This window comes from Sceloporus occidentalis, unplaced genomic scaffold (assembly GCF_023333645.1).
Source record: "Sceloporus occidentalis isolate IW3139 unplaced genomic scaffold, rSceOcc1.0.p SCAF_121, whole genome shotgun sequence".
In the NCBI taxonomy this organism is placed as follows: Eukaryota; Metazoa; Chordata; class Lepidosauria; order Squamata; family Phrynosomatidae; genus Sceloporus; species Sceloporus occidentalis.
Genome location: NW_028317101.1, coordinates 1,265,945 through 1,331,063, shown reverse-complemented (window position 1 = coordinate 1,331,063; position 65,119 = coordinate 1,265,945). Strand labels below are relative to the sequence as shown.

The following is a 65,119-nucleotide window of genomic DNA, read 5'->3' as shown; positions in this document are numbered from 1 at the left end:
ATTCTCTGTGTAATTGTTATAGAGAAAATGGTAAGGGCAAAAGGAGTATACAATGTTTATTCACTAAAGCTGAGATCACAGGTTAAATAATAAATACAAGCACAAATGACTTTTACCACATAGTAAAATAGGCTGTTTGATTGTTTATGCTAAATGTGGACACTTATTAATGGTGATCCTTTCCTGTTCCATGGAAATTAGGACACATGTATTTGAAAATCTGAGTCTCAAATAGCCTTAATAAGCAAATCTGATGTTAGACCAAAATAAAATGACTCCTCTCTTTTATGGGTGCTGAATCAATGTGAAGAATAAAATAAGAACCAAGTATAATAAACAATTAAACACATTCTCCTCAACAGTGATTTATTTTGTGTTATGGGGCAGGGCTTTCTTCAGTCTTTTTATATGACTTTGTGGCCTATTGGTAGCTAGTTATGTAATTGAGTAAAGCATTTAAAAGATTTATGTTTTGGTTTTTTTAGTTTACAGTAGTCATACGATCTTTAGGTGATCAAGCCAAGCTTGGACCAAGTCAGATCCTAGGTTTCTTCACTGAGACAACAACAGACAAATAAAAATCAAAAGCTTTGTGAAGAATCTTGAGGAAAAAGTTAAAGTTAGTGGAAATGAAACTGTAAAAAAATTCAACTGCAATACTCCCAGTTGTTTTAAGACTATATGCTCATCTGTGTTTCTTCAGTGATGGGCTGCTGTACCACAGTTACCAGTGGGGTGTAATAATAACCATTAGATGAATATTAATATTGGAGACGGCAGAGTATATGTAACCATTTTGGCTCAATGCCTAAACCTATACTGGTTGGGTATTCACGCGGCAGCATTTGGAAAATGATCAAGAAAAAAATTACCAGAAGACTCTTGGCTAATGAAATGCCCTAGGTTGTCTGTGGTTTTAGGTCTTGATATGTTGATGGAGACAATGCTTTGGACAATGCTATGCTTCCAACTTTGTGGGTACGGTTTGGGGAAGGCCCTTTTCTATTCCAGCATGACCGTGCCCCAGTGCATAAAACAAGGTCCATAAAGACATGGTTGGATGAGTTTGGTGTGAAAGAACTTGACTGTCCGGCACAGAGCCCTGACCTCATCGAACACCTTTTGGGATGATCTGGAACAGAGGTTGCAACAATGTGTGTGTTTGTGGAACCTATGTCTAAAATTAACTTTTAAAACACATTCACAGGGAAAGTGACATCATTGACTATGATCTTTTAAGCCAATGCAAAAGCATTGACGTCCATTAAACTATCCAACAGAGCAAACATGATATTTACTTTGTATCCCTGATAATACTTAAGCCTGAACTTCTATTCACAGTCTGCTACCTCTTCCGTCGCGTTGCCGCCGGCATGGACGCTGAGACGCAGCCTGCGCGGTCGGCTCCCTGCTCGTTCCGTTGCGGTGAGCTGCCGCCGGGTCCGTCCTCCTTCGAGACACGCGTCTCCGGCGAGTTCTAGGGATCTTGACGGGGCGTGCGCCTCCACTCTAAGCTAATGAATATTCATGTCACTGTTAATGTGACATTTATCATTTTTCCTCCTCCCCCTAATTAGGAGGGTAGGAGGATCTGTATTGTTGGAGGGATATTTTAACCCTTATTTGGCACTACACCCTTGCCTGTGTTAGTGCCTTTTTGCCTTCACGAGCGTTTAAATCCTGATTTATCTTTCCAGTATTGACTCCTGCTTGAACCTGACCTTCGTTGTTTCGCTGCCTGCCCTGACCTTTGCTTGTGACCCCGACTATTCTATTGCCTGGCCCCACGGATACTGTTATTTTTTATTTTATGTTCATGAGTTTCACCCTTACATTGCTCTCGGTGGTGAATGGCCCGTATCTCCAGTGCCCTGGTGGCAGTGCGTCCTCTCTCCACCAGGAGGCGCCGATTCTGCAGCGAGGATCCACAGCCCGTACCTCGGTCGTGATACAGTCTGCTGTGTTGTCGGCAAAGATGGAGCTGTGCATTATGGCCAAACATCTCCACTCTGTCTTGTCTGTCCAAAGGATATTTTTCCAGAAGTCTTGTGGTTTATTCAGATGCAATTTTGCAAAACTAAAATGTGCTGACAAGTTCTTTTTAGAGAGAAGATGTTTTCTCCTGGCAACACTTCCAAACAAACTATAAGTGTTCAGTCTTTTTTCTAATTGTCATGAAACCTAACATTTAACATGCTAACTGAGGCCTGTAAAGTCTGATGTGTAACTCTTGGGTTTTCTGCAATATCTCTGAGCTTTGCATGGTCTGACCTTGGGGTGAATTTGCTGGGACATCCATCACTGTAGAATGATGGAATTTAAATTGCTTGGGAATGGCCTTATAACCCTCCCCAGGTCGATGGGCAGAAACAATTGCTTCTCCCCAAAATCATTGCTGATGTGGCAATCGATCCTTGCCATTGTGTTAACATACACCTGAATACTGCAGACCAGCAAACTGCTAACATTTCGGCTTTTATAGTGGTAGTTACACTTGCTGATGATCAATTAATCAACAGCATTTGATTAGCAACACCTGTCTGCTACTTAGCATCTTCATTCCTATGGAAGCAGTAATGGTGTACTATTTTTTTTACACATAGCTTCTCCATTTTGGCTTTATTTTTGTTAAATAAAATGGGACATGGTATAGTATCTCGTGTTGTTGTTCATCTGAGGTTGTACTTGCCTAACTTTTAGACAAATGATTGTCCTGATATGTAAAATCATATACTTCAATTAGGGTGTACGTCTCATTTTTTCACGCATATACATATATATATGTGTGTGTGTTTTACTACATTTCTTGCAGGGAAAGGTTTTGACGAGAAACCACTTGTCTTTTTCCTCTTGAATGCATTGCACTAACAGAGATAGAGAGACAAATACACACTCCTAAACTTTGGGACCTATTCACTAAAGGAGAAGTTGTTACGAGAATCTGCAGAAGAGTTGTAGTTTTTAACTCCCGATAAGAGGGGCTGAACTGGCTCTGTATAATGCATAATTGAATGGGCTAAATTATAAGTATACATTATACATGTATGATACCACAACTAACAAAATCATGTATACACACGTTTTAAACACCGATCACCTAAGGCAGTTGTTCCCCAAATTAGTTTCTTAAAAACCTTAAATGGTATATTGTTCCTCCGCTGCGACACTAGGGCATGTAACAAATAAGTACACAAATAAATCACATTGAACACATTGTTTTCCTTATCTTACTCACCGCGCAGGCATTTACAGGGTGCAAGGGAGGAGGATCCACGTCCCCTGCAGCGCTGCGAGGGATCGTCCTTTCTGGCAGACAGTGAACGTCTGCGCCATGCACGTAGACAACCTCCGCTGCTGCTGCTGGCACTTCCGCTGGGGCTTCTATGATAGAGGACCGGAAGGTCATGTTATGCCGGCACTCCGTCATAGAAGCCCCCAGAGGAAGTGTCGGCAGCAGCGGAGGTTACCAGAGAAGAGGATCCAGGTCTCCTGATTATAAGACGGCCTCGAATTTAAGATGAGGGGTATTTTTCGGAGCATTGGCCTCATTGCCTGAAACCTCATTCTGTCCCTGGTCTTGTCTTGTGTTTAGAATAGCCTTATCCTATGCATGTTTAAATTCCTTCACTCTATTAACCTTTACCACGTCTGCTGGAAGGCTTTTCCACCTTTCTACCACTCTCTCAATAAAGTGAAACTTCCTTTTGTTACATGTAAGTCTCCGAGCATCTAGCGTTAGACATGTCCTAACATCTAGCCTGTTTTGACAACCAGAGAGAGAGAGAAGCCAGCTTGATTAGGGCATAACACCTGGGTGATGAGAAGGATGGATTACAGATGTTGCACAAGTTGTGTGTGTTTTTGGTATGACAGAAATAGAATCACTGGGCTCAAGACGAAGCTGTTCCAAATCCTGTAGAAATCTTCCAAACGGAGACTTAACGTCGCCAGGTTCCTAGTGCTTTTTTGGTATCCTATCAGATCATTTCCTGCTCTCCTGAACACAGCTGTCTTCATGTTCTGGTAAAAACATGCAAAACAGAGTTCCAGGAACTCCTAGCTGACAAGTCACAACTCAACATCCCATTAGCACTGGGGTATGAGAAAATATTTGAAAAGGGCATTTTACATGCTATTGGACCTATTAATGCCTGCTTATAAGGCATTTATAACAAGAGTAATGTATTTATTTTACACAATTTAATGCATAAGCACGTTTTACGTAAACCAACCTCTATGGGTTCTAGGTTCTGAGCTCCTACAAAGGAGAGGTATTAGGAGATGAAAACGGGAAAGAGCCCAAAACATGGTCTGTCTCTACTAAACAGAGACAACCTGGGAGCTATGCTTGTCCGACACAATAACAAATACTATCACATAAAAATGAAGCAAATATAAAAGATCTACTGCGTATTAATTACACCCCAAACGTCTGTTGTACAAGCGGAACGATTCTGCTCCGGAACTTTAGCACTCTAGTGTCTGTGCCCGTGCGAGACCCTTTAGCGGTACTCCTTTCTTTCCCGGAAGTTCTGCTGGTGACAGCTCCTTGTGCCCTTGTTTCGCTGGTTTGATGTTGGGCATATACTGCCTGCGCCCTGGGATTCTAAGATGTTGCGGGCCTCATGGTGAGTGTCTCGACCAAACGCTCGTTTCCGAAAGGAGAATATTTAACGCAAACGTCGGGACATTAGTATGTTTCCTTACACACAAGGATCTCACAGCCGCATCTCTACACAACACGTTAAACAGTTAATACGGCCAAAATGTAATATCTATCTATCTATATATATAAACACGAATGAAAAGTACCTGGTGCAACCAGTATCACTTTGCACTAGAATTTGCTTTCATAGTCAAGGCCCAGCTGATGAAAAACCAATACCAGTATTTTAAAGTATTCTAACTTCAGTTGCTGCTCCTGTTCTGTATACTGCAGTGTTTATGGAAAAATGTTTTTCCATACATTTCTGTCGTCATGGAAACATTGTAACATGCGGAAAGTTGACCCCCCCCCATACATTTGTTCATGTTATATATTTAAAATCAGGTAACTGATCTTCCTTATGCCAACCAACGTCATGATTTAGCCACACATAGGCTCATAATATAAGACATTTCTTTGGTAAAGATGCTTTGACGGTGTTTTTGTATTTTAGTATTTTTGTATCTTTGTCATAATTTGGGATGCTAAATTATTTACCATTGCTTCTTTCCTTCATTGCAAACAAAACATTTGATTTTATTTTTATATACATATGAAAAATAAGCTTTTATTATTTTCAGCATTGTATGTCGGGGTTTGGTAAACAAGCGTTTTAAGGAAGACGCCAAATATTCCTTGCGGAAGATGCATACCCGAAGAATTCACCATTACTGTTTTTCAAGATTGACAATTCAGAGGCCCTTACCCCAAACCACGATGTGCTGCTATTCGTCTCTCTCACGAGTCCCATTATGGAGAAGCAGGCTTTTAGCTCCTGGTTATGGCTACCAGATAAAACGAAACTTTTGGGTGGCTAGGCTGGCATCTCGGATTTTAAAACTCCGTTATCTTGTCCTGGGATCTGCTGTTGGTGGTGGATACACAGCCAAAAAGGTTAGCAGGCCGTGGAAATATTTTAAAGTTATGCAGATAGACATAAAATAAATGAAGTAAATATTATTATATTATATATATTATTTGCTATCTGTGTGAGATCAGCTTTCGTTTGGGATTGTTTGTGGCTCTCAATTGCTTGTAACTAGAGGTAACTATAAATATCCTAACATTTCTTTTAGAATGCTAAGGCCTGATTATGAGGCATATATTACAAACTCATTTAGTATCATTGGACCTATATCTTATATTGCACTATTTAATTACCTTATGTATTACCTATTTTTCAGACCTATGATCAGTGGAGGGATATGTTTCCAGACCTTAGTGAATACAAATGGATTGTGCCTGATTTTATTTGGGAATTGGATGAACATATTGATTTTGGTTCGTAGTCATGAAGGCTTTTTGTATTCTAATTGTTTGTGCAGTAGATTATGTATGATCAGTATTGCACAGATGTGTGGTTATACGTATGGTGGTGTTCTTTGGGTAAAGGGTAGAAATATGTTGTTATCCTGGGACATGGCTAGAATAAGTTACGCAATATTTGGGTTTTTTTTAAAGTTAAAATATGTACTAATTGTTGTTTTCTTGCACTCCCATATTATTGGGAATTGATAATTTGCATGCACTCCAACTTTCATAGTGAACCATGTTTCCATCCAAAAAAGTTATACTATGCTTACTGTTTGATAAGAATACCCAAGGATTATGAGTGGTGAAAGTATCAAAGTAAACCAAGATCCAACACAAACCTAGAAGTATCGTCTGTAGAATTTTATGTAGAGAATTGCATCTGCTTCGTTGATGGTATGTAAACTAATTCTTTTTCATTCATAGAAAAATTTAGCAAAGCCCTTCCAGATTCTGAAGAGCTGGCAAAACTGCTGCCTGACTTTGATAAACTTGGAGAGCGTTTCAGTTTTTTAAAAGGATGGCTTTCATCAGGTGAGGGCTTTTTTGGGTTTTGCATTCTTTGCATGAAAAATAATTGTAGTTCTGCAACTAAATTGCAAAACCACAAATACTTCTCCAATTGGTGGAAATTGTTAGCTAAAAAACCCAACTGTGATTAAGGATTCCCTTCCACAGTACTCTGCACATTTCCCCAATCGGGTGGAATAAATTTGACTCCGTACACTCACTTAAACAGAAAGTGGAATTTAGTGTGTGCTAAATATACTGTGTCACCGTGTATATGTTTAAATATATGGACTGTTATGTCTAAACCATAATGCTGATCATCGCCAGTCTATGTAGTAGGTACTACATGTACATTTACATTGCTGAAAATTGTTACATAGTTGTAGAAATAAGTATTTAGTTGATACCATTGCCAAACATTATTATACGTTTGAACCTATTGATTTAGTAACAACATTAACCGAGAGATACATAATTAAAAACAAAACAATAAGAAGTGTATTGATTTGTCGTCATTTCATTTTCATTATCTGTAACAGTCGAGTTCTCAGTGGGTTTCCTTTCCAGGTTTGCTGCCATGCTTCGATACTTCACAATATTTTTTCCCCTTTTTGCTGATTTTTCACAGGTCACAATTTGGTTAGTGAAGCCATAGGATCTTCTGATCTGCTTCTGTTGTTAGGTGTGTAATCTTGCTTGCCCTTAACATGACAAATTAACTTTTCCACATCATAGTTTTTAGTAATTCTGCAATATCAGACTAGTAATGGGGAGGGGATGGCACAGATACCGTATTTCCTGAAGGTCACACAATCTTCTCAGTTAAGAAAATGTCATTTCTCTTTGAATGTTATATTGGCTATTCCTGGAAAGGAAGCCTCTTTCAATCGCTCATCATCATAACAGCGTGTTCTCTTCACTAAAGGGAGAGTTGTGCATTCAACTCCTTGACCCTGTACATTATGAAGGGCCGGCCCCAGTGTGCTTCTGCTTTAGAACAAACTTAGCTGGCCCCAGGCTCTTGCATAGTTATGTCACTGAGATTTCTCCTAAATCTCCTCTCCTTTGAATTATGCATTATACAGGGCAAGCTCAGCTGTTCTTGATGTAGAAACCCGCCAGTGTTGGTCCTTGTTAATGAACAGCAAAGGGAGGGAGTTAAAACTACATCTCATCCTTTAGTGAAGAGTCCCCTTTGTCTGTAATCATTTCATGTCATAAATTCATTGGATAAAGTCTAAATCTGCAGTGGTCAGTTTTCGGTGTTTTTATAGCGGTCCTATTACAATTTTATTTAGGGTAAGTCTTACGTGTTGCACTCGCTTAATACCCTGTTGCTTTAATTACTTGATCTAATCAACAGAACTGCAAGTTTTTTTCTGAAAAAAAAGGGAAAGAAATGGTAGAAATCTTCCAAAGTTTCATATCAGTATAATTATAGCTCAAGAATTTATCTAAGTGAGCCAGGTCACGATATCACATCAAATTAATTGAGCTCTTTGTTGTGGGGCAAATTGTGCAAAGTGGTCGTTAGGTCTAATACCGTATTGGCCGCCCCCGTATATAGGCCGCACCCTAAAAGTTTGGTGCTTTTTTTAAAGAAAAAGTTTTTTTCTTTAAAAAAGCACCAAAAAAACATGCTACCACTCTGTCCTCCCTCCCCGAGATATGCTGCCACCGTCCTCCCTCTCGAGATATGCTGCCACTGTCCTCCTCCCTGCCCGAGATATGCTGCCACTGTCCTTCTCCCTGCCCGAGATATGCTGCCACTGTCCTCCTCCCTGCCCGAGATATGCTGCCACTGTCCTTCTCCCTGCCCGAGATATGCTGCCACTGTCCTCCTCACTAACCGGAGCAGACTCCCGGGTGTCTTGCGGGGCCGGCGGGGGACATCTACACAATACGCGTATATAACTTCCGGTGCCGGCACTGGATGTGCCGGCACCGGAAGTTGTATACGCGTATTGCGTAGATGTCCCCTGCCGGCCCCGCAAGACACCCGGGAGTCTGCTCCGGTAAGTCGGGGGGGGGCAGAGGTAAAACGCATCGTGGGAAGTGCTGGCAGGGGAGGCTGTCTGAGCGTATCGGGGATTAGGATGCAGGTCCCCTGCACCGCTGCGGGGGATCTGTATCCAAACCCCGCTGCCTGCCCGGGACTGCATGTCCCGGGCGTCGGGCGCTAGACCCCGAATATAGGCCGCACCCCCACTTTAAAAACTTAAAGTGGGGAAAAAAAGTGCGGCCTATATTCGAGCCAATACGGTAAATCATCCACTAAAAAAAAACACGTGTTCCCATCTCATTGTTTTTTTTGTTATTTTTTACACTATTTTTAACTTTAGACGAATATAGAAAACAGTCAAATGAACGAAATATACAACATTCTAAAATGTTAATCATTGGAAAAAATGAGTCATTTTTAAAGCCTTAATGTTTGCTTATGATTAATCACAGATTGTCATTTAGTTTTTCTGATCATCTTCAGGCCTTGCACAGTTCCACTGTCTGCCCAAAACTGCTATATCTAGCTATAGAGATAAAAAAAAGGAAGAAGTTCAATGCAATAAAACCAGCAAGAGGGTAGTGAAAGTACTGAGCATGCTTGTAACTTGTAACATTACGGTCTCTCTGTTAGGTTCAGGAGGGGAAACTGCCTTCAAAGCCACAGACAGCCACGGTTATGATAATTCTGATAAACAGTACAAGAAGGTGAGACAACATAAGCTTACATTTTTTTATTAGCAAAAAAATAGCACCTATCTGTTATGTGTAGTGTATAAAACAAACAACATATTTTTTCTTCTTCTTTGCTTGTCTTACTATATAACATAAAAAGTTTGGTTGAAAATAAATGAATATTAGTTTTGTGTTTGTTTTTTAATCTCTGACGTGATCAAAATAGGCTAATAGCCTTTATCTTATGCAGGACATCGGCATCTATTCACTAAAGAAGCAGGTTTTTTTTCTGGGGAGGAATCTAGAATTGGTTGTTAGATCATTTTACAGTGGTTGATATGTATGATGAATGGGACACAGCATAAATGTTTTATAGATTTACAGATTTATAGACAGTACTCTGTTTATTTCCGTACTTGTGTGTTTTGCTTTGTGTTCCATATAGGTTATTTAAGCCTCTTCTATTTAAAGCAGGTGCATGGATTATGATGTATATTTGTGATCACTAAAGATATTAACATTTGCCTTCTGGTATTTTGAGCATGTGCAGAAGAAAAGTATTGTTTTGTATAATATGTTTGCTTTGTTATGTGCATGGAGTATGTACCCTTTTTTTGGGGGGGGAGTAATATTCAATTTTGTGTAAACTCACATTAAAAATGGCCTTCTACTTTAGGAATAATAACCCTTTTTCAAATATTGAAGTATTATTTTAATGGATTTAAATTTAATAGTTTTGACTGTTCACAAATATATGATGATGGGGTTTGGCATACAATTATCATTAATGTTATGGTTAAAAATATAGCTTAAGCACCAATGTGTACTTAAAGGGACAGTTTAATGTTCCAGGAAGTGTCACCAAAGAAGAATTAAAGCACCACTGTATAAATGAGCATTCTTTGAAAGTAAAAAAAAAATATATAGAACGTTATGGAGAAACTGCAGCCCCCCCTCCTTCAAGCGCCAATGATTTTCAGTACTGATTCAAGCTGTGGCAGAAAATGATCACATTTTAATTCGTAGGAACCATGGGGCGATCATGTGAATTAAAGTGCATATGATGGCGGGAGACTCCCTTTAATTCACGCATGCACAAGAATATGACAGCACCAGAATTCTTCATATCTGTGGTCATTTCAGCTCATCATCTTCTCTATCTCTATACATTATAGTGCCAGCCATGGCAAGTTTAACCTATGAGATTGATGGCCCTGGCCTTGCATGATGCATTTTTTAGTCAGTAGGTGACTTTCAAGAAATTGTGCTGATTCAGCTATACAGTGTACAGGGATGGCCATGTGCTGTATAATGTAAAATGAAGTTGCTGAGCTGAAGCTTCATATTCCTGTTTAGCGAATAAACCCCCTGTATGTTACCTTGTTTTTGTAAGGGGCATGGTAAGTTACTAATGGGTTCTCGCATGCTACCTGGTTCCAGGAAAGTTTTGTTTGAACTGCAGTCATGTGATGTGCCGCTTACTCCTGATTGAAAATGACCACATTTGCATACCACTAATCTTTATAATTCTAGCAGTATTTGTTTGCGTGATACGAAAGGATTTAGAAGACAAAGTAGAAATAGTATTTAAAGCCCTGTCTATCTTTAGAAGTAACCTGTCCTGCGTTTCTGTTCCGGCAGTAAGTATATTTGCGTGTTTGTGACAGTTTAAAAAAAAAAAAAATCACAGGCTAAATTAGGCAGAAAATTATACATAATGGTTGGCTTACATGTGCTTCGTTCAAGAAGGAGAATCGCTCACACAACAAAGATAGCAAAAAATATTCTGTTAAGCACCCTACAATTTGATGGCTGACTCCCCCCCACACCCCAAGTCAATAGAAGACACTGATTAACCACAATTAAAAACCCCCATGCAATTTAATAATTGGAGTGGCTGCTGCAAGACTCAAACCTTAATCGTTTGTAGACTGATTTAGGATTGAGCGTTTACAGCAGAAAAACAGGAAGACTAGACGGGCCAGATATAGGCCTTCGGTAACAGTGAAGACAGACTCGAATCAGGCGGCATCTAATGTAAATACTTTTGAGGGTTAAGCTTTTCCCCATAAAAAAGAATTTCTATATACCGGGAGCCATGGTTACTCCAAAAGGCTGCCTTTACCTTTTTAGCAGAATGTATAGAATTTTCTTATTCATGAAAGATAAACATTCAAGTTACCCCTAAATACCTATAATGCTTGGTATGGAACATTCAAAAAATGTCATATTATAGAGTGGACTATTACGTAATACATCTTTTGGGTGGTTACTACAGTTTCCCAAGCAAGAGCCTGTCATGGAGTTTTTCTTTTTTTTTTCTTTATCATTTAAGTCTTCATTTTTGCTGTGCCAGCTTGCCTTGTGTGTTTGAAAAAAAATAAAATAAAAAAAATAAATAAAACCAACCCTTGTGACATGCAGTAAAGGCAATAATTAACTTTATTACATTAGCAATTTAATTAGATGTTTGCTTCGCTTTTTTATACAAAGTTAGAAACCCCAATTCAAACTATTAGACATTTATGCCCCGGAGCTGCAGGAGCTATAGATACGGGTGTACATGCATTCTCGTTCCAACACCTTTTTCCTGACCGTCCACGTTTATTCTTTGTAACTGTTAGCGTCAGTGTGTGTGGTAAGTACAGTAGAATGTTTTCTCCCTCAAAAGCTGTAAAAAGTGAAGCAAATATGTTTCTTAAAAAAAACACCAAACAACTCATTTCCGATTTGAGGGTTAAACCTGCCTTTTATACCATAGGGCATTGGGTGGGTGTGAGCACTCATAAGATAAATTGGCAGGAACTGCATTTTGTGTGATATTATAAAAACAATATTTTTAACAAGTTCAGTTCCTCTCCATTCATACCCCCCCCCCCCCCCCCCCGCTGTATTCCATTGTCTGTCATGCAGTATAGGTAGTCTTGTGTTACCAGATGAAGGGATCTTGGCAGGCTACTTAGAGGAACCATATAGTTCTCAACATACCCATTGTACAGTGCTACAGAATTTGATGGCGCTATATAAAACAATAATATGTATATTTGTATTTTGCATGGACCCCAGTGCATTTTACCACTTACAAATTGGCACATACATACTGTAGGCCCATTGATTTCACTGGGAATGTCCCTTAGCATGTGCAAGACGTGTAAAAACAAATGCTTCCAGTAGAGGTCGCTGGGGAGGAATTAAATGAGACAGCAGTCTAATTTTCTAACTCCAATAACTAAAAAAATACCGGCATTGAAATACATTGGAGTCTATGCAAAATCTACTCTGGAGTGGGCTCAATAGGGCTTGAGCTGCCTTCATACCTTCTGTATGTGTGTGTGTCTGTGTATCTATATATAGATATCTATATATATATATATGTGTGTGTGTATGTATATATATGTGTGTATATATATACATAATTATTGCTGATGCCAACTTGCCTGCTTAGCTTTGGACTCTATGCACCGTGTAGATTGCTTTACTAACATATTTTTTTGTGTTCACTTTATAAGCTATTGCTAGTCTCCCTGTGACACGTGAAGCTACGTTGTTCAGGTTATAATAACACAGTTGCCATTGATCCTGTCTAGCTAATAACGCGACTGCTGGGAGTGAGTGTGACATTTAACTTTAGACTCAAATTATTTTGGGCGAGCAAAAACAACCTATACTCATCAGAGAAACCTGAAGTAGTACCCGAGACATACTGTTTGGGATTGTTGGCTGTTCTCGCAATAAATGCCATACTCGCATGTTTGTTTCCATTTAAACCCTAAATATTTATCACGTTTGTCTTTTGTTTGCCCCTTTTATTTAATTGTGTTCCTATCATGGTTTTTGTCTTCCACCTTCACCCCTTCTCTCTCTCTTTCTGTAAACTCATGGCAGGGTTTGCTTGGTGAACTTATTCTATTACAAGAGCAGATCAAGCAGCATGAAGAGGAGGCACGCAGGGCGACCGGGAACATTAACACGGGCACCTCACAACAGAAGCGCAAGGTGATGCTTCTTCTTAGTGCACTGCATACATTGGACATATAACCCTCTCAGTGCCTCGGGGGTGACATTACACACCCTTCTTCGAGTAAAAGTCATGTTTACCAGCTTTTGTGGGGGTGATAAACGAGGAAGTTTGCTCGTTAAGTGTTGGCAACCAAATTAGGTTATGTATCCATCCATCCATCCATACCATTTATATAAAATACAGGTAAGTCTGTCTGCTTATAGTATTCATTCTATCATAAAAAGAAGGATCTCTGAAGTTAAAGACTGCATATAACAGGTGATTGTCCTAGTACAAGTGTAGAAACTGTTTAAAAAAACAAAAAACCTGTGTTCACCGTTCATTGTGGCCTGCACATTAGTAGTTTTACTTCTTAATGTGACTATTTTGCATGCTTAATACATTTTAAATCCTTTTTTTTCTATCTATACGTTTACTTTATATAATGCCTTGGCCGTCCTGTGTTTTATGCAGTTCAAACAAACAGTGCAGCTTTAGAAACTGGGCATGCGTTGGCAATAAGTATTCTTTAAAAGCTTTTCATGGCTTAAAGAAGCTCATTAGTAACTTCACCATCCCTACATGCTCACATGGTAAGATAATGTATTAGCGTAAAAGGAAATCCAAACTTTAAGCCTCGAGATATATCTTTAAAAGATGAAGCTTTCTAGTTAAGTTGATTGGTTACTGTATTACATGCTCTTAGAAGGTCACACAATAATAAAGAGAATGGAAATGCCAGTTCAGAGCCAGCTGCTGGACACATGAACCAGATTTGGATAGAAAAATTGGCTCTGGTTATTGGCTCCCATAGCCCTAATGGTGACCTGACATCTGGAGTTGTCAAGCCCTGCCTTAGCTAAGCAGTATGGTAACATTTATAAATGGACTTGATTACATATTGCCATTGGAACAATTTTCTGGCTGGTCCGATGTCATCTTTCAGGTGCATGCAAATACATTTTTATTAAGATTCTCTGAAGAAATCCGCATATGCTTGTTTTGGAAGAAAAGTGAACATCGGTACCCTCAAGAAATGTGAGTTAAGGGCCTTTTGTAGGATAGTCACAGCTAGTGGGTGAGTGCAGATATCATGTTTTAAAACATAAACGTAAAATATATTTATCATGTCTGAGGTTTTAAGCCGATGACTGGATTGAGTATATGCTTCCTTTAAGCAAACAGGTCCGCTTAGTGGGAAATCTATATGGACCCCAGACAGTACATGGAGTTTACTCAACGTTCTAGTGGTCTCAGAATAACTTCTCTAGTTTTAGTGGCTCATCACTTCCCCTTTTTTTCCATTTTTTGTAAGCACTAATTTGCAGAAGAAAATTTATTGTTGGTCTGCCTCTGTTATGAGTCAAAGCACCAGGGGAGATTTGATAACCTCGTCCTTTTAGGGAGAATATGGAAAGGACTGTTTTCCCTCCTCTTGGCATTCTGTATGTTAGCTACAAGAAGATTGAAGACTGTACATGCCTTAAAAAAAAAAAAAAAAAAAAAAAAAGTTTCCCTTTAAAGAAAATATTTATTGACAATTTATTTTGTGTAGTATTTGCATAGTAGATAATGTGTAAAGTGTGTTAAGTAAATGCTCCAATTTTGACATTCTCATCCTATGGTGTAAGTTCTGACACTGTAGGTAAGATGGATCTCAGTAGATTTTTAGCTCTAGAAGGCAGGGACCATGATTCCCAAAACATGCATACCATATGTACCCTGATAACTACTCCTTTTCACTGCAGTTGTAATACATTCTCCTTAATATACGTTAAGGTCCTAAGTACATCTATTAAACATGTGTAAGTAAAAATATAATCGCATAAGAGACACTGCTGGGGTTCTTGATGTCCCCTATTCATAAATGCTTACATGTGACCAGATGAAGGACTACAGAGCCCTCCATCCAAAAAAAAAAAGGTATCACAGCGATGTTACTATGGCTGCTATGTACCATTTAGTTGCAGAATATATACTTAAAATGACCCCAAGGACATTTCTTTACAAAATGGGTTGTAGTAAGAGCTTTGTACCTCCAGAACATGAAAAAACATGCATGTGTGCTATTACTTTACTATGTTGCTGCAGATTAACTGAGTTTTTTTTTTTCCTGAGCAGGAAATCCTAAACAACATATGGATTTTTATTTTTATTTACACACACACACACACACACACACTTTTATACATTGGTCCTAGTGGATGTTGTGTTTTATGTCTATATAATTCTATAATCTCCTAATGCGTCCTAACTGATCATAATACATTTGTAGTGGACACTATTGCAAAAGGTACATATTTATTAAGATGACATTTAAAGTGGGGTGCTATATAAAGCTTGTTATCAGTATCTAGAGTCATATGTAATAGGTACAATGTGTCCCTCTAATTCTAGGTTATGGCTCTCACTGGCCTACATTATTTTGTACAATTTTACTTTTTTCTTTTTTATGATTAGACCTCGGACAAAGAGAAAGTAGATCAACTGCAAGAAGAGCTTCTGAGAACGCAAGTATGTACCGTCTACAAACCAGTTTGCTTTCGAATCTCATTAAAAGTGCAGACTGGAGTCCCCATAAATTCGATTTACATTTTATTTTTTGTTCTCAGATGAAGTACCAGCGGATTCTGGAGCGGCTGGAGAAAGAAAACAAAGACCTGAGGAAGCTGGTGCTGCAGAAAGATGACAAAGGAATTCATCAAAGGAAGTTGAAGGTGAATTTCGTCTGTCTTGCTGAAGCAAATGCTATGAGATCCCTGTAGTGGATTCACATATCTACTTACAATTTCAAATGACTAAATATGATTCTGAGACAGGAAATTGCTGACAATCTGTTTTCGAAAAAGATTTAAAAAAGTTATATGCTACTAAACAGTATTTAATGACATATTTCTACATTGACTGATACTCTAAAAGTACCATCAGAAAAGCCATTGTGTCGGCTATATTAAGGAACCATATCAAGGAACTCGCCCTTCTCTGTACCAGGTGTTGTCATATCACAGAAAGAAGGGGAATGTGTTGGTATAGGCACAGATATGTCATTTTGTTGTCATTTTGTTGTTAATTGGTTTTCTGTCTGTTGCCTATTGGGTGCTGGAATGCAGAATTCAATGTATTTAATTCCCTTGGAATGAAGCATAACTGTTTTTTTGTTTGTACGTTTTAGAAATCCTTGATTGATATGTACTCAGAGGTGTTGGACATATTATCTGATTACGATGCTAACTACAACACCCAAGACCATTTGCCTAGGGTATGTATGTAATATAAACTGTAAAAAGTACAACTAGAATAACATACATATCATTGCAGAATGTGGTAATAGTAAAATAACTTGTGAATACTGTGGATCAAGAGTCATGAAAATATCTATCTCTGCGGTTTAAAATCTATAATTGCAAAGAGACGATGCGGATGTTGAAGTAATTTGTATGAAAAGTAACAACACTGAAATATATTAACGCTTCATGAAAAGCTCCTTGAAATACAATTTTCAGTAGTATGGTTATCCACCACAAGATGTCTCTGCATATCACTAACCAGAAAGCATATAGAGTGGGTGGGGCTGCCGGATTGTTACAAAAATCATTTAATGTTTGAAATAAAATAAGATCAAAGTAATACATTGTGTGTATAAAATGGACTTCCTTTTCACAGGTGATTGTAGTTGGCGACCAAAGTGCAGGAAAAACCAGCGTCCTGGAAATGATTGCACAGGCCCGGATCTTCCCCCGTGGTTCTGGAGAGATGATGACCCGCTCTCCAGTAAAGGTACTTTGACAAACCCAACGGATTTTCGATCAGAAGTTATCTGGTGTCAGCTGTCATAGGTTTTGCGTAAAATGGATAACTTATCAGTATTATGAAAGTAAACTTTTCAGTATTAAATGTAATGCAAAATGAATACAGAAATGTCAGCTTAATAGTAGTCATGATCAGTTGTGATGTTTCATACGCTTGAGCAAAATCACTGCCACAGATAAATGCAAATAAATGGGTAGTAAAGACACCCTAAGTATATTTTCTTTTCTTTTTTTTTAGGTTACATTAAGCGAAGGCCCTCACCATGTTGCTGTGTTTAAAGACAGTTCGCGAGAGTTTGATCTCACCAAGGAGGCAGATGTAAGTTAACATACTTCATAATCATCATCCGCAAATCCTCTGTTATGCTTTTTGTGCACTGTGTTTGTGATCTAAGGGAAAAACATGTTTTTGGCCAATTAAACTAGTGGGTTATCCCACTCTGTGACTTGTAGTTTCCCGATTACTAATGTTATTATAGTAGCAGTGATCAAATATTATGTAATTTAAAATTTAAGATGTTGATTAATGTTTTTCTGACAGCTGGCGGCATTGAGGGATGAAATAGAGGTCCGCATGAGGAAGAGTGTAAAGAATGGACAAACCGTTAGTCCGGAGGTATAATTGCTGTTTCCTAAATCCTCTAAGAAAACAAATAAGGACTTAATTATTAGCATTCTTTTGCGTTTTACATGTATTTGTTACAGTTTTGTTTTTTCTACTTAGACAATCTCTTTAAGTGTGAAGGGTCCTGGCATTCAGAGGATGGTCCTTGTGGATCTACCAGGAGTCATCAGTGTAAGTTGCACTAATGGGTAATGTGACATTGCATGTTGGGACAGTTAGCAAGTGAATAGGATAATCTCAATTTGCAAGCATGATAAGGAGCTGATGAGAAGCGTATCAAAGGACCAAAACCTTGAAGAAAAGTGGGTTAACCACCCAAAAGGTCTTCCATATCCTGATATATGCTTTTTTGGGGGGGCAGGGTGGTTGTCTCTCCACTTCTGGGCAACTCTCTACAGATGGTGAACCTCCATGAGCAAATGGGTACTTAATCATGTATACTAAATCTGATTTGTTTCTATCTTAGACTGTGACTTCGGGGATGGCTCCAGATACCAAAGAGACTATATTCAACATCAGCAGGGCTTATATGCAGAATCCAAATGCCATTATTCTCTGCATTCAAGGTACAGGTTTACTTGAGTACAATTGTGATCTAAGCCAGACTTTACTAACCAAACATCCTTGATGGTAATCATGGGTGGTGTTATATATGTTAAATATTTTTCTCCTTGGGCATAAAATTCAGTGCTGTAAATAGTAATTTATGATTTATTTAGCTTTATCATTTTTTTACAATAAGATTCCTTTATCTGCAGTCATGGAGGCTTTCATTATTGTAGTAGTGGTGTTTTGCATGACTTTCCCTGCTCAAACTCTATGCTCAGTTGGAAAACAAGACTAATATGCAGCTGTCTTAAAACATTATATTATTCAAAAAGTAGAACTGTTTTTTTCTTAAAGAAAATTACATTATTTGAAAACTTATTTTTTATTGTAATACTCTTAATACAAAAATGTTGGAGCCACCCGATTCCTTATAATTAAAGAAACAATGTAGTAATACCATAATTACTTACAAATCTCCCCCATGAAACATTTAAGAAACTGAGTGTGTCCCTCACTGTTACAGACGGGTCCGTGGATGCAGAGCGGAGTATTGTAACCGATCTCGTGAGCCAGATGGATCCGCAGGGCAAGCGCACCATTTTTGTTTTAACAAAAGTAGACCTTGCGGAGAAGAATGTGGCTAGTCCGAACCGGGTAAGTTATCTAATTTGATATATTTGGCTTAAGTTTTCTTTCATTTGTATAACAATTGGACGGTATGTTTTTATAGTTAGCACTTTTTTTTAGAAGTGTAGTCAATGTATTTTGTCATTTTAGCTGTAACGTTTAACTACATTGATATAAATCTACATGTTGCTTGTGCAGTGTGTTTGGTAAACCATTGTAGTTGTTTTGGCAATATAGCTAACATCACAAAAACTGAGGTTTGTTTCTCAGTTGCAGGGCCAGCAATTTTCCATACATTTATTTCTGTAGGTTTTCTTCCTTATTGTCGCCAGTCCTAATGAAGGGTTCCTGAACCACTCATCAATGTAAAGAATAGGGAGAGATAATATAATGGGAAGAAGTAGTCATGCATATCCTGAGACCAGGGCGTTTAAATACCTTTCCCCGTAATATATACATGTAGGTTTTTAATACAATGCATTTTACGTATTGCAAATCAGTGCAGGCATTTTTTGTGCTTGTTTTTTAATGGGGAAGCGTGGTTAAAAAGGGGTTAATTACTGTGCAGAACTGTAGGATTTGATAAACTAGGTCATTAGTAATTTACGAAACACTTTTCAATACTATGCGTTTTACAGTACATCTTACCTGTCTTTTTAGATTCAGCAGATCATTGAAGGCAAACTATTTCCGATGAAAGCCCTTGGGTACTTTGCCGTGGTTACAGGGAAAGGTAATACAAATAATAGGCTTTAACCCCTTAAGGACCGGGCTCATTTTTCGTTTTGTACCCTGTGGGACCGAGGCTGTTTTGACACTTTTGTGGTGCTTGTGTTCAGCTGTAATTTTCTCCTCACCCATTTAGTGTACCCACATAAGTTATATATTGTTTTTTTCAGGACAAGATGGGCTTTCTTCAGATACCATTATTTTGATCGTATCATCTTATTTACTATAAAAAAAATAAAAAAAACATGGTGCAAAATTGAAAAAAAAACACATTTTATGACTTTTATTTGAAAAATCTTTTACTCGCCTAAAAAAGCAAGTAAAAAAACTAGCTAAATAGATTCTACTACTTGTCCTGAGTTTAGAAATACCCAATGTTTTTATGTTTTTTTGCTGTTTTTTGTAAGTTATAGGGCAATAAGTACAAGCAGCGTTTTATGATTTCCAAATCTTTTTTAACAAATCTGGTCAGTCTGCCTCCATCTCCTCTTTGGAACATCTTTGAAGCCGGTTAACTCAATTTAACCCATTCAAACCATATATTTTTGAAAACTAGACACCCCAGGGTATTCCAAATGCTGTTATTTTAACCCTTTCCATGCACCAATTATAGAACTACACTTTGTCAAACTTTGTAATAGTAATTTTTTTTATTTTTTTTTCACACAAATTGTACTTTAGTTATAGATATACAGGTCCTGGTATATGCCACTGTCAAACAACACGCCAATGTCTGTTCAGGAACATCTCCTGAGTACAGCGATACCCCACATGCATGGGTTTGTCGGGTTGTTTCAGATTTAAAATGCCACATTTGGGAAGTGCGCTTTTTTTCTCCATTTTGGTCAGTCTGTACCTATGCCCTATCTTTGAGCTAGGCCACTCCAATTTACCCCATCAGCCTTTTTTTATATATATTAGACACCCCTTGGGTATTTGAAGTGCTTTTATTTTAACTCTTTGTTGAGATTTTTGAGAAATTTTAGCACTTGCTCAAAATAATAAACTTTATTTTTTAATTTTATTTTATTTTTTTAATACTTTTTTTATATTATTTTTACACATTTTGCTGGTACTGGATGGTTCATCTAGTGACATCACTGCATAGTTATTTTTAAATGTTAGCACATTTTTTTTTAATTTTTTTTTCCATTTTTTATTTATTTTATTTTTTTTGAATATTTTACTAATCACATAGTGATTAGAAAGCTGGGCTCCATTGACTTGCATGGTTGAATGCAGTACCTGTATTCAACCAGCAAGTGGAGCCAGTTCTCTAGAGGGTCTGGAGACCCTCTAGCGAACTTTTTCGTCTTTATTGTTTTATTTCCCGGGCCGCCGCCATCTTGCTTGATGGCGAAGATCACCGACAGCGGCGGCTGTGACCGCTCTCCGGAGCGGTCACAGCCCACCCAGAGGTAAGTGTTTGGTGTCGCTGGATGCCTCCTGATCGAGGCATTCCAGCGACACCATTTAAGTTTAGGAGGCGATCGTTGATCGCCTCCTAAACGCTTTTAAAACGGGCGTCCGCCGCCATACAATGTATGGCGGCTGTTGACGCCCCGGGGAGGGGCCAGACATGGCCCCCGATGCCGATCTCGGCCTTGCTGAATGCCTCGACATCGAGGCATTGCAGCAAGGCCGTTTAAGCGAAGAAAGTGATCCTAAGCTTATTTAATTTTTTGACGGTTCAGGACCGTCAAAGGTCATTTAGTGACCTTCTTGTTATGACGGTCCTGAACCGGCAAAGGTCGCGAAGGGGTTAAAAGATTTTCAAAGGGAATGCTTGTGTGATTATTATCTTTTATTCATATAGCGCCAAAAATGTACGCAGCGCTTACTAAAATACATATATTCAAGGGGTATGACAAGACGGGAATTGACCCACTAAGACAAACCGATACATTAGTCGGAGAGAGCCCTGCTCGCAAGCCGAAAACGTCTGTCTCCAACCATGGGCTCGATTTAATGCTATTGACTAAACTTAGTTATGGGAAACACGGTATGTTCATTCTGTATACCAACGTTCAGGACAGTTTAGTGCTCCTGACTACATGTACAAGATCAGTCGTTCCAAGCCAAAATTCACATGAGCCAGGAACAACCCCATCGCCACAACCTTGCTGTGAGAATAAGTCTGGGAACATATAAGTTACTATTAAGCCGGGAGAGTTTCCAGTATAAGTCTGGGAATTTGGCCAACTGCTGTGAGCAATAAGTTCTTCCATCTTTCCTTTCATCTCTTTGGTTAAGTGCTTTTGCCGTATGTTGTGGTTAAATGTCCTCGCTGCGGTTCATTTTTGCTAGACTGGGCATGTGCAGTGTGTTCTATCGTCTCTTGTACGGTGTCTACGTTGAATTTAGTCAGGTCTGCTGGAGGTTATAAAAAAAAACAAAAACTCTTAATCGTCTGGAATGTACGTGCAAAAAATATATACATTTTACATATATACAAATTGCACAGTGAACAGCTTTCAGGGCAGGGTGTTCAATGGTTTGAATGTAGCATTGTCTGTGCGTTCCTTATGAAAAATGTATGGGCATTCTTTGCAGTTTAGTTTAGTAATTGTTTTGCTTACTGGAGTGTTTTTTTCTATGGAAAAAGTTGCAAATCTCTCTTTAGTCCTGTTATTGAATCAACCCCGTGTGTCTTTATTCTGTGATTAAAATTGAACACGTCCTGCACAAATCTACCGTTTGGGTAGAGAATGGCATTTCGCTAAACATTTTGGTAACTACATAGAAAATGGATTTATGAATTGTTATTTTTCCGTAACGATTTCTTGGCCTGGTTACTGGGCTGTATCCTTTTGCCATCCCACAATGCAGCGTGTACGTAATAGTTCAATCTGCATCCTTAATCTACATTTAACAACCTGAAAACCTTACGGAAAATTATCTTTTCCCGGCATAGTAACGGTCAGTCCAAGGTGATTTTCTCATTTTTCTCATAGGCAACAGCAATGAAAGCATTGATTCCATAAAGGATTATGAAGAGGAATTCTTTCAAGGATCATCACTTTTGAAGTAGGTTTTTCGTCAGAGCTATTTAAATGCACTTCAAGTTCTAATTGGCAAATGCTCTGTTTATGTCAGAATTATATTGTAGACCACACCTACTAAACAAAAATAAACATTGTTAATATCAATATATGTGTATATAATGGATATTGATTATAAACACACAAAAAAATAATCTTCATAACTTGGTAGAGTATCTATGATTTTAACCTGCAGATGTCTGACAACAGAACATTTGTATATGGGCTGTAGTCTTGATCTCTTTCAGTAATCCATTTATCTACTACAACTGAGAAAAGGAAAAGTATTGTACTGTGCTTTTTATCATAAATACCGTATTGGCTCGAATATAGGCCGCACTTTTTCCCCCCACTTTAAGTCTTTAAAGTGGGGGTGCGGCCTATATTCGGGGTCTAGCACCCGACGCCCAGGACATGTAGTCCCGGGCGCCGGGCAGCAGTGGCGTCGGCAGGGGGAGGGCCAGAGGGGGCCATGGCCCCCCCTACATCATGCTGTGCCCCCCCAATTGAAACGCCAGCTTTTTTTTTTTTTAAATAGACCCGGAGGAGAGAGTGAGAGGCGCCGAGCGGTTGCTGAGGAATAAGTTCTCAGCAACCGTTCGGCGCCTCTCACTCTTCTCCGCGACCGCGAGGCCTCTTCCTGGTTCGCAGTGCCGGCATTTCAAGCCGAGCGCCGGTATATGTCGTCATATCCGGCGCCCAGCAGTGAAGCCGGCAGAACCAGGGATACAGAGACCTCGCGATCTCACCGCTGGACAAGCCCAAGGTAAGTGAACTTCAAAGGGGGGGTTAGAAAGTTAGGAGGGGGTTAGAGAGTCAGAAGAGGTAGATAGGAAGTGAGAAGGGGTAGATAAGGATAGATTGGGAGGGAGAGGGGGGTAGATGGGATAGATTGGGAGGGAGAGGGGGGTAGATGGGATAGATTGGGAGGGAGAGGGGATAGATTGGGAGGGAGAGGGGGGTAGATGGGATAGATTGGGAGGGAGAGGGGGTAGATTGGGAGGGAGATGGGGGTGGATGGGATACATTGGGAGGGAGAGGGGATAGTTAGGATTGATTGGGAGGGAGAGGGGGTAGATAGGATAGATTGGGAGGGAGAGGGGGGTACATAGGATAGATTGGGAGGGAGAGGGGGGTACATAGGATAGATTGGGAGGGAGAGGGGGGTACATAGGATAGATTGGGAGGGAGAGGGGGGTACATAGGATAGATTGGGAGGGAGAGGGGGGTACATAGGATAGATTGGGAGGGAGATGTGGTAGATAGAGAGGCAGTTGTGGTAGATAGGATAGATTGGGAGGGAGAGGGGGTAGATAGGATAGATTGGGAGGGAGAGGTCTTTATGGGACAAAAACGGCGTACGTTCAGCTGTTTGGGGACAAAGTTGACATAATGTGTAACTTAGGTGCTGGTCAGGTTCTATGTGGGCAGTGTGGACACCAGGGTTGGCTTTGGGGTGTGTGACCAGTGATCTATGCCTGTAATTTAGGGGGTTTTATCTATACCTTTAATGCAGAGTTTATATGTAATTTCCAATTGATTTATATCTGCAAAGCTGGGTTTTGTGTCATTCTGTTCATCTGTATCAGCTATATTTCCATACATTATTAATGTTTACCTGCAAATATAGGATTTGCATGTCTTATTCAGTTGATCAATACCTGGAGTGCTGTTTCCATGTGTTGATTATTTGATCTAAACCTTCAGTGCTGAGTGTACATGTGATTTCCAGTATATATATACCTGCAATGCTGGGTTTGTGTGTTCTGTTGGTTTATACCTGCAATGCTATGTTTCCATACATTATTTATGTATACCTGCAAATACAAGTTTTTTTTTTTAATCTCATTCAGTTGCATGTGCTGTTTCCATGTGTTGTTTGTTTGATCTATACCTGAACTACAGGGTGTAAGTAAAAGAGCGCTATGGTTTAGTGAATGAGGGGACAAAGGGACTTGGGATGATTACAGGGGAGAGGACTTCTCAATGTCACGGTGCAGTCAGAAGGAAGGAAGACTGTACTGACTCTCACTGTCTTCCCCTGATCTGCAGTCAGTGTGGCAAATATATTGGCAGCAGGGTCTAATATTAAAATATATATTGGCAGCAGGGGCTAATATTAATATATATCGGAAGCTGGGACTAATGTTTATATATATCGGCTGCAGGGCCTATTATCAATAAATATTGGCTGCAGGGGCTAATATTTATATATATTGGCTGCAGGGACTAATAATATATATCGGCAGTAGGGGCTAATATTAATATATGTTGGCAGCAGGGTATAATTTCTATGTATATCGGCAGCAGGGTATAATATAAGTATGTATCCGCAGCAGGGGCTAATATTAATATATATCCGCAGCAGGGTCTAATATTTCTATATATCTGCAGCAGGGTCTAATATTTATATATATTGTCAGCAGGGGCTAATATTAAATAATGAAAAATAACTGTCACTTTAGCTGTTATTTTGAAATCATATTTTAATCACAGTCTTTACTTCAAAGAGATAAGTGCATATTATGTAGTTAAAAATGCACGTCTAACGTGTGTGTGTGTATGTATGTATGTATATATATATATATATATAGTGTATATGTACCGTTTTATAATTGGCCCCCCTACTTTGGTCCCTGGCCCCCCATGTGCCCCCCCTAAATATGAAACCTGGAGACGCCACTGCCGGGCAGGCAGCGGGGTTAGGATACAGATCCCCCGCAGCGGTGCAGGGGACCTGCATCCTACTCCCCGATACGCTTAGACAGCTGATTGCCGGCACCGGAAGTTGTATACGCGTATTGCGTAGATGTCCCCCGCCGGCCCCGCAAGACACCCGGGAGTCTCCTCTGGTAAGTCGGAGGGGGCAGAGTGGCAGCATATCTCGGGGGGGGGGGGACAGTGGCAGCATATCTCGGGGGGGGGGGACAGTGGCAGCATATCTCGGGGGGGGAGGACAGTGGCAGCATATCTCGGGGGGGGAGGACAGTGGCAGCATATCTCGGGTGGGAGGACAGTGGCAGCATATCTCGGGGGGGAGGAGGACAGTGGCAGCATATCTCGGGGGGGAGGAGGACAGTGGCAGCATATCTCGGGGGGGGACAGTGGCAGCATATCTCGGGGGGGGAGGACAGTGGCAGCATATCTAGGGGGGGGGGGAGACAGAGTGGCAGCATATCTCGGGGGGGGGAGACAGAGTGGCAGCATGTTTTTTTGGTGCTTTTTTAAAGAAAAAAACTTTTTCTTTAAAAAAGCACCAAACTTTTAGGGTGCGGCCTATAAACGGGGGCGGCCTATATTCGAGCCAATACGGTAACACTCTTGGTTTCCTTTCTGCTAATGCAATTTAGAGAATTGGTATTTTTCGATACTTTGTAACGTCTTGCATGTCACTTACTATTCCGTTTGCTTATCCAGAAAAGGCATGCTCAAGGCTCATCAGGTGACCACCAAGAATTTAAGCCTTGCCGTTTCTGATTGTTTTTGGAAAATGGTGCGAGAGTCTGTTGAACAACAAGCTGATGCATTCAAAGGTAAAAAAGCTTATTTCCTAAACGACCACTTCATCTCTATTTTTCATATTGTAGTTAATTTTATCCTAAAATGCTTCTTGCCCATGCCCAGTAGCACTCTTATTCTGGTCAATGGGAGCCCAATACTATCTGATCACCGATGACTTTTGGTGCTGAATTCAGTTACCAGATGGTAATATTCTTCACATTTCAGAATATGTTCTGTTTTTATTTTGGCTAATTTAATGTTAAGAAGATGGTTACAGATACATTTTACTAACAGTTGTAGCTGAAAATTATTTGATACATTTTACACTAGAAATCTGTTTACTGTATATTGAGATTGGCATTTTTGATGCTGTCAAATGTCTGAAAACATTTTATGTTGCCTGTTTAGCAACATAAGTACAGGGCCGGACTGGCCCACAGGGATACCGGGAAAATTCCCAGGGGGCCGGCAGGTCCGTAGGTCGGCACACCAACATTCAAAACAGCGGCTGAGCAGCTGCGAGTGGGATTGAAAGCCTCCTTCGGCCACCGGCGCCTAATGAAATTAAAGGGGGTGGCGTTCACGCACCGCCCAATGGCCGTACCTCAGCACTTCGTCCCACGTCTTAAAAGGGGTGGGATGAAGAGCTGAGGCACGGCCATTGGGCGGCACGCGGGCCTCTCTAATTTCATGAACGCTGGCCTCCACCAGCTGCCCCCACCAGACAGCAGGGAGTCAGAAGCAGTGGTTAGTCGGGGGGGGCGGTGTTATATGGGGGGCATAAGGCTTTTCTGGAGGCAGAGTGCCCCATGATATGCCTTTGAACCCCCTATATGCCACTCTGCCTCCAGAAATGCCTTTTAACCCCCGTATATGCCACTCTGTGCCATGATATGCCTTTTAACCCCTATATGCCAGAGTGGCATATAGGGGTATAAGGCATTTCTGGAGGCAGAGTAGCATATAGGGGGTTAAAAGACATTTCTAGAGACAGAATGACAAATAGGGGGTTAAAAGGCATATCATGGGGCAGAGTGACATAAAGGAGGGTATAAGGCATATCAGGGAGGCAGAGTGCCGTATAGGGGGGGTATAAGGCATTTCTGGGGGGCAGAGTGGCAAGCCTGGGGGCAGATGTGCATAACTGGGGGGCAGGTTGGCAAATAAAATAAAAACAAAAATGTCTCAATCATAGCTTTTATTAAATATGAAAATATAGTTTACATGAATTAATAAAGAAATAAGTTTCTTAAAAGAATATCGTGAAGAATAATGTGATCACTGTTTTGTTCCACTGAATAAAATTGAACTTTCTCATCTAAAAATGTTTGCAGTCGCAAATGTTTTGATTCTATTCTGTCCAATGTATTTCATTTATTAGGGCCTTTTAACACTTTTGCTTTCTGTCATTTTAATACAAATAATGTGATAAAAAGAATGTTTTATAGTTATTTGTATGGCAAATAGTGTGACTCGGGTATGTATAAGGAGCGCGTGTGGGTATAAGAGCTCAACCGCGAGATAAACTATATGGGGCTGGTCTCCAAATGTTTCCAGGGCTGCTTTTCATTCCCAGTCCGACCCTGGTATTTAGCGTTAATTAAATGCTGAGGACTGAGGGTTAATTTAATTAATTCATACAGTTAACATAAAGTGAAGTTAGAGGTAAAGGGGGGGCAATCTAAATCCTGGGGGCAGTGAAGATTAATCCTGTATTTATTTATAAAAGTATTGTGTCAGTGTGCTGTGAACGAGTCTGTGAATCTATGAGGGCACTATGGGATATCTGGGGATATAAGGCATATCCGGGGAGGACGGAGTGACATATCTGGGGGGGGTATAAGGCATATCAGGTTGCACAGTGGCAAATCAGGGGGTATAAGGCATATATGGTATATAAGGCATTTGTGGGGAGGGCAGGGTGGCATATCTGGGAGGCAGTGTGGCAAGCCTGGGCTCAAATGTGCACAACTGGAGGGGGGAACAGGTTGGGAAAACAAGAAATGCATTTTATCAAAGTTTTTTTTATTCTGACATTTGTTTTTAACAACCTGTTTATTAAATTATTTTAAATAAAGGAAAAATTTTCATTAATTTTTTATCCGATTAATCGAAAAAATAATCGGCCAACTAATCGATTATAAAAATAATCGTTAGTTGCACCCTACTTATATTCAGGCTTTTTCTTTTTTCCTAAATTAATATTCACATTTTGGGGGTTGCCTTATAATCAGGGTCATCTTATAATCGAGCAAATACCGTTTATCTTTAATATATTTAAAGCAAAAAGACTAAATAGACATAGATAGGTAGTTACATTTCATGATATATAAACAAAAATCCTATGTTGTATTTGATCATTCATTAAATGATTGAACAGTTAAATGTACATCATGATATATATTAAATGCACACATATATATATTAGTTAAACCCCTGGTTTAGAATGTGCATTAAACTGTATCAATTAATGAATTAGCCTTTGCTGATATTACGTAAGGGCTTTGCTACAATTTCCTTTTTTAACATGGAAAGGATGCATTTTTATTACTGAGTTTTAAGGTAGACTTTGGATACATTTTGTTTTGGAGACTTCTTGTCAGTTGTAAGGTTTTATGACATCATAGTTACTGCAGCATAACAGGCAGTGCATGCCAGGCACGGTACATTCAGTTGACTTGCTATCAGTTGGACTGGTTGCTGTATTCTGAGTATTTTTGGTATCGACAAACCGCGATCAACAATGGCTGAAGGAGAATTTGTCAACGAGCCTCCTCATCTGCCTCTGTATGATCGGGATGGTGATATACACATGAGGTCTCTGTCAGAACTGAGCCTGGAGGTGAATTTATTTCCAGAGATGCCTCCAACGCCCCTATACGATCGGGATGGCGACATTCACATGGAGACCGTGTCACAACTGAGTTTGGAGATGCATTCATTTGCCGTGATCCCTCCAACTCCTCCAACGCCTCTTTACGATCGAGATGGCGATATACACATGGAGACCATTTCAGAGCTGAGCTTGGAGATGGATTCCTTTGCCGTGATACATCCAGCGCCTCTATACGATCGAGATGGCGACATACGTATGCTGACCCTGTCAGAGCTGAGTCTGGATATGAGCTTACAAGCCGAAAATCCTCCAGCCAAAGTGACAACAAAGGAGAAAATAGCCAGTTTCTTCAGGAGACTGTTCAAGCCACGGAGATGCAAGGCAAAATTCATCTGCATTTGCGTTTGTGAAGTGGAGTAAATTTCCTTTGAAGATCTGGGAAAAGTTAAACCTCGTAGATTCTTCCCTGTGCCCCCCCCCCCCGCCCACACTATCCTGTCCCCAAACCAAATTGTTCTGTTAATAAACAAAAATGACCAAAATTTTAATGTATTACATTTTTCTCTTACCGTCTATCATTAAAATAGTTTGTTCTATTATCTTTCAAACCCTTTGAGTTCAGCAGCACTAGGGTGAAGTCTAAATGTAAATGGGCGACTTATTATTCTACTTAAATGGATAATTTTGCCCTCGACAATGTCTTGTATTAGTCACTGAAATCATTAGCAGTCAATGTCAGTTGCAGCATCAAAGGGCTCACTTGTATACTAAGAATTCTTGGGGCCCTGCAAGACATGGGGGGCTTCATCACAGGGTTAGAGGGGTCATTCTTTACTCCTCCGTAATGACTGTATGGGATGTTTCTTTATTGGTGTGAGCGGTGTACAGACCATAGTCTTCCTTTCACCGGTACATACTATACCTGTGTAGAGAGATGAGGAATGTAATCCATAAGCACTCAAGAGAAGACCCCCGCCACAGGGTGCCATGGCTTAAAGGACTGCCACCCTTCCCCCAGGGTTCAAGAGGTTGATATATTAACCAGAAACACACAGATTCCTATACGGTTGATCACAACATATATTGTTTGCAAAGATCATGTTCCTTTCCTCCATCACACCCTTGTTGGCTCCCATTTCAAAGACGCGCATGAGCACAAGAACGGTTGTGATATTCTTGAAAACTATGACTACATGTATGCAAACTCCCCTCCTAATTATTGAGTTAAGGTGTTTCACTCACACTCATTGCTAGGTGTATAAACTTAGCACAAAGCAGCCATCTCCGTAGACAAACATTGGCAGTAGAATGGGTCCTACTGAAGAGCTCAGTGACTGTGAATGTGGCACTGTCATAGGATGCCACCTTTGCCAGTTTGTGAAATTTCTGCCCCGGTCCACTGTAAGTACTATTATTGTGAGATAGCAAAGTCTAGAAGTAACAGCTCAGCCATGAAGAGATAGACCTAACACACTAAAAGAGCAAGGCCAATGAGTGCTGAAGTGTGTAGGGTATAAAAATTGTCTGTGCTCTGCAGCATCACTTACTATAGAGTTCCAAATGGCCTCTGGAAACATCAGCACAAGCACTGTGTGTCGGGAGCTGGATGAGTTTGTTGTTGTAGAAGTTGACTGGCCGCACAGAGCCCTGACCTCAACCCCATCAAACACCTTTGGGGTGAACTGGTTGAGAAAAATATTTTCACAGCTTTTCTTAAATATGAATTAGTTCACATGAATTAAAGAAATAAAAGTTTCTTACAAGAATATCGTGAAGAACAATGTGATCGCTGTTTTGTTCCACTGAATAAAATTGAACTTTTTAATGTTTGGATTCCATTATGTCCAATGTATTTCATTTATGGGGGCCTTTTAACACGTTTGCTTTCTGGCATTTTAATACAAATAATGTGATAAAAAGAATGTTTTATGGTTATTTGTATGGCAAATAGTGTGACTCGGGTATGTATTAGGGGTGCGTGTGATTATAAGATCTCGACCGCGAGATAAACTATATGGGGCTGGTCTCCAAATGTTTCCAGGGCTTTTCAGTCCCCGTCCGGCCCTGCATAAGTAGTGACGTAATGTTGTCCTGTGCAGTTTTTATATTGCTAGTGTAAACCTATGCTACCAGGTTTGTTTTTATCATTTTCTTTTCTTTTTTCCTCCCCACAGCAACTCGTTTCAATCTTGAGACAGAGTGGAAGAATAACTATCCACGGCTGCGTGAGCTTGACAGGGTATGTTTAGCGTGGCTGCTTTGTGCAGTATTTAATACTGGATTAATCCAAACTGAAATTACATTCAGAGAGGATCATTAGTTTCATTTGTGTTTTGCTAAACATAAATGTTCCCTATGAATGGTTATAGAATAAAGTGACGGAAATCAGCAGATTTAGACCTTATGTGCTTACTTGTAATTTTACTTGCACGGCACCGTATAAGCTATGACAAAGCTGGTAGAAAGTAAAATTGTATTACGTGGCCAATATACTTATATTAACAAACTGAATTGTATATCCTTTAATCGGCACTTTGATTTTAACTCTACGCAAAGCATCTTAAACTGTGTCTTGATTTAGAATATGAAATAAATACTAGTTTGCATGTAAATGAACTGCTCTCCACTTTTTAAATCTTTCAAATAACAAAAAAAGACTTATGGAAGCCAAGTTTTTTTCGTGTCATACACACTCCATTCCCAACAGGAATTAACTTAAAATCTGGGTTCTTACTGTGTCAAATGAAACCATTTACTGAACTGTGTGTGGGCACAGAAATATTAATGTAATGTGGTTCTTTATACAATTTTTTTTCCCCTTTTCCTAGAATGAACTTTTTGAAAAAGCGAAAAATGAAATTCTCGATGAGGTTATAAGTCTTACCCAGGTGACCCCAAAACATTGGTAATTATTTGCTCTGCTATTTTGGTGGCATTGGTGTTTTTGTTTATGGAAGGGGTCGTCTTCAAAACTGATGTATATAAAGATATCTAGGTTTTTTTTTTTATTTGGCTTACTGGATAGATTAAATGGCCAGTTAACAGCATTTGGAAAAAAAATATTTCTTTGGAAAAAGTATTATGACCCTGTCTACCTGTTTAATAAGCTGTCATCTTCTCAGCATTGATAGGGTGCGGGTCTCTGGAAGGGAGCATTCAGTCTCCCAATGCTTGTTGGCATGAACCTTCTGGCCAGCTTCATTCATTAAAGGGGGGCTTGCATATGTAGTTATTAGGCTCTAACTGCTTGCCATGATACCTAAGTGGACTGCATGATTTACTGACCGCTTGTTGATTTTGTATTAGGGAAGAGATCCTTCAGAAGACTTTATGGGAGCGAGTCTCTACGCATGTGATTGAGAACATCTACCTCCCAGCTGCGCAGACCATGAATTCGGGCACGTTCAACACTACTGTGGACATAAAGCTGAAGCAGTGGACTGACAAGCAGTTGCCTCATAAGGCAGTCGAGGTTTGCATACCTACAATTAGTGTTCCAAAGCCTGCATATACATCATCTGTATGAGCAAGTCTGTCACAGCTAATATACTGACCTGCTGTGTACGATAGAACGTACTCAATGAAACCTTTATCTCATAGACAGGGTTCTGTTTTGCTTTATGTACTGAAATCTTAAAAGTTACAGAGCATATATCAGAGTGTATGGCCAACAGGAATATATACTTCCGAAGATATCACGCTAGATTCCCCCACTGTCATAAACATTAATTTATCTGTTTTATTAGGCAGCCTGAATCCCATCATCAATTTATGTATTTACGTTTTTAGGTGGCTTGGGACACCCTTCAGCAGGAATTTTCCCGCTTCATGACTGAAAATAAAGTCAAGGAGCACGACATATTTGACAAGCTAAAGGAGGCTGTCAAAGACGAGAGTATTAAAAGACACAAGTGGAACGAGCAAGCAGAGGATAGCCTGGTATTTTACTTATGAATGCATTTGTATTCCTGTGATGTTTGTATACGCTTATCTAATACATAATAAGATAATAAGAATATTCTTTGCCTTTCAATATGTTATTTTAAATGAGTTTGTATGTCCTGTTTGTCTCAGCTCTGCATCAGTAACAATATTTTGGATTTCTTGTTCAGCTGTAGTTTAGTTTAAATACCATACGGTTTTGTAAGAAAAATATGGTGTCTTTTTGGCCATGTAGAGAGTAATTCAGCACAATGCTTTAGAAGACCGATCCATCTCCGACAAACAGCAGTGGGACGCAGCGATCCATTTTATGGAAGAGACTCTTCAGAGCCGCTTGCAAGACAGTAAGTCTGGAACATTTTGGGCACTGTGTGAAATGACATGGTTTAAGTGCCCACATGGCAGCGAAGAAATATGTCCCCATTAAAGTGTTTAATTCACTAAAGTACAAGTAACATTTCAATAAATTAAGCCATTTATTAGTAAATGCTCGGTAGAGTCTTTATATGGTTGCTTTTTTCCCCATTACATACCTTACAAATGTTGAATCTAACTGCCTTATTTATCTAGCATTATTTGCTTTTTTTTAATGTAAATGTTATTCCTATGTGTTATATACGCAGATTAACCGGGAACATTAAACTTATGTTATTAGGAAGACACCTCCAATTTGAAGTGACATTATGCAGGAAATTCGAATGGTGTAGCAAATAATTATTTGTCTCGCTAATGCATGACCTTGGATTATACCTAAGTGTGTATGAATGAATATGAATGAATAAATAAATACTGATGCCTTTATACAGCTGAATCTGTCATACGAGATATGGTGGGTCCCGACTGGAAAGAGAGATGGTTCTCCTGGACATCTCGTTCTCCTGAACAGGTATTTTTTCTACACACTACTTTTCCACCGTTTATCTGTAGAATCGTATAACCTTTCCATTTAACTAATCTTCTTTTCTTGCTGAAGACTATACGGAATGAAACAAAGAAAGAACTTGAAAAGATGCTGAAAATTAATGAAGATCATCCTGCATATCTCGCCAATGACGAAGTCACAACTGTCAGAAAAAATCTAGAGTCCAGAGCGGTAGAAGTGGATCCGATATTGGTGAGCAGAATTGCAATAAATAATTGAATTGTTTTCAATGACTAATATATTTAATATTTACATTGCCATGGCTGTCCTATGGACAGTGTATAACAATTCCTATCATAAGGTAAAATGCCATGGGTCAGATTAGTGCGATGAGAGTTGCACTAGACAGAGAGTATCTGAAGCTTATTTAGCTTGAAGTAAACAATAGCAAATGCCCAAAATCATTCCTGCCGCATGTGCCCATTAAATATAAAGATGGATGGTTGATAACCTTACTTCATCAATTAAGTTATAGCATGTTCTTTATGGCTTTGTTTTCTTTTTGATTAGAAATGTGTGCATTATATTGAATATGAACTACACCTGTTCATATAATCTGTGAACATCAACTTGTACCTTAATCTTTGATTTTCTCCAGATAAAAGATACATGGCATCAGGTTTACAGAAAGCACTTCTTAAAAACTGCCCTTGGCCACTGTAACTTATGCAGGCGAGGATTTTTTTACTATCAGAGGAACTTTGTAGACTCCGAGGTAAGTGCAAAGTTCACACTTTGGAACGTAATAGGACTTGCAATAAGCTTTAATTGTTAAGCCAACTAAGAAAACACAGTCAGAGCTTGGAAAAATCCAATATTCGTGGAACTAGTTAAATAAGTAATAACGTCTGGTTATCCTGGATGTATTGGCACAGTCAAATCTCAGCAACTATTTAATGGTTGGTTAGAAAATACCAATACTCCAATAATTTTTTTTAAAATGAGCAGCTGATGGATCAATATCTACCAATAACTTGTTTGATAGAAAAAAAGTATTGCAATCCAAATGATGGGTTAAAACTCCATATACCTGTCTTACAGTGAAAGGAGAGGTTAATACACGAGATACAAAAGGGGTTAACAGTGTATAGAACATCGCTTTATTGCCAGTACGCAGGCCTGCTATGCTCACCCTGCCAGCTTGGGTGAGTTCCAGTGGGTCTATCGTGTGCATGCGCCGACAGTCCTCTGATTTTTGACTTTGTTGTCTAAAGAGACTAAAGAAAATGTTCTATTTTTTTAGTTTCTTATCTAGTTGTGGCAGTTCAAAACCTTTATGCAGGAACAATCGTCTGGTAGTCCTACCAGATTGACGTATTTCTGTAGATTTGTGATTAACTGGAAATTCAGTATCCGTATTGCTTTTGATTTGTTTCTCAGCCGCAACTCTTAGTCCAGCATCATGGCTGTGCCGGCACCCTTGCTAAGTGCTGTGCAGGCTATAAAATCATTAGAGACGCACTGTGGCGTATTAAAGGAAGAAAATAAAGCAGATCTTTTTTTTATTTCTGCCCCTCTCCTGATCACACACAATCTAAATAAAAAAAATTCCATGGTTGCTCCAGCAAAGAAGTACTGTCTAGACAAAGTAGGCTATAGAGACAAAATTAATCTGGCTACAGAATTACATCAGTGCTTACATTCACAGCTTGTAATTAATACATTTAGTTCTGTCTGTGTTTTGCCACAAAAAAAAAAAATATTCCACTGTCTATGGTGTCTATTTTATATGCTTTTTTGAACAGGTTGAGTTAAAAAAAGTCACAAAATAAATATTTGGAATGAAATTGATGTCAGACGTACGCAATTAAATATCTATATTACTATTACTCATACTTCACTTGGTCATATTACCATTGTTAAGGCGACCAAAAGGTGCTTACTCGCCTTGCAAAATGGCTTATAATGTGTGTTCAGACAGTTGGGGTTTGCTGATACCTTGTGGTATAACTTTTGGACATATTTACTAAACTCAGAGTCTGGAAGGGAGTTGAGTATTTCAAGTTACTGATCCCATTGTGAATTTTGAGAAGACAACAATCTTCGTTCTCTGTAGTGTATCACTATTCCCACTAATATTACTAACTAACTTATAATACGTTGTAAAGTTGGTTACTTATGTTTTTCTTTTTTTTTTTTTCTTTTTTTTTTTTAACACGCATATATTGGAGTTCTTCAAAGAAACTAGATAGATGTATCGAGTGTTCCCATGGCTTTCCCAAGACACTACGTCCTGTCAGTGTTAAATATTGGGGAATAGTCTTGTGGAATCCATTTCTGGGAAGAATTATTTCGGATTTTCAATGAGCTGAGCTTGATAAGAAGCCAACGAGGGGAGGCATTTGGAAACCATTGCGCTTAAGTTTCTCGGCATTGTTTTATAAGAGCTCTTGATTACTGCTGACTGCTCAGATTTCACTTATCGTGTATTCTGAACAAAAACAAAATCTTACCCACATATGAACACAATTAAGCCAACAAGCCTGTGTTTCTTCCACATCTTGGTAGCATTTGGAGAACACTTGACCTGCCACCTTTTGGTACTTAGGTGGCGCCAGAGTACCATTAAGTGCAGTTCAAATGGCTTAGCCTGTCGGGCTAGTATTATGCGTTCTAAAGTGGTTTACGTGGAGTATGTTCAACATATGGTTTATACATTATTTTGTGCATCAAAAGTCATAGATCATGGTTTTGTGAACGTTGCAATGTTTTTGTTTTTTTCTTTTCTTAAATTACTGTTCTGTTATCGTTTTACTTAAGATTGCTCTTCTGGTTTTTCTTTGTAGTGAATCTGGGTGTATTTTTTCAGATCCGTAACAATAATTATAATGTACGTTAATATTTTAGCTGGAGTGCAACGATGTGGTCCTTTTCTGGAGAATACAGCGAATGTTGGGAATCACTGCCAACACCTTAAGGCAACAGCTCACTAACACAGAAGGTATAGAGCAAAGATCAACATTGTGTGAATGCCCTGTAATGATACATGTTATGGATATGATGCTTATACAAAGAGTTTCTTGGGATGTCCACTAGAGATGTGTTTCTTATTTATATTAGAAAACTCCACGGCTGTCTTGTCCATGTTTTTTTTTTTTTATACACTTGCGTGCAAAAAAAAGTCTGTTTATTTATATATATATATATATATATATATATATTTATTTTCCTGCCATACAGTGGCAGTACTATTGGGTAAAGCCTTCTTCCCGGACAAGAAGACGCTACAGCAAAGTGGGTTAAAAGAGAGGAACCCTCCCCCCTTACCCATAAAGCCAGGCTTACCCTGAACAAGTCGGTTTTTCTTCTTGTCCCGTTCAGGGACAGACGGTCTACGGCAGGGGATGTTTCCCCGAAGATTCCTCGAACTGGTGAGGCGCACGGGTTGCTGCCTTGGGGTCTTTATCCTCCGATTGCTCCCCGGGTGGTGAGCAGAGCGAGGTCCCCTCCGTAGCGTTGGAGTTACGGAGGTGTTTGGACGGAGCAGATTTATTTGCCGGCTGTGCGCAGTTAGTGGAACGCACGCCCGGGTGGCGTTGCGTTCCACTGAAGATCCAATCGCGCTGCTGCGCATGCGCGTATCGGATCTTCTGGAAGGCGCCAAATTCAAACCTTTAAAAGGTTTGAAATCATCCTGTCTGTCTGCAGGGGCATTGTTCAGCACAGGATACCGTGTCACCAGCCCCCCCACACGGTTCAGAGGATTTGGAGGTAAGATTTTTTATCTTTTCCTTCATTTTTTCTCTGCCTCCAGAAGATTATTTTGTTTGAGGTGACTCGTATTGTATCAGACGAAGAGGTTAACAAAATTAAGGGCTTTCCTGTTCTTCCCAAGCTGAAGCTACTTATGGAAAGAGAATGGAAATACCCAGGGAAGAGGGTTTTTCTCTCCAAGCATTTTAAACACCTTTTCAAGCTCCAGAGTGATGAGCATTGGGATGAGCCCCCTAAGGTGGACATCCAAATAGCTCAATTGTCGAAAAAGTCAAGCATCCCCATTGGAGGAGTCTCCGGCCTTAAAGACTCGATGGATAGGAGGATTGAAACTTCCTGCAGGCGTATATTTCAAGCATCAGGTGCCCAATCCAAAGCTGCTGTAGTCAGTGCAGCGGTCTCCAGGGCTCAAAGCTATTGGTTACAGGCCTTGGAAGAGTGCTTACCGGATGATCAAGACTCTGAAATTTCTCAACTACTTAAGAATTTGAGATTGTCCAATAGCCTTCTTACGGATTCCTCTCAGGAAATGGTGAAGACTTCAGCTCGCAATATGGGCTTATCCTCTGTGGCCCACAGAGCTTTATGGTTACGATCCTGGTCGGCGGATACGGCCTCTAAGGCATCACTCTGTGATTTACCCTTTGAAAGGAATAAATTGTTTGGTGCTCCATTGGATGACTTAATTAAACAAATGTCTGACACTAAGAGGACTCTTCCTCAGGAGCGTTCCAGATGGAATAGAAGGTATCCATTTAAAACCTCCAGGCCCTTTCAGGCTTCTTCCAGAGCGCAGAATTTTTGGAGTTCCTTTGGAGACAGAAAGTTTCAGGATCGTCCTAAGAAACAAGAAAAGAGAAAAATCTGACAGAGTTCGCTCATGTTTGGGAACAGATTACGCACAGCAAGTGGATTCGGGATCTCATTTCAGAGGGATACAAGATCGGATTTTCGACACTTCCCAGAAGTCAGTTTCTGATTTCCTCATACCCATCCCAATCAAAAAATTTGGCACTTCATTCGGCTTGCCTGTCTCTCCTTTCAAAAGGAGTCATAGAGAGGGTTCAGGCTTCACTTCCAAGGAGTGTATTCCCAGACTTTTCCTAGTCCCAAAACCGGACGGATCCTTTCGCCCCGTGTTGGATCTAAAGAAAGTGAACAGCTGCATACCGTATCGCCACTTTCGGATGGAGAATTTATCTTCTGTCGCCCAGTTGCTTCAGCAAGGAGACGTTATGGCAACCTTGGACCTGAAGGATGCGTACCTTCACGTCCCAATTGCTCAGTCCTCCAGAAGATTTCTGAGGTTTGCAATCCGAATTCGTGGAGTCGTTCATCATTTCCAATTCAAGGCACTCCCGTTCGGTCTATCCTCAGCCCCAAGAATCTTCACAAAGATTGTGTCCATTGACTGCATCGCTGCGGGAAAAGGGGATTTATATAGTTCCCTACCTCGACGACTGGCTCCTCAAGGCCGAGTCTCCAAGGAAACTCCGGGCAGAACTTGCCACCACAATGCAGTTTCTGGAAAATCACAGCTGGATTATCAACCTCAAGAAGTCCAACCTCATCCCTTCCACCAGGATCCAGTTCCTTGGCTTAGGAGTGGATTCAATATCTCAACGATTTTTTCATTATCAAAAATCAAGAAGATCAAAAAGGAGATCAGGTCCCTTCAGTTACACCCAACTTGTACTGTCAGGAAAGCCATGAGCATTCTTGGTCTCCTTACGGCATCCATCCCGGCGGTCAAGTGGGCAAGAGCCCAACTGCGGCCCCTTCAATGGGATATTTTACGAAATTGGTCGAGACAAGAGGAAGACCTGGACCTAGATGTTACGATCGCAAGTCAAGTCTTATCCCACCTTACCTGGTGGAGGACGCCGTCGAACCTTTCCAGAGGCCTTTCTTTTCGTTCCCCCAAATGGGTGATTTGAAATTTAAATTGTCTCTTCCGGCAAGGCGTATGGTCTCCAGCAGATTCGCGTCGTTCGTCCAATTTTCGGGAATTAAAAGCGGTTCTTCTTGCCCTTGTAGCCTTCAGGACCCTGTTGGAAGGTCGTGCAGTGAGGATACAGTCGGACAACGCCGCGACGGTTGCATACATAAACAGGCAAGGGGGTACTCGAGTAAGGAGCCTTCAGGTTCTGTGCTCTGTTCTTATGAGTTGGGCCCGGCAGCATCTGGCAGACATATCAGCTACACACATAAGAGGATGCGACAATACCATTGCGGACGATCTCAGTCGGCTAAGATGGTCACAAGCAGAGTGGTCTTTAACCAAGGGGACCTTCGCCTCCCTGGTGTCAAGATTTGGCCTCCCGGAGATAGATCTGATGGCGTCAAGAAGCAACAGGAAAGTTCCAGTTTTCGCCTCTCTCAACAGAAGAGATTCTCCAGATTTCCTGGACGGTCTGTCCATGAAGTGGGATTTCCGTCTGGCTTATGTTTTTCCTCTAGTCGCATTGATTCCCCGCGTCCTCCAGAAGATCGGTTCAGACAGAGCGCGGGTCCTAGCCGTCATCCCATATTGGCCAAACCGCAGCTGGTTCTCACTCCTAAAACATCTAAGCCTAACGTGTTGGGAACTGCCTCTCTCACATCACTTGCTGGACGATGGGGCTCTGCATCTGGATCAGCTACAGATGTTCAAGTTGACGGCCTGGCTACTGCAAGGATGATTCTGCGGGGTCAAGGTGTTGAGGATGATTTATCTGACTTGCTGTTAAAATCAGTTAGAGGCTCTACTTCAAAGATTTATTTTCGGGTCTGGAAGAAGATCCTTCTCTGGTATGCCTCAAGGGACTTTTCGGTTTTTCCTCCTACAATCAACTCCATTTTGCTGTTTTTGAAGGATGGATTTTCCGCGGGCCTCAGTGTCTCTACCCTTAAAGGTCAGGTTTCGGCCCTTAGTCATTTTTTTCTGAAAGATCTAGCTTCGCAGTTGCTGGTCAGACGTTTTTTTAAGGCCATCGCCATTCAACGTCCGCCAAGGAGGGCTTACTTTCCAGCTTGGGATCTTACAGTGGTTCTTCACGCTCTCTGCTCTCCTCCGTTTGAACCCTTGGAGGAGGTGCCATTGAAGATCTTATCATTTAAGACTGTTTTTGGTGGCCATTACGTCTGCCAAACGTGTGGGAGAAATCCAAGCCTTTTCCTCATCTGAGAAGTTTACCATCTTCCATCAGGATAAAGTTGTTCTCCACCTTCAACCTTCCTTTCTGCCGAAGGTCTTATCCAAATCTGCTATGAGTCAACCTCTGGTTCTTCCATAATTTTTTCCATCTCCCTCCTCTCCGAAAGAACATGTTAGGTGTCAAGAGAGCCCTTGAGTTGTATATTTCTAGGACTGCCTCTATCCGTTCCACTGACCAATTGTTCATTTCTTGGTCTGGTCGTTCGGCAGGGAAAGCTGCCTCAAAAGCTTCCCTAGCAAGATGGATCACAGGAACTATTCGTATGGGCTATCAAGTCTCTGACGTTCCTCTGTTGTCTCCTATCAGGGCCCACTCCACCAGGGCTGTGTCTGCTTCATGGGCTGAGAAGGCTTTTGCTTCACCGGAAGATATTTGCAAAGCGGCTACGTGGTCATCATTTAATACCTTTGTTCGTTGCTACCGGCTAGACGTCTTCTCATCCTCTGCAGCGGATTTCGGGCGTAAGGTGCTCCAGGCGGTTGTTACCTAGGAGTTGGTTGCCCTCCCATTCTTTAGGGATCTTGGTACATCCCGATAGTACTGCAACTGTATGGCAGGAAAAATGGAAATTTGTACTCACCGTAAATTCCTTTTTCCTTAATACAGTGGCAGTATGGCTTTCCCTCCCTAAATAAATTATTTTTGCATTCAGTTTTTGTGTTCTTGTTATTTACTGACTCGTTCAGGGTAAGCCTGGCTTTATGGGTAAGGGGGGAGGCTTCCTCTCTTTTAACCCTTTCTTTGCTGTAGCGTCTTCTTGTCCGGGAAGAAAGCTTTACCCAATAGTACTGCCGCTGTATTAAGGAAAAAGGAATTTACGGTGAGTAAAAATTTCCATTTTTTTTATTATTTTTTGTTTCAGTAAGACGTCTAGAGAAAAACGTAAAGGAAGTATTGGAAGACTTTGCTGATGACAGTGACAAAAAGGTTAACTTGTTAACTGGGAAGAGGGTCCAACTAGCTGAAGATCTCAGTAAGTAGAGAACTTTCCCGTATCACTTTTCTCCTAAAACTACTATTGGAGGAACACTTCAGCATAACCACACAGGGGTTTTCCTGCAGGACGTGCTAAGATGGCTCTCATAATGCATAGTTTCATCAGTGAGAGATGGCTTGTAAACTTATAATGCTTAGTCAAATCAGTGAGCTGAAATGCTCAGCTCTTGTAAAAATCCAGGTTTAGTGAATAAACTGCTAAATATGGGTGGGACAAAACCCATATGTTCCAAGCGTGCAGATACAAGATAGTTAGTTACACTCATGGATAGATAAATCGATGTTAATAAACTAGTTCTGCTGCTGGATTCCCTCGTGTAACTAAGAAAAAAAAAATGCTAGTTCTGGTTTCAAACTATAGATGGCAGTGTTTCCCGTTTTTATCCTTTTTTTCCCCGTTTTTTAAATGCGTATTTGACTTTTAGACATTGATGTATTAGACAATTCTTAGAGAAGCTTTGCAAAGCTAGTGTTTTGCCTTGTTACCATTAATATTTCTTTAGGAATAGTTTATAAAAAATATAAAACTGGGTATAACTTTCTTAAGATTCATGTACACGCTTTCACCTACGTAGTTATACATTGGATTATGAACTGATTGTGTCACCCTGACACACACACACACACGCATATCCCCTTTTAATCAGAATTTGATGGCCTATATAAACTAGTCTGTCTGGTTTTTATGTAAAAAATCAAACCTTAATCGGTCCTTGGTCTTGTCTTAGATTCTGGATATCATGTATGTTTCAATTCATTTACTTTTTTTGTTTACTTAAGTACAACTTTCTTACATTACATCTAAGCCTCTGAATCTCAAGTGTTAAATTTGTTTTATTCAAACATTTGACCTCATTTGAAGATACCCTTTCACATATAACGTTCCTAGATAAATTGAGCCGATTTTGGTTTATGATGATGAATACACTTCAAAAATATTCTGGATGATCATCAAAGCAAGACTATTAATCTATGAATCCATGGCCTATGACAATCCTACAAAGGCAATGAATATTCTACATTTTAAGTGCAAACGAAATCAGAAAACTTGTAGCTACAGTCCACTGTGATTAGTTTGTGTGCTGCCATAAACTATTGAGAGCTTTACTTCTCTCTCTCTCATAGCCTCTTAGCGCCGACCTTTGACTTTCAAGGTAAGGTAGTATAATTCAGGAGGAATCCTTGTTTAAAGGAAAGTATGTAGATATGAAAAGAACTCCAGGTTTTGCTCTGTTCTTTTCATATTCTGATCAACATTAAGAACAATACCCCCCCCTTTTCTCTAAACACTTGTCTTTTAATTTGTGTAAAATTGAAATGTATATAGTACACAGTAGTAGGTATTTCAGTGAGGACGCCATGCTTGTCCAGGCTTGTCCGCTGTGCTGCAGACTCCTTGCCACCGATAACAATTAACACGGTTGCTGTGCTGCTTTTATTATTACTCGGTTCTTAAAGACTGTGTGCTGGTTACCAGGCAGTTTTATCGGCCTTAGCATTGTTCCCTCATTTCTTTGTGAAGAGCACCTCTGCCACGTACTTTTTTTCATTTGTGTTGTGTGTCGTTCTAGAATTTACAATATCCACACTGGAGACAGCAGTGTCTGCGTATTTGAATTCTTTTGTATGCAATTAGATCGAAGGGAGCTTTATTCGCTAAAGAGTGAGTCACAGCAGGAAATTGAAGTGACCCCAAACTTTTGAACAGTAGTGTATATATTGCACAGGGACAATCGCCCCATTGGCTTTATTGTTACATTGTCGAGGATTCGGTCTGCACAGTCCTTGGTGTACTGCTCACAAGTTATATATAGGTAGTAGAAGCATTAAACACTCATCTACAGACACCAAACAAGCCAGAAGGCTTGTTTTTTTTCCCTCAGAAATCTCATGGTGCTGCCACAACTACAAGGGATTCTGGGTAGGAGCATGCAAATAAGGTAAACAATAATCACCTTTTATATATATATTTTGTTTTTTTGAGGACCCGGGGGGAAGAGAAGCATGGCCAACCTGCTCTGTTTACTACTCTATACAGCTGAATGCTACAACATTGCCAAGGTAGCAGCCGTTGGCTTTGCTCGGAGTACACAATGCACTTGTCCAGACTTGTCCTCTCATTCTTCCTTTCCTTATCTCTATATATTACGGTTCCGCCGTTTCCATCAGGTTGGTAACGGAATTTCCTGGCCAGTGTGGCTGTGTGAACCTGAAATTTTGGGCTGAACCAAAGCTTGAACTGCAAATCTGTAAATTTAAAACCCATAGCTGTCTTAATAATAGATTGGGCCAATTAAGTGCGGCCACGATTTATGGACCGGTATCAGAAATGCTTCATAAGAAGCTGCACCAAGCAAGCGGTATGATTTATATAACTTAAATAAAAATACGTGGGTCTTTCAAGGAAGAGTTAATGGATAGACAGAATGAGTTCTAGAAGATGAAAACTATTTTGGCTCTAATCTAAATATAATACAGGTTTGAGCAAATCATGTTATAGTGGTGAGTAAGGAGTTAAGTATCCCTTCTACTTTGGGAAAAATTCCTTGTACAAAGCATCCAAAATGAATGATCAGGGTCACAGCTTGTCCGGAGTAACTGCTGATTGTGCAATAAAACCGGTTCATTATGAAGCATGTGACCAGTGACTCCACAGCGTGACTTCCCTTCAGTTCCACTATATTGGCAATACATAAAGACATCTCTTGTTAATGCCTTGGCCACAAATATTGAGCACAGGGTGTCAGCTGCCCCGGACCTTCTATCCAATTAAGCTCTTTGAGGAAGACAGACTGCTTGTTATGTGAGCTGTCTGTGCAAGTAAAAAAATACATACATTCCAAGACTGCGGCTAAAATATGCAAGCAATGATACAGATTGTTTACTGAATTTTATTGTTATCACTGACTTTTACTAGTTGACCGTTTCACGCATTGATCTTCAGTAACAAGCTTTTCTTTGTTGAACCAAGGGCTTGATAAATCACCGGAGCGTGGTAGGAATGACTCCGAAATTTTATGTGCCATTTTATATTGATTGCTGCGGGTGTGCATCTTTCTGGCCTCTAAAAAACATCATGCTGACTTCCCAGATTTGCCTGTCTGCCTCCTTTATGTACACAAATGTGTCTTATTTACCTATATTAGCTAGTGGCCCGCAGTAACTTGACTGTGCACTTTTTTTGCTTGCTCGTGATTTTCACTATACACTTAAGGATGACTGTAGAGAGTAACATTTTTGTCTTTAAAGTCCTTAAGCACTAATAACATAATTGTAGTAAACCTTTAATGAAAGGATATAGGAAATAGCTTTTTTCCCCCGGCTCCCACACTCCCATGAACCCGTCTGTATGTGATGGTTCACGCATGTAGAACAGCCACGTACAGACGGGGACAAGGATCTTCAGTCAGATCTGACCAATGTTTTATGCAATATGGATGCGCCCATCCTGCTATATGGGGAGTGAGGGAGCTGAAAAAGGTATTTCTTTTCATTAAAGTTTTACTGCAATTATGATGTTATTAGTGTTTAAGGAATTTAAAGAAACATTTTCTTCTCACTACAGTTGCCCCTTAAAGGGACAAACTGAAGTACTTTTAATATGCATTCTTTACCCTGACCCTGACCCTGCCACTGTCCGCCTTTGGCTTCAGTTTTGTTTTCTTGAAGTGGCTAATTCTAGAGCCCAGACACAAGGAGATACATTCAGTTTAACACAGATAGGGAGGGATGGGGAAAAATGTTATGTTTTATTTATATAGCGGCAATAACTAATGCAGCTCTTCTTACAGTACATACGTTTAAAGGATCTGCCAAAGAACAGACAATTCTTTAGGTAAAGGTGTAAGGTGACAATCTAGAGGGGGTGCAGAGGAAGAGTGGGAGAAGTTGTGTCAGATAAGTTTTAGCTACATAGTTTGTTCAGAGAAGTGTACAACCTATGTTAAGTTGTGCATGTGATGGCTGGAGCGTCTCTTTAAGTCAGACTTTCAAAAATATATAATAATCATGAAATAACACTGATTTATGGACTTGCCAGTAGTCTGAGCCATAAAAGGGTTAAGCCGAACAATACATTGTTTATCTTTCTAAAGATAAAGGAGATCCTGAGATGTTGCAGGAGAGGAGAAGCTTTACTGAGAAATCATCCCCTTCCCTGGGGGGAAAGGCCTAGAAACATCGGTAGCATACCTCACATGAACATGTTTGGCTTACTTAACGTGCAAATCCCACTTTAAGAAAGACTCAAGTGGTTCTGTGGTTTCTTAAAGTTATTGATGGGGAGCCAGACTCAAAAAAAAAAAAAAAAAAATTAAAAAAAAAAGTGGATCTCTTACAGCTTTTAGTGCATTCCTTGTAGACCAGACACGTTATTTGATGTCAACACTAGAAGATTACGATGGAGTGATACCAGGCTTTCTGTGCATCTATATCCTACTCTTTAATGTATGTGTAGCTGGTCAGCATTTCCTGATAACGCTGCTTTGAACTGCTTACTGCATAAAACAAAAGTGGACTAGTGATTTAGACGACCGTAGTTTTCTATATTCTACTTCTGTATTTGCCTCTCCATATAAATAACCAAATTTTTCTTAATTCTTTTTTGTGCTATTGACATTTATGGCAACTTGCCTTGATTTATGTTCTTTGAGGATACCGTCCCAAAGTAGGACCCTAAAATCACTGGCCTTATTAGTATTTATTGCTGTTTTAACAGCAGGATGAGGGGCTTGGAAAGGGTCTTTTCCAGCACCCAGCCATACTGTTTCAGTCTTGACCCCTTTTTTTTGTACGGGGAGAAGGCCTAGCTCAGACGGCAAACTCCTCCCTTGTGTTTTCCTGACCTGCTGGGCGTCCATTCACTCCCCATCTGTTTTACTGTCTTATGGGAAAACGAGAAGCCCTCCTCTTATAAATCTCTCTTTACAGGTGATAATTGATGCCCTGTCTCATTGAGGGCTGCCTGGGTGGCTTCCTTTCTTTAAATGTTTTCCCTCTGAAAATCGTGCGTGGGAAATGCTAGTCTGTGAACTTGGTGCTTAAAATGCTAAACTTTTCCTTATTCTATAAGATTAGTTTTACCATCTATTGAGTTAAAAATCACTGTATCATTTCATTATGTAAAATCCAACGTAAGTGGCAAAAACTGCAATATGAAAGCTACGGATAACACATTGGTCTATATCCAGTTTTTTTACCTCTGCGATACCTTCTCTGATTAAGACTGGATGTTAAAGTTTCTTTTGGGGTAAAAACATTACAGACTGCAGACCCTAGAAGAATGGCTAAAACAGTGAGGTACTTCCTCTAAGCACAGTTATACACTATATATATATATATATATATATATATATATATAATTTGTTTCATATAGCGCCATGAAATTCTGTACTATATATATATATATATATATATATATATTTATTTATTTATTTATTTATTTTTTTAATATACACGTGGACCAACCATATTATGGGATTTCATGAGTGCCCCCAGCAGTGGTGTTGGTGGCTGTCGCTATAATTTTTTAAAAAGGGGCTACAACTCACAAAGCGGTGGGCAGTAGGAACTACTTGTATACTGTATATTTCAAAGGTGGTTATGTCATCAACTCTGTCGGCATCAATCTTTTTATATAGTTAAAAAAATGTATGTGAATAATAATTGCAGTACACCGGATGAAGTATATGAAGAGGGGAGCATATTACAGAATTAAGGACTGCTAGAACAAAAGTGTCCTGTTCACAGGGCATTTCCCTCCAAGATTTCCTACAAGGATTGTTTTTAGTCAGTGTGCAGATAGACTTACAATATGATGTCTTTAAAGCCCGAGAATTAACTTGTTGTTTTGGGAGCAATCTGTCGTCGTAGATTTAATAGTATTATTGTTTTAATTGATAAAGGAATTTAAACAAAATTTAAGTTTTAATTATTCTTTTTTTAGATTCTAGATGACTTCTAATACTCTTTATTTTTCTTTTTAGATGTTTAAAAACACCCAAGTTCTTTTTTGTTGAACGCTGCCATATTGTCCCCTTGCAGTAGGCTGGCTGTGATATTAGTTTTGTAAATAACCCCTAAAACTAGAAATTAATGTATAGTCTATATAATGTATTTGTTCGAATATAAATTTAAATGAAATTGCATCGTGCAGACTAAGGGGGGGGGGCAGAGTGACATATAGGGGGGGGATATAGGGTATATCTGGGGGGCAGAGTGGCATATAGGGGGGGATATAGGGTATATCTGGGGGGCAGAGTGGCATATAGGGGGATATAAGGCATATCTGGGGGGCAGAGTGGCATAAAGGTGGGTATAAGGCAAATCTGTGGGCAGATGTGCATAACTGAGGGGCAGGTTGGCAAACAAAAGGAAATAAAAATAAGAAATGCATTTTTCTCAATTGTAGTTTTTATTAAATATGAAAAAATTGTTTACTAACAAAACTTTTTTCCTATAGGGTAGACTTATATTCAGTCTTTTTCTTTTTTTTCCTCAATTAATATTCAAATTTTGTGGGTCGAGCAAATACGGTATAATACACACAGTAAAACTTGTATTAAATCCTCCTCCTTGTGCTGTAGATATGGGATCATGGCATACGGAAGGAACATAAAATGGTTGATCTGGAAAATATAAATCTAACTTGTCACTGTAGTACTTTTTGTTGCAGTTATATACAGAATTAAATAGTTCTCTAACAAGTGACAGTTATGGCTATTTAAATATTTACCTATGTTTTAAGTGCAATGCTATTTTACATAATTGTGAGCCTACCCACTTCATCTACCTTTTATTACTTTAGTTCTTTTACACCTTGGACAATGCATAGAAACAGTGTAATATAATGTTTTCTATCAAACAGTTTTGTTTATAAATTCAGTTGCGTTAGTTTTTAATAGGTTTGTGATTGTGCGTTATTTCCTAAGCAGTTTAACCTCTGAGAGTCGGAGCATCCAAGCGTGTCCCACAAGGAGCTCACCTTTGTACTGATGCAGTTTCCTATCGCTTGCACAAAGGGTAAAGGTATCCTCTCGGCAGGATAAGCCTGGGATGCTGTGTGTAGCAGCCAGCTGCTGTTTGCCGTTACGTGGGTGGCAGCGACCTTCCTGCTTTAGAGATGGGACTGAATGCACTCGCACTGTTTAGTGACACACAGGACGTTTGCCGACTACGCTAATGTTTCAATGGCCCGGCATTTACACCTCTAAACTGCAGTTTTTATTCTGTTCAAACAGCAATAAATATCACGGAATGCCTTTGGCGGCTTTCTTAAAGGCCAAGTTGCGTGTAATCAGGTGCATTTTGATGAGGTGTTGTAGGTAGGCAGTGGGCTTTTTTTTTACTTCATTCCAATGAACAATACAGGAAATAATCAATGTATTTAGACAGATAAAGATTTCAATAAACCCACCCACACATCCGTGATAATTGTACAGATATCTGTAAATTTGCTCTGCATGGGGAATATTTCTGTATCATGTTGCGGTATATTTGAGATGTCATCTTTACAGTATTTCTAGAGTACCTGCAGATTTTATTGTGCTACCTGATGGTTTCATATGTTTTGCTCCTGTATTAAATTTAAAAAATACAGGAAACTGTACTTTAATATTATAAAATAGTTTTAAAAAGTTATACACTTGAACATGCCTCTTCTGTTAACAATGTTAACTCATCTCAGTTTGTAAGACCACGTTCTTTGATTTCGCTGTGTTGGATCAGCAACTTTGACCTTTTGTTTGGGTTGAGAGATATACATTTCCACCACCGATATGCAGAATAAGGCTATTAGGTTAAAAGCAAACTCAAGGATTACTAATCATTCTGGAATGGACGACGACCAATGTGGAGTAACAGGTGCACTGCAATCCAGACGTGATTTTTGGGAAACAAGAGCCTTGGTCTTTGCAGCTATATAAGCCCTAAGGACCTAACTAGCAAAGGGAAAACCTGCTTCAAACAAATTTATTTAATACTAGAAGGCACTTTCCCCCTAATAGGTCATACTATTTACAGTGAAGTGGGTCTGACAGATATGAGCCAAAGCAACTCAACATTCAAAGAGAAGGTTGTTGTCATTAACCTTTCACGCACAACCTACAAGGTTCCCCTTACAGAACATTTTATAATGCCTCTGACTAATAAAACCATATCATGAACAGAAACTTGAACGTATGCTGAAATGAATTTTGCTGCACTTTGTACTTATTAAGTAGAGCGGTGACATAGAGCGTCTTAATCGGTACGGTGTAGAAAAGAGATTCCCCTTTTCAATCTTTTTATATTGAAGGAGAATAGCTATAGCCATAGTAGCCCAAGAAAAAAAAAGTCTTTAGTTTACATTTTTTGCCCCCCATAAATTTTAAGTTGCATAAGCTTTTGGGACCTCTGGTTTCTTCTTCAATTGGGCGCAGAAGGCCACAATTTTGATTAAAACCTCTTTGTTTTCTAGACAAAATCTAAAGTCAAACATGCATTCGGGTGTTTATTTAATTTTCTATTAGTTGCAGTGGGTTGAAGCATTTAATCTGCTGACCATCATGCATAACTTCTAGAAATGTATATAGTAATGTTTCTCGGCTCTGGCCTTCATGCAAGAGAGGCTCACCAGGGTTGACCCTTCATAATGCATAAATGTGCAAAACTCCTTGGTTAGTGAACCACCAATATAAAGGATTCAGCAATAAGTGTTTACGATGTTGATGAATATCTGGCAATAAAAAATTATTCTGAATGTTTCCATGTATTTTCCAGAAAAAGTTCGAGAAATACAGGAGAAGCTAGAAGCATTTATTGAAGCGCTCCATCAAGAAAAGTAGGAGCATTTTCTTAAAAGGTAATTAAAAGGCATCTATACAGAACTATCTTTTTTTGTGCAAATGTATAACTTTTACAAATCGGCATCTCCTTTTTTTTTTCCCCTTTCTCAGATTATTAGGAAAATGATGAATTTTCGTGAATCATCTGATCTCTTGGGGCATTTGCTGAAATTCAGAAAGGAGGCAGTATAGAAGCCTTTGTTCAATCTACCAGAAATTGAAAAGGGATACTTAGCTTTTATTGTGAAGGAGAAGGCTGCCTGTTCCTGCTGGCCTGTGTTTGTACTGCACTTTCGTCTACTTATAGAAGAAAAAACCTGGGGGAAACAGTGTCCTTTTAGAATATGTATATAAATAATTAGCACTATTTACAATATTTTTTTGGTGCTGTACATATACGTACTGCACACCATCTACATCGCTGGTCAAAGTGCTTGCTCCTATACAAAGGGAAGCTCCCCGTCTTTAGAGTAAGCGTGTGCTGTATTGTTGGTTATCTAGAAAGAAGGTACTCAATCTCTGATGGGTAACCATAACGCTTATTTTAATCCTGTTCAGCCCATCAGGCATTGAATGCACGTTACCATGGTTGTGTGCCATATTTTCATTTGAACTCATATATAGTGATGAATTCAGGTAAATATCAAATTAATTTATTGAGCATCTAAATGTTGGGCCATTTCCAGAGGATATGGAATTGTATACTCCTTCAAAATAGCACATGTAAACTCTGCTGTTAACGCTGAGAGCCTTCCTTTAAATTACAATCCGATATTTATTTTCCTTTGAGTGCACTGCAGAATATCCCATTCTTATACAGGTGAGTTACAACACATGAATGCTTGCACCACATTAACAATGTCTGTATGTGTACAGGCTCTCGCCTAAAACAAAATATTATTTTAAAAATGCTCACAATGTCTATCTGTCGCTGGTGTATGCTTATTCCTGAAGCCGTGCAAACATCTTGCTTTATCCAAGTACATATGCACTTGACATTGCTGCTCTTTAGAAGACGTTGTAAGGTCATGTATGGAGCTGTTTATGCTTTAGGAGTTCTTATGGAGTACAGACTTGAATGTTCCTCTGACTGCTTGGCGGGAATAATTACATTAAATATCATAAAAATCACTTTTTTTATATATACACATTTTAGAGACATTTTTTTCTTCAAGACTAGTTAAAGGAAGAATGAACTATGGATTCTTTATTTGCCCTACAATGATTATATTTTATTTTTACAACTGAAACAGCACATATTTATTGAAGTAACGCTCTTATTTTGCATAGTGCAAAGGGATAAGAAACAGGCCCACTAAACCTACATTAAAAATGTGCATGGTTGGTCATAAATCCTAAAATTACTCAGATTATGTATTTTGTGTCCACTGTTTTACAATTTTGTGCAGAATATTTCAGAGCCGGCAGTTGCAGACTAATGTGATATAGACGGCTGGGAATCTATCCATGTTTGTGTAAATTCGACATCATAATGAAATGTGTTACATATAACCCCCAGAACGTAGAATGTTTGTTCTATTAGTACCCCAAAAAATGCATTCTGAATACTCTGCAAGATGAAATATTGTCTGTCTAGTGTGACCTTACTGATGTACACAGCATGATGAATTTAAGAAAGAAAGGTAAAAAAAATCCCGGGTATTTATTACATGCAATGTATTTGGTCAGAAATTGAATTAAAAATGACAATGAGAGCTCCTGTCTCCTGTTTTTTTTTTAACGTATAGCGCCGCCCCACCTTCTTTGTCTTATCTTTCATTTTTTAGGGAATGATTAACTAATATGTTGTTTCAGAAGCAAACAAAATACTTCTTAAAAGTTGTTATGCTGATCTTATGCAATTAAACATTCAGTGTAAAGAATAAAATTACAAATGCTAGAGTTTTCTTGTCTAAGTGGAACAGCATCTTTAGTACTTCATGCCAACAGATAATCTTTTTCTGTTATAAAGCCACATGCCTTACCTATAATTGCAAAATGCGTAAACACCCAAATATATTTATATAATGTAATCCTAAGCAAGTCATCGTTGAACATAGTGAATAATTTTAACCACTTTTAGACATAACATTCAAAGGAGGAAATGTTGCACCTCGGTATTCCAAATGAGAAAATGTTAATCTAGCTCTGATACGTGTTCTTCTAGAATTTGGGGATTTCATTATTAAAGAAAAATCCACAGGGATTGATGTATGAAATCCTTGATCATATATCAAAGACCTTTTAACATTCTTTTGCTTCTATCATGTAACCATTTCTCATTTGTTCTAAGATGACAATGTTCATTTAATCTTCTAACCTTGTCTCCCATACTTTGATAAAAGATTTTAGCATGTGCAAAACGTTACTGGATTTAACAAAAAATAAAATCTAGAAAATCAATTTGCACGGACGCTATGGAAATAGTTGAGCGTAACAGGTGCGTGTTCCGTGAATTGTGTCTTCAGATTTATTGGAAAATGTTTGTGATATAATTACACTGACATATAAGCAGAACGCCTCCCTTTTGAATTACTTACTGTATGTGGGGCTTCTAGCTTTTAGATGCCCTCAGAATATATATATATATTATACACACACTGTATGTATGTATGTGTGTGTGTATATATATATATGTGTGTGTGTGTGTGCTTTTTTAGTATTTTGCAGTGAGCATTAATATTTACCTCATTAACAGTTTCTAGTTGTAGATGATACCATTTATTTGGCCAAAGTTTAGTGACAACAGCTTTAAGAATAGCGGTTAATTTGGCCTTTTCTATGTATACATTTTACTAGTTAGGTTTTTTCCTATTGTATTACTCAGTTTCTATTTTGGGAACCCACTTGGAATTTAGACAGTAATATCACTACAATAACAATAAATTGTGTTGCAAACGGCAAACATTTGTTCCATCCATCAGCTACTTTTAGAGCATTTCCAGTTACTTAAGTGAAAAACTGTCTTTCTTTGCAACGTTGTAGCTTGCATTCCACTGTTCAGTTCCTTCGATATGTTTTCCCAGCAGTCCATAACCAACCTATGGACTCCAACATCTTAAATTTGGCTACCTTGTACAATGAAGAATCACCATCCTCTTGTGAATCACAACCTGAATGCTGCTGATTGTGTCAGGAACCATGAGTATCACTAAAATTACCCTTGCCTAAATTGCATGGCAACTTTATCATTCTGTAGCTCCTTATCATGGCACATCACATACTAATATTTACTATTCCCTGTATAAGACAACGCTGTTTTCCTTCACCAGAGGCAGTTGAAGATTTCCATGTTCCAACAAGTCAAAACGTCTTAATATTTTGGTAGCCACTCATAAGATGCAACAACACTACTAGCACCTGTTTATTCTGGCTTTTCCTTTTAACAGATTAAAGCAAATAGATTTGTTTATAATCTGACAATGTTCAGATTTTAAGTGATATTAAATACTAAAATTGGCAGATCAAAAATACAGCTTCAATCTCGTGTTACTGTATAGATGAGCCACCACAGGTTACTTCTAGTTTTGGCCCTTTGGTGCCAAAAGTTGTTTCCTTCACAACTTTGAAAAAAAAATCTAACTATTCATTAACTGCACTCAGTTCTTATTTATGTATGTAACCAAAATGTATTATAGAATGATCTCAGTATAATGTTCACTTTGACCTAGTATAGCGTCTCGAGCTCTGACTCATGTGAAAATCTGTTTTTGTGGGCTTTTCTGGTACCGTTCATTCACAGCCGTCTGCAATGCTATTAGCATATTGAATAGAATGTGCTCTGTCTTATAGCAAAACTCAGATCCTAAGGCTGCTCAGTTTGTGTTTTCCTATTATGTACATGACACAAAGAAACTAAAGGCAGGCAAAGTCCTGTCACATCTCACGTTGTAGTGGCCGACCCCAAAGCTTCATTCTGCTTTATAATATCCGTTGTTCATTTTCCCTGAATGTGCACTGAGGTAGGTAAATGAATTCAGTGAGCTGGTGGGTGTGTGATTTCTTTCTGACCTCATTTCTGTACCATTTGTTTCCCAGCTTGTAACGGGCAAAAAAGGGCCATTTCTCTGTGTTTTCTTTTAAATCATTTTCTTACTGGCTTGGGAGTTCATGGAGATTGTCCTTAGAAATGAGACGAAGGGAGGTTCTACTGGTGTTTAAAATAAGATAATTGGCTTCTTCTTTGTACTGGTAGCAATAATGTGATATAGTAATGGTTCTAAAGTTAAACCGTTGCAGCCGTTATAATTGTCCTTTATTTATATAGTACCACCAAACTCCGCAGTGGGGTGCAATAAATTATATGGCCAATGACAATTTTAAGCAGAGGGTGTAGAGGAACCCGGACATTAAACTATTTGCATAATGCAGAGTATATGGATATTCCTAACATAACTAAGGATTTTGTGAACAGGACATTTTGTATTGAAAGTAAGAACATTAGATAAATCAAACTAAAACAAAATACACAAATATCTTTGTAAAGCATGTCTTTTTTCAGCTTTAACCAGTAGCAACTACTTTTGTGTGTATTTTCTACTAATTTATCTTTTATTGTCCTCATTGCGGTTTAGCTCACGTGGGCATCGTCTCTCTAAAATTTTCAACGCATCATGGCAGCTATGCTAGTAGACAAGCTCCCGCTGCTGAAGCATTTAATTCGACATGAAAGGCTAACTTTCTTGTGATGTTCGAGGGTCAGATAAGATGCCAAGGACCTCAGCATCCCTTGAAAGGAGAGACATTCCCAGAGAAAAGATTTCTGGGATACTGAACAGGGGGATTAGAAGAATATTCATGACTCAGGGGATCAGAAGATGACACCTAAGGCCTAGCAGTTTATCCCTTTGGCAAATAGTAAATAAAAGCCATTGGTTACCAGGATAAAAATGTAACTACAAAATCCTGGCTCTTTATTTTTCTCCACAAAAGAATGCTGCTGTTTGCCACTTACTAAGAGTAGAGGCACGGAGGATTGCTTTCATTTCCAGGCATCAGCTTTGCTGGGGAAACACAGTTCGTGTGACATCACTTGAGTATGAGAACGATAAGCCCGTTTTACTGGTCCCTTAGCACTCATCTCACAAAGACAAACAACATGAGATCCGTGTGACAGATGGGAATTATAGTCTTTTATTCCACTTTGCAGCAGAAAAACCCAACAAGGATTCCAGGTCACACATTCCGCAACTGTATATGCTAAACTGTCATGGACAGCAGCATGGAGAGCTCTAAATGTTCACTATAGTTTAATGACTGCTTTTAATGTTATCATTCAACTAAAGATGTCACCCATCTTCACTTTACATATCTAGAATAGTAATAGTTTACTCTATTTTGTTATTAGAAATTATATATTATCTATTAAACATAAAGGTGTGAGCTATTAGATTTTATTTGTGTTACCATGCATGGTAAACCTATTAGAAGGTTTACATACTATACAGTGTCTTTACTATAAATTTACTTAAGATCTGTAAATAACAAGAATGCTCTATGCTTAATCTGTATAACTTCTTCATATGTTATATAGATTCTAGAATATAGATTCTATTGACTCCAAACTGTATTGGTATCTGCGTGCATATCAGCTTTAACAGAAATCAGGCGGGATTTTAACAAAATAAACTTAGTGAGAATTCAATTTTGAACTTTTTCTATTAACCTTCCACAGGATGAAATACAAACAGTGAAATATGTGACACTTCTAGTGGCTAACTAGATTGTGATGCGTGATGAGGTACACGAATGAGTAATTTTTCATTCATTGATTTGCATTCGTAAAGCATGAGAAAAAGTGCAGGTGCAAACAACTTTCCATATCTTCACTAGTTATCAAAACTTCAGTTCCTCCAGACTAAAGGAGGTGGTATTCCAACCTTTCTAAAATATGTTTCATTCAAAATCCCCTTTATTTTTTTACTATTGCTGTATCTAGAACAAAGCACACTTTATGGGCTGTAGAGCATAATAACAGGTAATTCATTGGTGACCTTCCTGCACGTGGCAAGTAATCTATCCAAGTCGGCAAACAAAATGAACGTGCCCCATTTGTTGTTTCACAAATATTGAACCAAGGTCTTCAGCACTGTAACTCTGTTGACTGTTGGAAGATAATGCAATTGTCTTTTTTGTTACCGTGAAGTACAGCTTGTTGCCTCTGCTATAACACTCTAGGTAAACATGAGTGATGCTCTGCCCCTGAAATGTTTGCTCTCAACACAAACCTGAAGCCTGCACTCTTGTCTTAAGCATCATCCCTTAAACCATGGCAACTGTGAGATTCTTTTGAAAGAGGCTGACATTTTGCCTTTGAGAGGTTGTTTGAGTGGCAATGTGTTTTTTATTTGTTTTTACCAACTTATATCATAGACACATTACAAAATCATATTGTTCTTACCACTGTGCAATGTGCCTCCAAACTAAGTCATATGTCAATGAACTTACCAATGAAGAAATGTCGACGTGTCAAATGCTTTGGGCTAATAAAATGATAGAAACAATATATTCTTTCTATCCTAAAGTGTACCTTTGAAGCTATCCAGTGTTTACTGACTTTGTAGCCACTCAAGTGTCATTTTGGCTGGGTTTGCTACATTCTAATGAACAAGCAGCAACTTATGAGTTGATGTGGTTTCTCTCCCCATGTATATTTTAACCCCTTGACTGCTAACGACGGCATGGTGCCGTCGCTAGCAGTCCCAGTCAGGTGCTAACGACGGCACCATGCCGTCGCTAGTACTCTCCTACCTTTATGGAGGTCTGTGGACCCCCATCACCCCCTACCCCGGCGATCTGCCCCTCACACTGATGGGCATCACTGGGGCCACCCGAACCGGCCGGTGACGGCACACGCAATGACGTCACCGCGCAACTTTATTAATAACTGACAATTGTCAGTTAAAGCGGTATGGGGGCATGCTGCTTAGATGCCTGTATCTCAGGCATCTAAGCAGCTACAGACCCCCAACATATACCATTGGAAAGGTAATCGCATTTCCAATGGTATAATGCTTGTGGAAAAAGAATACAAAATATTGAGTAAAAAAAATAAAAATGTACAAAAAAAGTAAAAAAAATGATTTGGGGGTCTCTAAAGGCCCCAAATTAAATTATCTAAACATAAACTAGTTTAACTTTAAAAAAAAAAAAAAAAAGTTTAAGTATTCTAGCTAAATAATCACTGTGGTAGCCAATGTTACCACAGTGATCATATAGCTATGAAAAGTCACATTTCCCTTTTAAAAATGGCCGATACTAAATTTTAACCCCATGATCCCTTTGATCATGGGGTTAAATTTAGCCAATGGTAGAGGGAGACAATTTTTGAAATCCTGATGAACTGCAAATATTATTAAAATCAGCCATTTAGCCTGTGCGGTACGTGAGTAACCATATCATCCCTGGAGCGCCTTGCATTTTTACTGCAAAACTTATTTTTGCTGTAAAAGTGATTTTTTTTTTCTCCCTTTACCATCATTTCTCTGGGATTGTAAGGGGAAAGAATGGTGTGTGCTTCTGTGAGTGAATGTATGGAAAGTATGGTGTGTGCTTCTGCGAGTGAATGGAGATATGAAAGGCGTGTGAATGGTCAGTAATTAGGGTTGAAGCCTTGACGTGGCATTACTGCTCACGTAAGAAGTTGAATTATGGCACAAAAAGTACACATTTGCTAAAACTACACCACTTGGCGCATCAAATGAGGGGCTGCATGTGTTTCTAGTACAAACCTGGAGTGCGCAAGACACAAATGAACATGTCGCTATGGTTAGAAAAAACATATTTTCTAGCCAAAGCGACATATTCCATCATTATTTGTGCACTCAACTTTTGTCCTAGAAATACATGTAGCCCCTCATTTGAAGCGCCAAGGGGTGTAGTTTCTTGAAATGTGTACTTTATGTATCCTAATTTAACTTCCCAGATGTCTAGACCACTTTAACTTCAGATATGGCAGATTGGAGAATCTTGTCAAAAATTGTCTTAAAACATTTAGGGGTGATGCCTGCAATTAGACAGCTCTAGACAGCTGGAAAGTTAAATTATGGTACATAAAGTATACATTTTCAGAAACTACACCCCTTGGTGCATCAAATGAGGGGCTGCATGTATTAGTAGCACAAGACTGGAGTGCGCAAGACATAAATGAACTTGCCGCTTTTAACTTAATTTTTTTTTTTTTATAAGTGTGATATTCATTTATTTGTTGTGCACGTCAGATTTGTGATACAAATACAAATAAGACCTCATTTGCTGCGGCTGGGAGTGTAATTTCTAAAAATATATAGTTTTGTTGGCATATTTTAACATACCAGGCAGCTAGAGCTGTTTAATTGACGCAAGCCATGCATTAAATGTAAAGATGTCTTTTGTGATAGTCTAATAAATTTAACTTTTAGCAATAAAATATTAGAAAAACACAGTCTACTTTTCTCAATTTCTGTTTATTTTAGACCGGTTACCTACTACAAATATTTAGCAGCACAGCTTTTGATATTAGAGTTTAGAAAAATAAAATAACAAACTAGGTTTTATTGAGTCAGAAGTGAAAAATTACACTTTTTTCCCATTTTGGCTATATTTTGCAAACCTGATGAGACGTACACATATGATATGGTATATTTGGAATCTGCTGGGTGTGCTGAAAAAAACAATATATGGTTTGTATAGTTTATTCCCAAGAAATTTACTTATAAACGCGTTTAAACGTGAGATGCACCAAAATGCCGATAACCAGCTTAGCACCAGGGTGGGAAATGGCTTAGCAGCCAAGGGGTTAAGTCCCATGTCAGTTTAGCACCTAAGGGTGTTTCATGGAGTTAGAAGCACCCATCCAGAGGAATCATTTCAGTGCCTCCATGCATAAAGGGTAATTTGTTAGACAGTTTCATTGCAGTCCGTATTTTACATACCATGTAAGAAAGTTATGTGCATTATATTTTTGTTCCAGAAATGATGGCAATTCTACAACAACTTAAGTGCAGTGGTGAAGGACTTCTCTGGAAGACGAAGACCCACACTTTTAGGGGGAGAGCAAGTATTAACAACCTCATCATATGTCATGCTCTGGTTTTATTATTATTTATTGTTTTATATAGCGCTATCAATTCTATAGCGCTATACAATGGGTAGACAGGACATAACAAGTAGTATGTAACATAACAAATTGACTTACAGAGACAACAGGTGACCTGTTCAAACGATCTTACAATCTACAGATTAAACTGATTATGCTAGGTCTCTCAACCACCTCTGATGACTGGAGTTGTGTTGCTAAATAAGGAATTCACTCCACACTGCTTGGCCAACTAGCACAACCGGTAAGGACCAAGAGACAAATTTATCCGATTATAAATATTGTCGATCTGTGCCATGCCTACTACAGTTACAGCACCAAAAAGAAACCAAGGTGCAGATGTTTAAGATTTTACAATGAAAGCATGTTTTTCTGGTTCCTCTGCTTTAGAAGACTGTGTTCTGATATATGCCATTAGGAGCAGAGCCCCATCAACTTGGAGCCGGTTGGTTAATTCTTTCTGTATTGGTATCTATCCAAAAATCTCCATTGATCATGTGGGAAGCCATCATTGTTGCAGATGTCAAATTAACACTTTTTGCATGATTGGCCTTTTGTCTTAAATGTTTCTCTTGCCACAAAAGCGTCTGCTGGAGCCTGTGTTTCTTCTGAACACAATGTAACAAGGCTTTGAAAAAGAAACAAGGGTCTCACTGTGAGGATACATCCACCAAAATTTTAGCAATGTGGGAGGATGGTCCTGTTGCTTAGCAGGTTTTGGAAGAAAATGAATGGCCAGCCTTTGCAGGCTTATGATTTCCTAGTATATCAAAAGGGAGGAACAAAAGAGAGAAAACAAGAGAAAAATCTACACTATGCTGTCTGGTGAAAAAGTGTATCAAGAATGTGTCCAGGGAATTGGACTGAATAAGCTTGCATATGCATCTGGTTTTTCTTTATTGCTGCTTTGTTTGCGGTTGAATTAAGGTATCGTTTATTGTGCTGCTGACAATTCTAATGCCTTTTTGTTGTGGCTGATCCATTTGTAAGTGCCAGGCATGACATCTACAGTTTATGATGCCACAGAATGTGTAAAAGGAAAGATGCCTATGCCAAAACTGGCTAACATCTTAAATTGGTAAGATACGTTTTCTGGGGGTCAGTTGTATGGAGTGCGCAGGTGTGCCTTAATACATACAGGGCACACATTTTGTCAGACAAGGTTTATTTACAGATCACTAAACTCTACCGTAGCAGGATTTTCCATGGTAATATTGAAAGGTAAAGTCCACGTGAAAATAGAGTTGCAAAAGAAAATAAATAAATCAGATATAATTAGATACATAGATGCCACCACAATAGGTCTCTTAATAACAAAATTTCGGTGAGGACTGCTACTCTTTTCCTTTCCTCAACATAGTGTACGCCATTAAAACAGGACAGACAGGACAATCTTTTTTGTAAGATTCCATATTCAATCAATATTGTAGTGTGTTTCTTTTAAAAATAAATAAATTCATATATACATACTGTGAGGATGAGGGGGACTCTGTAAAACACTCTACAACATAGATCCTCAATTTCTGTGATGCCAACAACAGTTGGCTCTGGCACCCTTTGTGATGCCCTTTACTTAAACCTATTTTGCCCTAGTGTTTCTAAGTTCAGGAATGATTTTTTTGCAACAAGTCCAAAGGTTCTCTCATGTGAGCTAATCTATCATTTTTATCAAAGAAAATCAGCAGATATAGTGGGTCAGAGGTTAATCCCAAACACCCCCATGTCCAGCATCCCTGCCGTGGGCACTAATAGGTTTTACTGGAGAACATTTTACTATGGTGATTTCATCTGCCATTTTGATAGCTTAATTTACAGCTGTCTGTGACACCAGAAGAGAGGGACTTTGGTGTAACCTTTCTAGGGCTTGCCTAGGCAATGCGGCAAAGCATCATAAAAAAGCAAGCCGGGTGCTGGGTTGTATAGCGAGAGGAATCAGTAGCAGGGAGAAGGAGGTGGTTCTGTCGCTTTACATATCTCTGGGCAGACCTCACCTAGAGTATTGTGTGCAGTTCTGGACCCCATCTCCAGAAGGATATTGAGATATTGGAGAGAGTTCAGAGATGTGCTACTAAAACTGTAAGTGGTTTGCAGGATTAGAATTCATTGGAAGAAAGAAGCAAGATGTTCTAGAAACTTTTAAATACATAAAGGGATTTAACAAAGTACAGGATGGAAGAGAAATGTTACAACAAGGTCATATTCATCAGAGGCTTAGCTACAATGTAAGGAAGTTTAACTTTACTGAGAGAAGAGCCTCCCAGCAGAAGTGATAGAGGCTACAATGAGGGAATTCAAACATTCATGTGGCTGTCCTAAACCTAATAAGACCGAGGATTGATAAAGCTTTGAGATGTTTACACCAGAACCAGACCGAACGGTTTTTTTTTTATCTGCCATCAAATTAACTTATTTACTATTGTCGGCACATAAAGAAAGGAAGGAATAAGGGGAGTGAAACCCCAAAAGAAGAAGACTGAGGACCTGGTTTCCCTGTGGCCTTAAATTCACTTGGAGCACCAGCACCTTTTTCACAGCGATGGAGGAATTACAGTTTACCCCGGGCTTCAGAGATAATAAAAAACTGTCATTAACATATGTTCCGTGCCTCAGTTTGTATGAAAAATATTATAATTGCATATATATTTGTAAAAATAACAAACATTAACAGACAGTGGAATACATGTGTGTTTATTGAGATATCTGCTCATGTCATCATAAATCATCATAGTCTCATCAAGATTATTGAGACCGCTAAAATGTTCGTTTAGGGTATCTGCCAACAATGACCTCACCCAAAATCGAAAGTTGCCCCAAAGAAGCTCACTGTCTGCTTAATGACAAGTTTCTCAAATAGTCATTAAAATTAAGTAGTTTACAAAACTCTAAACTTCCTAAACTGCGAAACTGTGAATTCAGCAAATGCTACCAGTATGCAAATGTGTTTATATGTCACCCTGAAAATGTACTTAGCAAAATAATACTTTACGCAAAAAAAGAAAAATAATGATAAAAATGTCTCCTTTATATAAAAGTTCTGGTCCAACAGTATAAATATCAAAATAAACGGTTCGACAGAGACACGTCAGGCACTGTATTATAAACCCTATTGAGGTTTCGAAGGGGAGTTTGGTATTTTAGCTTCTTGCACAGTGGATGAAAGAGGTCCACAGAGCACTGAACACTAACACTAGGATAGTGGGGTTGAAAACAAAGGTTTTGAGATTAAATTCTACAAACTCTCGTGTCTGGCTGCAAATACAAGATGGGGGTTATGGGATGCCCTGTATTGTACCGGGGTCATACAATCAGCTTATCAGAATCCATGCTGGCTAACTCAGGCTGATAAATGTAATAGATCAAAGCAATCCATTAAAACCATTGACACGAAGGACAATCACATAGGTGTGTATCTCTATTTGTAAAGCTGCACCATCTACGCTAAGACTTCACAATAAGGACCTCTAAATCACACAGCAATCACTTAAATTACTATATTGTTGTTTGTAGTTCAAGAACTTGCAGTTTAATCATTTGTGTAAAATGTGTAAAATTCTGACACTGATATGTTTGACACGTGAAAGATATAAAATACAAGCTGATTCCCATGAATAAACAAATAAAGGGATGATACATATACATCCGTAGGCTCATAGGCAGAGATTTTTTTTATGCAGTGTATTCACAAAAAGTGTGCGCTTGAATGGGTTGGCAAATACAGCTCACTGGTGCCATTAAACATTTTGAAGGGCCAATCCCAGAGAGAATCTCTTAAAAAAGGCTTAGCTGACCCCATAATGTATAGATTAATATGTAAGGTAACCATCAAGATTTAACTATAGTAGGCATTATACACAGAAAGCTCAGTCCTTCTTGTGGGTAAAGTTCAATGTGAGGTGACTCTTCATAATGCATAGTAAAGGGCCATTGCAGTCATGATTCATAACTTCCCTTGTCTCTTTCCTAAGAGACATGTTAAAGTATTTTCTTTTTGACAGCTTAGTCTGCAGTTCCATTGTGATCTATAGTGGAATATCTGGCCTCTGATGATAACACTATATCAGACAGGTTAAAGTGCCATCATTTGTCTAAAATGCTTATAATAAGTGGTAAAATGAATTATGAAGGTACTTGGTTTCTTCTGGGGTCTACTAGGAGTGTGCCATACACACCGGCATGAAGGAGAGCTGTATGCTTTCTTTCTGAAGAGGCTTCCCTTTTTATTTTTATTTATAGGTCCAGGCACACAAATCCCTTAATCTAGATATTCTCTAAACAGCATTCCCTTCAGTGGCACAATGTAGATTCCAAGCTTCAACTTTGTATATGAAATGCCTGCCCATTATCAAAGTTTTAAACGAGTTTGATATTTTCATAAAAGATATGAAGTAATTGCAAATAGTGGGCTTCCAAGGGGCCACCAACATGAAGAGTATAGCCAGGGTAAAAAGAAACCTAAATTCCACGTGTGAAGTAAATAATATTAATGAACAAGTATAATACTTCCCAAATGTATGCAGCTACCAACGACACTATGCTCTGGCTATACTCTTGAACTGCTGTTCGAGAGTATAGCCAGGGCCTGACTGGCGATGGCACTTTAAGGCCATTGGACACTTGATGTAAGTGCGGCTGACGCTGAATTTTCATTTGCCCGGTGTGCCAGATGGCCAGTCTGGGCCAGAGTATACCAACAGTCAACATGGATGTAGTTACCTGTGGATGTAGTAGGCATCATGGGTGAGAGGTAGGTGAGGTTATAATGTGATAAAGCAAGCAGGTAGGCGATAGGCAGCCAGAGGTCAAGTAAAAGTTCAAGTGAGAGCGTCATGTGACCAAAGATAATTCTACTCATCAGCATTTTTACGTAGCTTATGGCCAAAGGAAAAGGCAATCACCGGCTAACAGCCTGTACCTGTAGCCAATGTGCTGCCTTTTGGCTTCTGTGCCTTCTTGTGTAGAAAGCGTTTGTGCTCTTGGAAGGAAGTTTATCTGAGCTCCACCAGTAGAAGTGTCGTAATAAAGGTTGTGATTTCTGCCCAGTGATGGCTGCTTTTGTAAGTGTGATTGAAAACAATAAAGAAATAACTGAGCCAAATGAGAATGATCTTTTGAGAAATGGATAGTATCCAAAAAAAAATAAAAAGACATGAGTCAGTGAATAAATGAATGTACCCTTTGACTATTGTTCCATCTTCCAATATGATGTACTTATCGCAAATATCCATTCGAGATACTAAAGTTCTGAAGAAAATGAGGGGGTGGATTTTAAAGAAATCGAAGTGATTACATAAAACCAAACAAATGGCTCTCTAGTTAGATTTGCTTGATGTGCTTTCAACTCATAAAACCCTATTTTGCTCACATGCCTTAATCCAACCATGAGAGACCGATTCATTGCGCTACTTTAGCCACGGGGTGCAAAGGTTTGCTTCATAAAGGCTTAGACTAACTTAACATCTGCCCTTTCAGATTTGTGATATTGTTCATAATCTAATTCCTATAAAAAGGTGTTATAAAAGAGAATCCAATAG

The 65,119-nt window shown here is 39.2% G+C and overlaps 1 protein-coding gene across 2 annotated transcripts; it reads left to right on the top strand.

Annotated features, from left to right (window-relative positions):
* The first annotated feature begins 5,347 nt into the window (after nucleotides 1-5,347).
* On the top strand, nucleotides 5,348-50,512 carry LOC149282199 (dynamin-like GTPase OPA1, mitochondrial). 2 transcript variants are annotated; one of them, XM_089498476.1, is made up of 27 exons: nucleotides 5,348-5,599; nucleotides 5,890-5,986; nucleotides 9,162-9,235; nucleotides 13,088-13,198; nucleotides 15,663-15,716; nucleotides 15,815-15,919; nucleotides 16,375-16,461; nucleotides 16,866-16,979; nucleotides 17,250-17,330; nucleotides 17,553-17,627; nucleotides 17,736-17,807; nucleotides 18,103-18,202; nucleotides 18,709-18,839; nucleotides 19,473-19,545; nucleotides 22,496-22,568; nucleotides 26,000-26,115; nucleotides 31,094-31,158; nucleotides 31,748-31,824; nucleotides 32,226-32,391; nucleotides 32,709-32,858; nucleotides 33,097-33,205; nucleotides 33,668-33,747; nucleotides 33,835-33,975; nucleotides 34,382-34,498; nucleotides 36,631-36,724; nucleotides 41,557-41,667; nucleotides 50,448-50,512. In XM_089498476.1, the coding sequence occupies exons 1-27, from the start codon at nucleotides 5,351-5,353 to the stop codon at nucleotides 50,510-50,512; spliced, it is 2,787 nt and encodes a 928-aa protein (XP_089354602.1). In that variant the 5' UTR covers nucleotides 5,348-5,350. The 2 variants fall into 2 exon arrangements, with proteins under 2 accessions (XP_089354602.1, XP_089354603.1); XM_089498477.1 differs by lacking the exon at nucleotides 13,088-13,198 and adding an exon at nucleotides 6,443-6,550.
* Nucleotides 50,513-65,119: the final 14,607 nt, after the last annotated feature.

What these genes read in the sequence shown, in the direction of transcription:
- LOC149282199 (XM_089498476.1), top strand. Translation starts at nt 5,351, where the DNA reads ATGCATACCCGAAGAATTCACCATTACTGTTTTTCAAGATTGACAATT. An exon ending in ACAAGCTGATGCATTCAAAG is followed by an intron (nt 26,116 to 31,093) that starts GTAAAAAAGCTT and finishes TCCTCCCCACAG; the next exon opens with CAACTCGTTTCAATCTTGAG. An exon ending in AGCAAGCAGAGGATAGCCTG is followed by an intron (nt 32,859 to 33,096) that starts GTATTTTACTTA and finishes TTGGCCATGTAG; the next exon opens with AGAGTAATTCAGCACAATGC.